The sequence below is a fragment of the Phragmites australis genome, chromosome 8 (assembly GCF_958298935.1).
Source record: "Phragmites australis chromosome 8, lpPhrAust1.1, whole genome shotgun sequence".
Taxonomy (NCBI): domain Eukaryota; kingdom Viridiplantae; phylum Streptophyta; class Magnoliopsida; order Poales; family Poaceae; genus Phragmites; species Phragmites australis.
Window position 1 is genome coordinate 23,579,268 of NC_084928.1, and position 60,948 is coordinate 23,640,215.

Consider the following 60,948-nt stretch of genomic DNA (forward strand, 5'->3'; position numbering starts at 1 on the left):
GTCCACAAATATATCTTGGATGAGATCCGGCAGGGGGCCACCATCTCCCTGGACGCCATTGACGGATTGACCCACCACCATGACACTGACACCCACCCACCGAGCCCCGGATGATTTGCCGATCAACTCAACTCTACTCTACTCTACTCTTCTCTTTTTGTTTTTTGAACCATGCAGTTCTATCGTTCCTTCCACGGCGGCACGCAGCTGCCTGGTGGTGCCCTCTGACTAGCCAGCCCAGCCAGCGTGCCACGGCCAGACACGAGGGCATGTGGAGTTGTATTTATCTGGCATGAGAGCGGTGGTGTCACTCGCATTACCTGCATTCCCGCCGCGCCGCGCCGCTCATCCCTCCGGCCACCGCATTGCCGCCGTGTCACGGGAGAGGAATGGAACAGCGCCAGCGCGTGGGACGAATGGATCCCCACTGGCCACCGCCGCGGCTTTTTGTTTAGCTTCTGAAACCTGATGGCCTTTTGGACTGTGCTCCGCTTTACCTCGCCGCATGCATGCATGTCACGGGTGCGCGCTACTTGCCAGTACAGCGGCGTCCTCTTCCCGGGCGCGATCCGGGATTCCATGTAGCCATGGATTCATCCAGAGGTGCAGAGATATTTTCTTCTTCTTCTTCAATTCGCTGCTGGATCTATCGGCTACAAACGAACTCGATCGACAGCCAGATGTCGTTGTACAACGCCATATGGTACCTAGCTGTGTACTAGCTAGCTTAATTGAGTTCAGTTCTCGTGTACGGCATAGCTACGTACACGGTACACACTTTCTTTCATTTTTCTTTCTTTGCGGCACCTGCATACAGTGGCGAACCCACTCGAAAATATTGGTAGGACGAAGATGCATAACAAACTTTACCAATAACAAAAGCGAACCGCATACACATATTTATATTAAAGACATATTAAGTATTTAAGCTAGACTATAAAAGGTAAATTAACAGTATAGAAGACAAGATATGTAAACCAGTAACTTTGATGATATCTCATTGGAATGATGATCCATCTAACTGATAATAGCATCCAGAGTAGCAAAGAAAGTATCAACACGATAATGATGCTCTTGAGTTATTAAGTCCCCATCAAGTCTTGATCAACCCTATCTTGGTATCGGCTTATCCATATTTGACAGTGGAACCCTTTTTGCAACACAAAATGATTTGACATATTCAAGTAATAGCTCCCAACTTTTATTTCTCAATGTGACCAGATGTGTTTTCACATCAGTAAGCAATGACATGACCTGAACAATATTTTGATCCTTTCTTTGCAGCAAGAGAGATAACTCATTTGTAATGCGAAACACTTTCAAGATCAACTTCATATTCGGAACAAAAGAAAAGCTCTCCATTTTGCGCACTAAACCAGCTGCTCGACTAGGACTACACTCATCCCCACGAATCATGGACAACACCCTCACCACAGAATCCCACATTAACTCAATACGAACTAATGTTGTGAAATGAAAACCCCATCATGTATCGTCGGGTCTAACCAAATTTGTACTTTGATTCTTCCCCTTTACAGAAAAAATCTCACCACTCAACAACTTATCCAAAATGTTATCACGATGATGCGCAATTAACTTATCATTCCTCCAGCAAGATGAATTAGCACTGGTCACAATCAAACTCGTATAGTTGAAGAAATCAGCGAAAGATGACCAACATGTTAAAATAGAAACAATGACCAACTACAACTGATAAGCAAAGCAATGAACATAAAAAGCATAAGGGTTCTGATCACGAATTTGCTTTTGCAGACCATTGAATTCACCTCTCATATTTGAAGCTCCAACATATCCTTGCCGTTGTAGTCTAGCAATAGATAAATTGTATGTAGCAAGCATCTCAAGCAAAGCTTTCTTTAATACATTTGATGTTGTATCTGGCACATGTTTAAGACCTAAAAACCTTTCCACAACTATTCTTTTATTGTTCACAAACTTGCAGTACACATGATACAATTAGATGAGTAACACAACATGTATTAATAATTAATATAATGCATAAATATGTAATATCTTGAAAGGTTCTGCAGAATGCTGAGTACTTTTAGCGAAAATAGTCATATTAGATCATGATTGTGATTTTGGTGATTAATGACAACATAGTCAATAAGACTAACTTGTTTATCAAGAATATATGTTAGTAGGTCTCATAGATGCAACACATTAAGAAGCCACCGCAGTCGGATAAAGTTTAGTCAAATTGAAGAAGTCATAGTAAGATTTACCTCACCGGATGGTCTGGTGCTATGTATGTTGAGATCATCGAAGTATATTTGACAAAGGGGGGAGTCTTGAAGACCTCACCAGAAGGTCCGATGATTAGCAAATATATACACTGGAGTATTTCTACCATAGAAGGTTGTAGCCATTGAAGTTGAAGATCAAAGCACCGGATGGTTCAGTGATCAATGTGTTGCACACATCAGATAATGTATAGGGCAAAGGGACATAAGGAGTTCAACACACCAGAAGGTCCGATGTGTATGTTGTACACATCAGAGGCTTAACACCATACTAATTTAAACAAAGAGGGTGCCAAGTGTTGAAGAACGAAGTTCAAGGCACCAGATAGTCTGGTGATGAAGTGATGTGCATCGGATGCTTTCATCGGAGCAATTTACACAGAGAAGAAGGAAATACTCATATGGCTCAGGATAACTCACCGAATAGTCTGATGATGGAGATGAAGTATACATCAGAGTGTCTGGTGTTCATAGAGGTATGAGTGGGGTTCCAACGGCTAGATTGTGAGAATGTACTCACCGGATGATTTGGTGTTAGTACTATTGTTTCCACCGGATCATCCGGTGTTAACAACTTTTCTAAGCCGTTGGGTTAATATCTAGTGCGCGGGTTTGAAGCTATAAATACCCATCAACTTAGTCATTTGAAGGTGTGGCATGCTACTGAAGTCTAGAGGAAGCTCATACACACTTGAGAAGACATCCAAGCTACCAAAGTGCTTAAAGTGATTACCTAAGGCAATTAAGTACAAGATTAGAGAGTGTTTAGTGCTTATAGGCCTAGAGTGAGTTGTACCTAGGTGCTGCAGCTTGGAGAAGGGATCAAGGAGTGATCCTAGCTTGTACTGAGTGGTACATCGGCACATTGGAGTCTTGGTGACTCACCGGCATCTTGGACCTTGGTGGCTCAAGCTTGTTGACCATCCGACTTAGTGTGGAGCAGCGGCAAAACACGTGTATAGGGACACGAAGACCCTTACCTTGGTGGCTTAAGCTCCGAAGTGATCACAGTGGTAAGGAACCGGAAGAGAGACTAGTGGTGAGACCTTGTCTTGGTGGCTTGGTGGCTTATCAGGGTGGATGCCTTGTCTTTGTGACTGGATGGCTCAAGAGCTGTGACCGAATGCCGACCGGGAGCATATCTTTTGTGGAGCTCTAACGTGGACTAGAGGTGGTATTCATGCCATAGATACTATGGGATAAACATACTTGTGCTGAGTTTGCTCTCTCTACCTTATTTATGTTTCTGCATTTACATTCTTGTAATTTACTTTCTTAGATAGCTTGTAAGCGCTTTGATCAATAGAATAGACACACTAGATAAACCTAGAGCATATCTAGATAAAAATTAATATAGATTTATCATGTACAATTTTTGGAGCCGAATAGATTCTAAGTGTCTTAATTCGCCCCCCCCCCCCCCCGCCTCTTAGGACGTCATTGATCCCTTTAGTACTAAATGAAACAAAGTTGATAGTTGCACACATACAAAAGAGCATTGAGGTGGCATTACAAAGGCCACACAATAACTTTTTCTCCCCAAAAAAGTATACAGAGGCCGCAACCATACAGAACAACTGTAAATTTCCTACCAACTAACCTACACGTAAGTTTTATTTCTACCTATTGGAACCGCACAAATGCTACATAGCCTCAGTCCCAGCAAAAAAAAGTACATCCGTGCAAAAAAAAATGCCCTCAAGTTTAAAGTACAGAAACTTTGATTGCTGTTAAATTTCACCAGCTGTAAAGAGTAAGACACCCCATGTATAAAACACTAAACGACCTTGTGGAGTTGTTGTCACCTGTCTTGAAGCCTCAACCAGATACACAACACTTCTTAATAATTAATATAATACATAAATATGTAATAACTAACCTCACAATCATAGCCATTTGCTCTGCTACTGAGAGATCACGAGATTCATCAATTAGAATGGAGAAAAGATAATCACCAATTTTTTCCTTTATCACTTTGCTAATCTCTACAATATGAGCTTCAGTAAGGTCCTTTTGAATCTTGGATGAAGTCATTTGGGCATTTATTGAAAACAACTCTTCTTTTTGTGCCACTCAAGCATCTCTAAGAAATTCCCTCTATTTAAGGAAGAAGGAGATTCATTGTGTCCACATAATGTAAGAGCTTGTGCAATGAGAAAATTTGAAATAGCTAAAGAAGTTGTCACACACATTTCATATTCACTTTTTCATCTTTGCTATTAGACTCTAGATTATATCCGATACTTGCCCTTTGATTCCTAAAATCCTCGCAGGCTGTCCTTGCTCTATTGTGGCACCTAATTGGCCCACCAATACATAGAGGTAATTCGTGGTATGCATTCTTCCAATCTTATACCCTACTTTAGTGAAAGCATCATGACCAAATTTTCATCTAAGGGTTCCTGCCTAAAAAGAAAGCAGTAGAAACAATATGTTGCATCCTTTGCCACACTGTATTCTAACCAATCATTTTTCTTAAACCATATTTCTAAAAATACTCTATTATCATGCATGTGAGGAAAATTATGACCAAAAGGTTGGGTTGGGCCCTTCACCAAATAAGCTCTTTGAACATTTGCTCTAATGTTAGGATGAAATCCCTCGATTGGTACATGAAGCCCTGGATTAGAAACAAGATGAACATTTGTGACAAAATTCCTAATACCTTCAACATATTGTCCTACCAGTTGTGCATTTTCAACAATGACTTGCGCTTCTACATCTCCTAATTCAGCTGCAACCCCTTGCACTTCTCCTTCTTCAAACACAACATCATTCACACTTTCATGTGTGCTTGGGCCTAAGCCATTGCCAGCCAATGAATTGCTACTAAAGAAGCTTTTCAAATCTACAAAATCATTCGATTGACTAATCAATAATCCATGTCTGCACAATTTTTAAAAGAATAAGACCACAATTAATTTACCTAAGCTTTTGTAGTGCTTCTTTCTCCCTGGTAGTCCCGGTGTAGGCATGGTTGTGCAGCTCATACCCGTGCTTGTTGTTGCCGATGCCGCAATCCCCACGGACAGAGCTCCTAGCGCCAATCCATTTCCTCGTCATTACCTGACACCGGATCTCCCATCAAGGCCAATGACTGGTTGTCCTCGACCGTGCCCTACTCCAGCGAGCCCATGTTCGCGTCCTGCTCCAGCACTCCCACCACCGACATCCACTAAAATGAGCTCGTGCCCAGTTCCGAAAACTGGCACACCACCACCCACCATGCTGGATTGCCGGCATGCCAGCTACCTAGCTCATCGGTCGGTCAAGGCAACAAATTAGGGTGTCTGATTTTGGGGAATCAAACGAATCAGGGAATTGAACAAATTGCCGACGTCCGCTAAATCAAACGAATTAGGGTAACGAAAAGAGACACAACCAAAACAATACTGGGCTTGGGCTACTAGCCCAACTACTTGGTTGTTGGCACTTTGGCAGGCCCAATGTGAATGGTCCATACCTCTTGGTGCATGTGCCTCCTTCTTCAACCTCATGAACAAAGAGCAGATGCACAGACGCACGACTGAAAGCTCCACAAGGCACAGGCACACGGCGCAGTGGATGACAAACCTAGGCATCGGAGCTAGAGGAGAAGAGGGGGGTGGGCCTCCTCACTGGAGGTAGGTAGGGCGGCCGCCCAACCTTGCCCTACTAGAAGGTTCGCCACTACGTACACTTAGTATTTACAAGGCTTCAAAATGTTGGCTATCTAGCTACGCGCTCGCTAGCTTGTGCATCTTGAAGCAGCCTTGACCCCACACTACACCAAAATACCTCATCAGTGCCGGTTTAAAGTCATCATCAGTGACGGGTTTTGAACTGACACTGATTACTCGCCACTGATAGTCACTAACTATCAGTGCCGGGTATGGAACCGGTACTGAAAATCACTATGTGCTGGTTGGTGGCTCCAACTGGCACTGATAGTCGGTCTCGATTCAACGTTTTTCGGCCCGAAAAAAGTTTCAATTTTGTTTTCGCGACCAGAGGCAGCCCACCCGACCACGCCTAATATTCGTAAAGTCACATGATATTCGCTCGCATACGGCAATAAAGACTCAAACTCAAGACCTCACAACCTATGCGTATGCAGGACACCTCTAACCATCTTAGCTATCGTCTGTTCGTGAGTATAGTAGCAAAACAAATCCTTTTGACATCTTCTGACTGAACATTTGAATAGCTATTTGTATATCTAAATGATCTCAAATAAAAAAGTGATCAACTACAAAGTTGTAGATCTCATTGAGAGCTATAATTTTCATATAAATTCTTTCCGCATCCGACTTTGTGTGAAAAAGTTATGAATTTTTTTTAATGTGAGTTGTTATCAACAACTGATGCAACTTTATTATAATTATTTGGACATTTAAATGACCTCAAATTAAAAAAGTTTTCAACTACAAAGTTGTATATCTCACCGAGAGCTATAATTTTTATATAAAATTTTTTCCATCCGACTTTATGTGAAAAAGTTATGAATTTTTTAAGATGAGCTGTGACAATAATAATTATTAGTACCGATTCGTAACTAGAACCAGTACTGATACTGATTATCAGTGCCGGTTAGTAGTTAGAATCGGCACTTATACTAATTATCAGTGCCGGTTCGTGTCTAGAATCGGTATTGATACAGTCACTATCAGTATTAATTCGGTGTCAGTTTTAGCCAAGATCCGACATGACTATCACTGATAGTGACTATCAGTGCCAGTTCTTATCTCATCAGCTATTTTTTGCGCGCAAAAGTTTAAGAACCGGCACTGATACATCTTCAGTATTAATTATTGTCGAACTGGTACTTATAGGACATTATATATGTGATGTTTTATAGTAGTGCCAATCGGGAAAGCATTAAGCGGGATAAATTCAGGTCATGTAGAAACTTTGGCTATCTAGCCGTTCAAGTTGACTCGTTTCCGTGTGTGTGTGTGTGTGAAGTGACCACGCCTTTACGCAACAAAAACTACACCGGAGATTTCATTCAGAGAACTGAGTTGTTTGTAAAGATAGGTATACCTTTTTGCTACCAAGTCTAATCGAAAACTCCAATGGATACATTTAGAATAGAAAAACAGTAGTACGTTTTCTGCATCAGCTCGATCTGAGATATTATTTAGCCTTGAACAAGGAAAATAATTAGGCTCAAATGTACTTAAAAACGCATCTACTCATGATGGAATAGTATGTCCAAAATGGTAATACCTAATCTGGTTAATTTGGAGTCTGCATGAGTCACAAGTCGAAATCAAACGCATGCGGACATGTGGCAAAATAGCAAATCCAGATCCCCTGATCGTATACAAAAACTAATACGCATGAACTAGTATGCCTCGATCAGTTCATACGATGGACTAGTATCTACAAATTGGTAATGCCGTTAATCTGGTTAGATTGAATTTTGCATGAATCACAGACCGAAATCAAATACAGGCAGACATGTGCTGGTGAATGAACATGCGAGAACTAGTATGCCTCGATCAGAGAAAAGCTTACAGCTGGTGTCCTAGCCACCATGCGCCTTGCCGTAGGAGAGGCCTCTGATCTGCTCTCGCGTGGCACAGGAAAAACAATGCGGCGGCGGCGGCGGCTCCATGTTCGCTTGGCAACCTGGGATACACGGCGGTGGCGGCAGCTCTGATCTGCTCTCGCGCGGCCGGACAGATCTCGGGCAGCAGCCTCGACGAATCACGGCGGCGGCGCAATGCGACCGTATCACGTGGCCCAACAAAAGCGAGCCAAGAAAAGCGATGCGGGTCAATAACTTTTCATTTTTCATCCATTCGGCCGGTGGTCCTTATCTAATATTCTTCTAGGAAAATCAAAACGGGTTCAACGCTTGCAAACCCGATAGCACTAGGGAGGAGGGACGGGATCAACTGCGATGGTCCAGAGTATGTATTCTTCGAAGTATGGACTAATTTTTCTATATATATAATACAAAGTCTATAGATCGTCACCATTCAAGTACTGATTGTGTACTGGTACGGACCACATCTCTTTCCTTTTATGTTGACTAGTAAGGTGCTTATATATTGCAACGGCTCTTAACTCTTGCGCATATATATATATCTATTTAAAGTCGGGAATACATATAGCTATAATCTAATCTACTATTCCATTATGGCAGCATTTTACAACGCCTTCTCTTTCTTACTTTCTGACGATAGTAACATTTTATCACCATATACTAAAAACATAAAACATAATCACACCCGATTGAGGACTTAATTATTCCACTTTTACATTTTTCTACACTGGTATAACTTAGTCCCAGAAATTCAACCAATCAAAATCTAGTTCAAAATAACCAAAACAGATAGATCACAATGATCGCATATATCTACATGGTTGTCATTTAGACTCAATTCGCCTCGAAGGGTGACCTGGCGGCCTCCCCAATGGAGAAGAGGGGCCAGCGACGGAGGGCAGAGGGGAGATCCTCGCAAGCAGGTCGATGACCTCATGGCGGGGAGGAGCGTCGTGAGGTTGAGGACACGAGTCTTGTCCTCCTCGGACCATGGCACGGCATTGAGAAAGCGGACGCAGCCATCAAAGAGAAGCTGGAGTGTGACAACCGACAGGGAGGAGGTATAGGGCGTCTGCAGGGGAACGGATGGCACCGGTGAAGTCGAGAGTGGATAAGGCAGAGCAACTCGACATGGATGTGAAATCGTCGCGTACAGGAGGTCGTGGGCGTGGAGAGGGAGAGGTGCCCCCCAATGGCAAGGGAGGAGGACCAGCGGTCGGAGAGGAGGGCGGCGAAGTAGCAGGAGAGGAGGAGGAAGGTGGACAAGATGTGGATGGGGATCTGAGGAAGGGGAGGGGACGGGGCGAAGCCATCGTCGACACTTCTCTAGAAGAGTCTGAGCTCTAGAAGGGGCTGAGCGCTGACCGTGGCATCAGACAGTTGTCAACCAACGTAGCTCAGATCCAACGGTGTCTAGTGCTATTGCCGACGTGGATGCCCTGCTAGGCTGAAATGTGATGGCATTTAGATTAGTAAGATGACACCAGGAACAGGTCCTCGACCGCTCGTTTGGTCGCGACGGTGGCCACAGCCACATGTGCCACAATTGCAGCGATAAATTAGGTATGTTTGGTTGCCCATATAGCTTTAGTCTGACTATATTAGTGAGTCAAACTCATTTAAGTCAGGTTATATATATAATGCTATTTGTTTATTTGGCTATATGTAATTAGTATGGATAAGATATTGTGCTTAGTTGTCCATATGAATATATGTTATATGAGATTAAAATAAAAAAATAAGTATTAATATGATATTTATTTTACATAAATACACTATATAATACTTAATTTATCATATTAAGCCTTAATTCAATTTGAAATGTAATAATATAAATTAATATTTACTAATTATATATTAATACCATTATTAACTGATCGTGAATCCGGGTCTTGAGAAACTCAATCAAATATATTTCCTAACAGCCAGACTCATACAGTAATTTTACATCAATTAAGCCAGACATGATATACAATTTATACAACTAAACACCAAGATTTTACATCCTGTGAGCCTGTGGGGCATATGCACCCAACCTGGCCCAAAATGACGACCCAGGGCTATCGGTTTCGTTGGGCCGGAGGCACGTGTCCCGGGAGCCACGGAGGGATCTTTCCAGAACATCCTGGGGTCGCCGTGTCCCGCTCCGCGGTCGCCACATCGTCACAGCCGCACAGCGCAACGACGGGGCCTGGCGTTTTGGGGCGCTGCATCTCCGTCTACCGCCACGTCTGTGCTGACGGTATTCCGACGTCCGTCACCGTCAGCAGAGAGTGGACCTGCTATATGTGCACTGCCGTTATCCGGAGTAAAAGGTTTTCCTACATCTTTGTTCGGTAACTACTAAATAGCAGTGGTAGCTGGTGTTATGATCCCTATGTTGAAGATAAAAATTATATAAGTGCTACTTCTACGTTAACGGTTCATGACAGTATTTTAGAATATTTTTAATACATCTCAACAGATATAATTGTAGCATCTATTAATATACACACGCATAACACACCTGACACACCTCACTCACTTCCTACGCATCAAAGATCGCATCCTTCAGAGATAGGCTCCCCATGCGCGAGGCTAGGGCACAGCCCCGGTGCGACACCAGGTTCAATAACGGATCGAACCCAGGGCGGTACCGCTCGCAACCAAATATTGGAGGGCCACAAGGTCAATAGTGTGTGCTTTTTACTGAGACAATGGCCCATATAACTATAGTAATGTTGCATGATGTATATCCAATATGCTATGAATATCACGTTTTTATCGTATATGGAAACATAGCATCGACTATAACATCCATGCCGTATATTTACCAACACTAAAACTAATCGATTGTACATACGCTATCCGCCATTGTGAAACGGCACATCATAGTGTACACAACATCCCAATTTATGTTTGAATTAGTAAGTGTTCGCGGAGAAGACAAGTGAAGTCCCTAGCACACACCTAGCCAAAAGAAAATTAATACTATACTTTATTTGCAAAAAAAATAATGTTTATCCTAACTCAACTTGAGTTTATGATTTACTACTACATAAATAGTCATTATTGCTAGTTTAAAAACGCTATAGATAGCGTTTTTAAACTAGCACTGATAGTCCATAACTTTTAGTACCAGTTTGTCAGAGACTATCAACTTCACTTTTTATCATGAGCCGGCACTGATGCCCCTCCCCCCTAATCTAGCTATTATCTGCTATTATTTGGAAACAAAGGGCAAAAACCTTTGTTCCTAAAAAATATTCATACATTCAACATTAATGCTCATTCCAATATTAAAAGAAGGTACACACAAATAAAAGATATCGCAATTGATAATATGAAACAATTTCAACTACGAAAGATATACCAACCAACTGCAATACACACTCCTATATTAATAGTCCGAATGTACAAATACACACATACTCATAATTACACTATAAGTCTTATTGTCAATCTATGTCACTAATGAATAAAAAAGAACAAAAAAAAATAGTACAATAGGTGTCTCTGCCTCCAAAAGGTGTTGCTGAACCTCTACCTCCTGAAGGTATTGCCACTTGAGAAATATGAGCTTTAATAATCAGATTTCCAATATTATCAAGGTGCATCAATCTACACAGGCTATGGAAAAACCAAGCATTCTTCAAAATATGAGCTCGAAATCCCTCTATGGCATACAACCCTTCGTCTTCCATCAATTGTAAGCATAATGAAAAGAATATTACTTTGATCTCACCTGGTGGAAAAAAATTAAAAAGCCAAAATATCATGATTCCTTTCTTAAATACAGAGTTATTTTACCAACTAGAAAGATCAAAGACTGAAAAGATCATAAGGTTCATGGGCGGTGATCATCAAGCTCATAAGTAAGATTCAATAAGGAGAATAGAGATTGAAGGATAGCACTATGATGCCATCAAATAGCAAGTTCAAATTTGGTAGACAGAAGTCTTAAGCCTCATTCCAAGTGCAATTCAAAATGTAGATAACTTTTATCTGCTTAGTATGTACAAGCTATATGGAAGCTGATGGAGGTGCTTAGTTGCTCCTATTACATCTACAAGTTGATCTTGTTATAAAAGCTGCAGAAGAGGGGTTAAGATTACAAAGAAAAACCTATATCCGCGAAACCTTGTTTGGGACATCCTAAGAATATGGTAGCTATTTCAGCTTAGGTCTCAAGTATTACAAGACTTAAATTGATATTGTAGAGTGTAGACAAATAGCTATTGATTATTAATTGAAAATTGAAAACTATGTGGTTATACCATAGTCGAAAAACATAATGATTAGACATTTCTTTTTTTTTCTTGATATTTAAAATCATACAATTCGTAGAACAAAAGGTCTCTTCAGCTTAAGCTCTAATGTGTGGAACTGGTCAAGCTCTCAACACTTTCCTAGAAACTAGTAGAGGAACAATAATTGCTTTTTAAGGAAACTCACAATCTCCATAATATACATGAAGGTTGTAAAAATGTTTTAAACACGTGCACACACAAGAGAGAGCAGTGGACGGAGACTTTAACTACTATTCCCAATGAGGCGTTATGATCAAACATCAACTACTTAAAACTATTTGGCATAGTAGATGCTTTTCGCAGCAATGGTTTATAACCCTATGCCCATGTTACATAATTATGATTGTGTAATAATCAGTGGGGAGCTGGAGCAAGGCATCCTTTGAATGAAAGGTGAATTGGTGAATACATGTCAGCCACATCCCAATACCCAATGCCCAAATCTTAGTCAAGGAGCTGAGAATTTTCCATCTATCTCCATTTGGTTCGCATGTAACAAATATGCAAACCATGCCTTCCAACTATAGCTATCTCCCTTAATTTTACTTCCAGTTGGTTTTTACATCAGCCGGAACACTTACTAAGAGGAGAGCCTTACATACAAACGCCATACGAATTCAAAACATGCTAGAAGCCCGAAACAAAAGGGACTCACCGAACAGTGACAACTTGGAGATTGTCACCAGCAACAATGAGGTTGTAGGCGTGCCACATGTCATCCTCCTCCTCCGGCAGCAACTGCGCACCATAACTAGTTAACCACAAGCCAATCGACAACCAACCCACCGAATCCCAACAGTGAGGGTTAGCCCTAGCCTAAAAACAAGACGAACCCAACAAGCAACTGGACAGATCGAATATATAGCACAGGTAGAGAGGAGGGGAGGAAGAGCGGAAGGTAAAGGGATCTTGACGGAGCTAGGGCCGTTGCGGATGATGTCGTGGTGGATGAGCTTCATTGTTGCGGCTGCAGGAACGAGGTCTCCCGCACGATTTTGCGTTGACAACCGCATGCGAGTGGGGAGATGGAGACAGGGAGGGAGAGGGGATGTGGGTCCATGATGGACACAGGCGCCGAGCTCAGACCCCTCCTTCCCAAGCCGACCGCCGATCTCGATGAGCGATGAGACCACCATGCCGGAAGGTCGACGCCCCCACTGCTGCTACGCACCCCACCGTAGATCCCTCCGCCCGCCACGGGATCGACCTTGAGGCTAAGCCTCTGCACCATTGGTTGTGGAGCGGGATCAAGATCGAAAGAGAGATGAGAGAAGGCCGAGAGCTCCATTGTCTAAGCTCGCGCTCGTATGCGGACTCAAGACTTATTCATTTTACCTTCGTAAAATTTTGGATCCGACTCAAAGGTTATCAGCGCCGGTCTATGTTTATGAACTGACGCTGAAGTATTAGTGCCGGTTGGTAATTAGAACCAACATTGATACTAAGTTACAAACCAACACTGATCACTGATCGAGCATGGGATGTTATGAACCGACACTTATGATACTTTATCAATGCAAGTTCTATCATAGCCAATACTGATGATCCGGCTCGAATGATCTTGTTTTTAGTGATTGTAGTTTCTAAAGATACTACACACTCCGTAGACTAGTAGTATTTTTTTCTTTTTACAAATTTATTAGTAGTATAATAAGATCTAGCATTTACAACTAATTTACAATAGTGCCTAGAGTTTAGGAGAGAGCGATTTCCAAAATTCATGGCTTTATGTTGAAACTAGTCTAAGTTAAAAAAAAATACTAGTTAGAAGTTTATGATCTAAACTTAAAAAAAATACTTTGGACTACTTAGATGGTTATTAGATAATAGTAAATTTTTAATGCAGATACAAATATGACCATTTCAACATATTATTAGTCTATTGACAGCATCACAGTCCTAGATGGAGGGAGAAAAGAGTTTAATCGCTCATGCAATACCATACTTTATAATCCCCTACTCATCACATTCCCTCTTGTATGACATGGAAGGTAAATTAAGGGCTAGAGCCAACTTGAAGATAACTAAAGACAATACTCATATTATTGGAATGCTCTTGAAATGATGACATAGTCTAAATTTTCAAGAGAACCATCCTCGATTATGTTCCCATTTGAAACCCCACAATTTCAAAAAATAATGGAAAAACAAGTACAAAATCTGGCATAGCTCCTTCCAAATTTCGGGACCCCAAACTGGGTCAAGAAATCTATTGGGTAAATGTAAGATGTGATTAGTTGCCCATATATACTGTTGCTCGTATGCTGAGAGAAAACATGTTGAATGAAGTCATGTTGGTTAAAAAGAAGAATGTTTGTTTGGTTGTATCTGTTTGAACAGGTCAAACTGAGTTTCTGTTTGATTGATTGAATCTGAGATCACATGAGCAGATACAAGAGCTACGATTCTGATTGATTACTCGTATAAAGGTGATTTTATAACACTGAAGGAAGCTCCGAAGCAAACTACGAACATGTATTTACATTCGTCAAATTAAATTAAAATAATATATAAATAACCACACATATTAATCTGAGATTATACGTATTCATCAAACACAGTAGCTCGACAATGAGCAGCGGCAACGCGCCGTGACGGCCGTTTCTTTCTCGCCGTATTCTAGAGTTCTCCATCCAGCTCATGAAGGGCGGCGACAGCAGAAGCAAAACCCACACAGTGCGCACTTTACGCGAGCGAGTGAGAGAGAAGGGAAAGGTTCGCTTCTTCTCGTAGCTTGGTTTGCTTTGGCTGCCATGGCCGATCCGGCGGAGGAGACTGTCGCCGCGCCGCCGCCAACCCCGGTGGCGCCTGCCGATGGTGCCTCGGACCCGCCGCTGCAGCCACCTGCCGACGCCGCCTCGCCGGAGAAGGCGTCTCCCCCGGCCCCGGCCCCGGAGCCGGCGCCAGCGGCAAGGTCCCGCGGGTTTAGGCTTTTAGGCGAGGACACCTCCGTTCATAAGGCTCTTGGGGGCGGTAAAAGTATGGGCTTCTTTGTTCTTCTTTCCCCTCGATTCTTTTTCGTTTTACGCTCCAATTTAATCGCTTATGTTTTTTTGGCCTGTTCCTTGTGCTAGTTCTTTTTCTTTTGAGAATTGGTGCTAGTTCTTTTTCTTTTGAAAATTGGTGCTAGTTCTATTGTGTGTTTAGATAACCACGCAAGAGAAGCAACTTGGTTGTTCAATTTGTGCAGTCCATTCTGGCTGGGGTTGCTTAATAATATTGGCACTTAACTAGAGCTTCTAGTATTTGCAAATTTGTTTTAGTTGTGTAGTTCTTTGTTATCTTGAGGTTGGGTTGTGCAAGCTGAACTTGTATTACTCGATGTGCTTTTCTTGAGGAGAATAAACTTTACTCTGTCAAAGTGTAGAAATTGATAGCCATGCTTCAATAACGGGTTCAGAATACATCTTTACACCCCCCCCCCCCCAAACAAAAAAAGTGCCGCCCTATAGTTTCTTTGATCTGTGAAAGCGTCAGAGCCCCTCAGCTTATCGATAGGTTAGCATCGTCAAGATCTCACATCTATCTAATAAAAAGGAACATGCTGTTAAGGTTATTTCGTGGGTTCTAGGTTGCAAGTTGTTGAGAATCTGTTGGTCAAGACCCTTTTTTCCTTGTAGGTTTCAAAAAAACCTTCCATACCAGGAATACTGTTAAAGAAAAGTTTAGTCCTTTATAAGGAGTTAGAGTATGTGCTACTATGAAGCTTATATTGACAAAATTTGTCAATTTAAATATGGGATAGTGATAGGAGTTTCTGCCTAGGAAAAAGTAGTTGCAAAATCAAAACATGAAGTAATATTCAATTAGAAGTGTTAACTCATTGTTTGCTGGACCCAATAGGTGTAATGATGATGATAAGTACAAAAAAGAAAGAGTAAAATGCATTGACGGTCCTCAAACTTGTTTTGGTGTGTCATTTAGATCCACGAACTCTGAAAATGCATTTTTAGGTCGTTATTGTTGTCAAACCGTGTCAATCAGGTTCATACCAGTTCAGAGAGGGTCTTGACGCTGACATGACATGCCATATGGTGCCTGCATGGCAAAGGCGATATAGACGTGGCCTCTCCTCCCTCTCTCTCATCTGTCAACCCATCTGTCGGCCTCCTTCCTCTCTCCCTCTTCCTTTAGACCGCGTGCAGAGCTCGGCTGCCGTGTGGACGTCGACGACCTGCCGGCCGGAGCTCCTTCACGTGAAAAGTTGAGGATGCCCTCGTCCTCCTGTTGCTTGCTGTCCCATAAGGCACTCCCGGTCGGAACCCTATCTTCTTCTCCTCCCGACCGTCATTCCCCACCATGAGCTCTACTTCCGCCATCGCAATCCCGCTACCGTGTACCCTCCTCCACCGCAGCCGCACTAAGGGAAGCTTGGAGGAGCTCCCTCTCCGTCCCCTCCCTCGAGTTCCCGGCTAGATTCGCTTCCTCCCTGGCGGAATCGAGCTCGGCGACCGTCTTCCCCGCCTTGGACCGTCGTCCTCCACGCCTCACCATCAACCTGTCACTCTAGACCTCCTCCAAGCCGAAGATGAAGGGTTGCGGGTAGGCTACGCTAGCACAAAATAAATTTTCTCTACCGCGTTCAATCAGGAAGCCATGCGAGTAGGGGATCATGAATCGTTACCACTTGACGAGCAGTGCAGCGGAAGAAGAGTTGGAGCAGACCAATCCAACGTCGTGCGCGTCAAGTAGTCGATCGTCAACCTCGTCCCGAGCACGTCCCGAGCACCTTCCGAGTACTCGCGAGTACGTCCCGAGTAGATCAGCACTGCAATAGTAGCAGCGCCTCTACGGTATCCACACGTACAAGGATGGAATCGCCGTGCGCCGGTGTGCTAGCACCGCGCGCCCGGCTAGGGTTTCGAAGGGAGTTCGGGAATAGGAGGCGGCCAGGGTTTTTGGTGGCAAGATCTGTTTCTTTTCGGGAAAAAAAACTCAATGCGCCTTGGCCCCTGCCTATCCTTATATAGAACACGCTAATGGGCCTTTAATCAACATTAAAGCCTATTATGACTCTAAACCCTAATGGTCCTTTAATCAATATTAAAGCCCATTAGCAGATCCAATCCGCAAACTCGATCGCCTCTAGGGCATATCACCAACAATCTCCCACTTGCACTAGAGTCAGTACAAGTTTTATATTCCATCCCCTTAAGTGTGTGACCCGTTAGGTTCATGTGTAAACGGTCGCTATCCGGAAACCCTTTTCTGAATTGCAAGTCAATAGCGGTACCTAGCAGGACATATTGACTCCCGAATGCACACAAAGATCATATCGGCTGAACCTTGATATACTCATGTACCAATCCATTTACCACACGATACCAGTCAAGCTCAAGGCGAGATTCGTGCCACCCTTGTGATAGCTCGACCATTCACTCGATCAAGTAGTGGATTCACCATGATTAACTTTTTAATCACATTGGTATGGCCATGCACTTTCCAATCCAACTACCTCGAGGGGCCTAGAGATATCTCTCCCGTTATTTAGGAGGGGTAAATTTCATCTTGATCACTCACATCCCACGACATGTTTCATAACATACCCGAAAGCAACCTTTATAACTACCCAGTTACGGAATAGCGTTTGGAAGCTCCTAAGTGTGTTACTACACATTCTGGAATCAATGATGATCTCAGGTCAAAGGATTCTGTAGGTACACCATTTGAGATAACAACTGATGGCACATTAAAAATAACAATCCCAGCAGTATCTCAGGGTGGGTCTATCCAACATCATGTTCTCTAACATGTGTCCACATTACTGATTTGATATCTCCATATCTATGATCCGTGAAACATGATCATCATTCAGTCAAATGTGCTAATCTATAAATCATTATTGTCCCACATAATGATATGAGATTAGGGACTATTTAGAATAACATCATAAAAACAAAGAGTTTCACAAACAAGTCACATACTTGCTGATCAATGTAAATGATAATTATTCATGGAACCAGATAACAATTATCCAAAAGTACATTAGTATAGACAGAACACATTCTCTCACATGCACTAGAGTCTATCCCGCAAGTATCTAATACCCATAGAGCTCAAGTGTGCCTCATGCTTGGGCTGTGAGAGAGGCTTCGTCAACGGATCAGCAATATTCGAATCCGTGTGCACCTTGCATATTTTTACATCACCTCTATCAATAATCTCTCGAATGAGGTGATAGCGCCGAAGTATGTGCTTGGACTTCTGGTGCGACCTAGGCTCCTTGGCTTGTGCAATGGCACCACTATTGTCACAATAGAGGTCCATTGGACTGGACGCACTAGGGACCACACCCAACTCAGAAACAAATTTTCTGATCCAAACAGCCTCTTTTGCAGCTTCCGAAGCTGCGATATACTCGGCCTCCGTCGTGGAATCAGCAACCGTTTCTTGCTTGGAACTCTTCCAACTCACCGCACCTCCATTAAGGCAAAACACAAAACCAGACTGCGATTTCGAGTCGTCCTTGTCGGTTTGGAAGCTAGCATCGGTGTAACCATTTACAACGAGCTCCTCCTCACCTCCATAGACTAGGAACATATCCTTAGTTCTTCTCATGTACTTGAGGATACTCTTTACTATAGCCCAGTGACATTCACCTGGGTTCGATTGATATCTGCTCGTAACACTTAGAGCATAGGAGACATCTGGGCGTGTACAAAACATAGCATACATGATGGACCCGATAGCAGAAGCATACGGGATCGCACTCATCCTCTCGAGCTCATCAGATGTCTTAGGACATTGATTCTTGCTGAGAGTGATGCTATGTGACATTGGCAAGAAACCTTTCTTGGAATCCTGCATATTGAACCGATTCAATACCTTGTCAATGTACGTGCTCTGGCTTAATCCGATTAGTCTTTTCGACCTATCTCTATAGATCTTTATGCCCAATATGTATGCTGCCTCTCCTAAATCTTTCATTGAAAAACTCTTTTGCAATGAAGATTTGACAGCATCGAGCATTGGAATATTATTTCCGATCAATAATATGTCATCCACATATAAGACCAGAAACACAAGTGCGCTCCCACTAGTCCTTTTGTAAACACAAGGCTCTTCTTCATTCTTGATGAAACCAAACCCTTTGATCACTTCATCAAAACGAAGATTCCAACTCCGAGAAGCTTGCTTTAGTCCATAGATGGACTTTTGCAGCTTGCAAATCTTCCCAGCATTTTTCGGATTGACAAAACCTTCAGGCTGTGTCATGTACACATCCTCACTTAGGTTTCCATTAAGGAAAGCCGTTTTGACATCCATTTGCCATATCTCGTAGTCGAAATATGCAGCAATTGCTAGGAGAATCCGAATAGACTTTAGCATTACGACGGGCGAAAACGTTTCATCATAATCAACACCTTGAATTTGCCTGAAACCTTTTGCCACCAATCGTGCCTTATAGATGTGAACATTTCCATCAACGTCAATCTTTTTCTTAAAAACCCATTTACACTCGATAGTTTTCACACCATCAGGTGGATCGACCAAGTTCCAAATTTGGTTTTCTCGCATGGATTCTAACTCGGATCTCATGGCTCCAAGCCATTTTTCGGAGTCTGGTCCCACCATTGCTTCCGAGTAAGTCTTAGGTTCATCATTGTCCAACAATAATATGTCGCGCTGCCCCGTGGTTAGGAACATAAACCGCTCGGGTGCACGACTGAACCTTTCCGACCGACGTGGGGCTGGTGTCTCGACAACAGGTTCTGCAACATCTTGCATACCGAGTTGTGGTTCAATAGGAGCTGAAACACTTTCAAGTGGTTCCCGAATTTCTTCGAGTTGCACCGTGCTCCCACTAACTCTCTTCGCGAGAAACTCTTTCTCAAGAAAGACACCATTCCGGGCGACAAACACTTTGCCTTCTTCCCGGTTATAGAAATAATATCCTTTGGTTTCCCTAGGATACCCCACAAAGAAGCATTTATCAGATTTAGGAGTGAGCTTATCAGACGATAAACGTTTTACATAAGCCTCACAACCCCATATCTTAAGGAAAGACAATCCGGGACGCTTCCCGGTCCATATCTCATATGGTGTCCTCTCTACAGCCTTAGATTGAACCCTGTTTAACGTGAAAGCAGCAATTTCTAGAGCGTATCCCCAGAAGGACAATGGAAGATCAGATTGGCTCATCATCGACCGGACCATGTCTAACAAAGTTCGGTTCCTCCGCTCGGACACCCCATTCCATTGTGGCGTACCTGGTGGAGTTAATTGTGGAACGATTCCACATTGCCTTAGATGATCACCAAATTCATAGCTCAAATATTCACCTCCACGATCTGATCGCAGAAATTTAATTATCTTGCCTATATGATTTTGTACTTCATTCTGAAACTCCTTGAACTTTTCTAAGGATTCAGACTTGTGCCTCATTAGGTAGATGTAACCATATCTACTAAAGTCATCGGTGAAAGTAATGAAATACTGAAAACCACCTCTAGCTGTAGAACTCATCGGTCCACATACATCTGTATGTACTAGGGCTAATAATTCATTTGTCCTCACTTCGACCAGTGAAAGGCGTCTTAGTCATCTTGCCAAGTAAACAAGACTCGCATGTATCAAATGATTCGAAATCAAATGAATGTAGAAGAACATCTTTATGGAGCTTCTGCATACGCTTCTCATTTATATGACCTAATCAACAATGCCAAACAAAAGTGGGATTCAAATCATTAAGCCGAGGCTTCTTTGTATCAATGTTATAGATAGTTATATACTCAAGATCCAATATATATAATCCATTTACTAATGAACAATTACCATAGAGCATACCATTCAAAAATATCGAACAACACTTATTCTTTATTATGAATTCATAACCATTTTCTTCCAAACATGAAGAAGAGATAATGTTTTTGCCCAAGGCAGGAATATAATAACAATTATTTAATTCCAAAACTAATCCTGAGGGTAGCGATAAGGAGTAAACGCCAACGGCCAACGCAGCAACTTTTGCACCATTACCGATGCGAGCATCCAATTCGCCTCTTGCACACTTCCTAGTCCTTTTCAGTCCCTGCAACGATTTGCAAGTATGAATCATTGATCCGGTATCAAATACCCATGAATCATTAGGACGAGTAGCAAGATTAATTTCAATAACATTTATACCTGAAGAGGAAGTCTTACTTCCCTTCTTCTTTTTGAGTTCTTCCAAGTACAATTTGCAGTTCCTCCGCCAATGACCAGTCTTATGGCAGTGGTGGCAAGTGTCAGAAGCGGCAGGGCTAGCCTTGGGCTTTCCAACAGGTTTAGGCTTAGAGCTCGAGATCTCATCCGAAGTTTTAGCCTTACCCTTGCGCTTTCTCTTCTTGCTATCCTTTTGAACCATCATCACATGACTAGAGCTCTTCTTAATGCTTTCCTCAGCAGTTTTTAGCATCCCATGCAATTCAGCCATGCTTTTCTCCATGCTGTTCATATGAAAGTTCAAAATGAACGGCTCGAAGCTCGCAGGGAGCGACTGGAGAATTACATCCGTAGCCAACTCAGGGCTAAGGGGAAAACCAAGTTTTTCCAGGGTCTCAATGTAACCAATCATTTTGATCACATGAGGACTGACTGGACTGCCTTCTATTAACCTACACGCAAACAAGGACTTTGAGGTGTTGTACCTCTCGGCCCGAGCTTGGTTCTCAAACATGCCTCGGAGTCCCACAATCATATCATGGGCATCCCTGTTCTCATATTGCTTCTGAAGCTCAGAGGACATACAGGCAAGCATGAGGCAGCTAACATCCAGTGAATCGTTGGTGTGCTTCTCATAAGCCCTCCGATCCGTGGCAGGAGCATTATCAGCTGGTTCATCAGGATAGGGGACCTCTAGAACATATTCCTTTTTCTCTTGTTTGAGAACAATTCTCAGATTTCTATACCAATCAATAAAGTTTGTTCCAGAAAGCTTCTCTTTTTTCAAGAATCGATCGCAAATTAAAACTGGAAGTGTTACTAGCGGCCGGTGCCATAATCTACAACAGAAAATGCAAGTTCAGCACTATGCCTATGTGAATCTTCTATTAAACAATTTAATAAAAGATACTCCACTATATGTGTTGTCCCTCTAACAACATATAGAGGATCAAGATCCATATTCAACTAAGTTCTAGTGAGCTTTGGCATCACTGCTAGAAATTTAGTGACATAGGTAAGCAACGCCTTGCTAATCACATCCATATGTGACTCTTGTTTGCTGGGTGGCATCGAATGCCCCGGCGCCTAACACCATGCCCCAAAGCCCAAAACCATTTTGATAGCTTTATCAAGTAAACCAATACTATGCGTGTGGATGTCCGATATCCACTCTAACTGGTTAAGATAAATGATGGCACCCTGCTTTGGCAGACCTACCACACAATGATCAAAACCTTTGTAGGTGCAGCTATTGGAAGGGCATCAGTTACTCTTGATTTTTCTGAGGGAAACTACTCTATCATGAAAATCATATCCACCACATATAAAACATGAAAGAATAGTATGACAGGAACATAAAAACATCACAGGCAATCATATTAACTGTGACATAGTATGGCCCCTTCACATGGTGATCTTCATCGCCACGGTTCTTGTCCTCCGGGTCATCATGCTTCAAATCTCCGTGATCTTGTTCTAGTCTATTACACCTAATAGCACTAGATAAATTACATGAGAAGAAGCATCACAAGTTGACACGCAGGCCGTTATACAATAACATGACAGCCTTGGGCTGCAATTAACCATGACACGCAGGCCATGAAAAATTACACACATGCATCACATATCACAAGGCCATACCAGTCACAACATTCTCTGCAAAAACGAGTTAAGCGTAGAGGGGGGAGCCGCCCCCCGCGGGTTTCAGGGCAGCGCCCTGAAAACCTCTCGGAAATACATAGATCGCATCTATGAAATCGCTATGAAAATCTCATCGGATCGATCGTATCGAGCCAATTCCGAGTCATTCATAATGTCTCAATTTCCATTAGATCAATCCCATTGATCATCGCGTGAGGTTTTTCCAGAAACGATGACAGCACACATGACCTCGATCTGCTGTTCTCCCGACCATGTCGCGATGCATGCAGTTAGCCCCAATGGTGATTCCAGCCGGTAGGGGCAAGTCGCACGCAAAAACAGGTGGGAGATCGAGCTAATCTTTTTGGCTATGTGGTTTCATCGACTGGCATCTCATCCAATCTCTAATTCACCTAACCAACCGTGCATTGATTAATCCATCATATGAACTGATAAAAAACAATAGATCTAATCTATTTCTATCACATATCTTCTATATGTGACTGATCCAGATCGAAAACTACGCAGGATGGCTCTGATACCACTGAAGGGTTGCGGGTAGGCTACGCTAGCACAAAATAAATTTTCCCTACCGCGTTCAACCAGGAAGCCATGCGAGTAGGGGATCATGAATCGTTACCACTTGACGAGCAGTGCAGCGGAAGAAGAGTTGGAGCAGACCAATCCAACGTCGTGCGCGTCAAGTAGTCGATCGTCAACCTCGTCCCGAGCACGTCCCGAGCACCTTCCGAGTACTCGCGAGTACGTCCCGAGTAGATCAGCACTGCAATAGTAGCAGCGCCTCTACGGTATCCACACGTACAAGGATGGAATCGCCGTGCGCCGGTGTGCTAGCACCGCGCGCCCGGCTAGGGTTTCGAAGGGAGTTCGGGAATAGGAGGCGGCCAGGGTTTTTGTGGCAAGATCTGTTTCTTTTCGGGAAAAAAAACTCAATGCGCCTTGGCCCCTGCCTATCCTTATATAGAGCACGCTAATGGGCCTTTAATCAACATTAAAGCTTATTATGACTCTAAACCCTAATAGTCCTTTAATCAATATTAAAGCCTATTAGCAGATCCAATCCGCAAACTCGATCGCCTCTAGGGCATATCACCAACAGAAGAGCCCCACTGTGAGCTTTCCCTCTACCTAAGGATCTTCGTGCGTGTCCCCGTTCGGCTCGGGTCCATCGTTGACCCAGCCTTCGCTGTGTTGCCGCTGACAATGCTCGCATGAGCCGTCAATGGCCGCTGATGCTTGCCCTCGTCGCCAGTCGTGCTTCCCTCTTCATGTCGCTGCCGAGCCCACAAATCAGTTCTCCATTGTGTGCTGGTGCTTTTAGTACCCTTCCTTGGCTGAGCCCCGCCGCCAATCGCCGTCGGCGAGCTGGTCAACCGCCAGTCAATGCCACCCCTCCCTCTCCTGTTTTGATTTTGATTGGAGTCAAAATGTTGAATTGATCCAGTGGGTCCCAGCCTCACAGATCCAGAGAAGAGGCTACACAGATCTAGGTGTAAAAATGATTTGTAGGCACCACGTGGCATGTCATGTCGTCATCAAGACCGGTATAGATCTTATTGACACGGTTTGATAACAGTAATAGCTTAGAAATGCATTTTCAGAGTTCGTGGACCTAAATGACACAGCAGGACAAGTTCGAGGACCAGGACAAGTTCGAGGACCGCTCCTGCATTTTACTCAAAAAGAAAGGTGGGCGTCTGTTGGAATCAATGCTTTTTTATCGGTTTCCCTACGGATGCTATGTTAACCCCGAAAAGATAGTAACGAGTCCTATAGGCGGCTTCTGAGAATCGGGCAATCAACAACATCAACAGAATTATAATTGTGAATCCACACTGCAGTTGAATCGTCGGGGCCTTCGTTGATATCATAACCATAAAAATCTACTTATCCAATTTGCTGATGTACCAATTTTAATATTCTGTACCTTGACCTAAGAAATTTCCTAAACTTTTGATATACACTGGAATACTTACTACTTGACCTGTAGATTTGAGTTTGGTCTTCAACAGAAGGATATCTGAAGTCTTTCCACATTATCCTTGTCACTCTTACTAATGCATCGTGATCCTGAAGAGAGACAGGATTGTAGTTCTGAAATTTATGGGGTGTCAGGATTAGGGCTGGAGGTCAGCCTTATGATAGTAAATGAGATGCACATAGCAGAAGTGCGGCTCAAGTCCTATGGAATATGTTGGCCTCCTATCTTTTGTTGTAATACTATGCCTTTTCGTTGTTGAAAAGGGGGAAAAAATATGTTGCTAAAGTTTAAGAATATGGGGTATGCAGAGTGTGTCAATGTTTGGCAGTCGATGTACCAGAAAAATGAATCTTAAAATGCATACTAAAATTTAAGTGAAATCCCCATGTTTTATATGCAGGCCTTGCTGCTTGAGTGTCAGGTCAGAAAGTTAGAATCCTTGTTTGATAGTGTGTTTAAATAATCTTCAACTTGCAATGGAATTTTACCTTCTCTTATCTTTTTTGAGCGGGAGGGTTGGAATTTTACAAGAGTTAAACCTATGGGAAAGTCCTGAATTTGCTGCTTTTCCGGTGGGTCATGGTCATTAGTTCATGATGGACTAAGGGAACAAAAGAGAGGAAAAAGTATACTTTGTATCCAGATGTTTCATATGTGGGCCTCCTTATGGCTTACATATTCCTCCTCTGGTTATGCATGAAGGCATTTTAAATCCATAATTTACCTTGATTAAAAAGATTCCTAATTGGTAGTATCCGCTCTATGCTGCTGTTTATTTGTTCTAACTCTGTGCTCCTTCTGGAACACTTCTTGCAGCTGCTGACGTACTGTTATGGAAAGACAAGAAGACCTCTGCTGTAGTGATTGGTGGCGCAACTCTCATATGGGTTTTGTTCAAAGTGCTTGATTACCATCTCCTGACTCTGATATCCCATGTGCTGATTGGTGTCCTGGCCATCTTGTTCCTGTGGTCCAAAGCTACCACCTTCATCAAGAAGTGAGTTGAAAGCATGATGTTTCCCACATATTCTGTTTGACATCGCATCCATCTTATTTCCATCAAGTGTTTCTTTTGCAGGAGTCCGCCAGATATTCCTCTAGTACAGATACCTGAAGATCTTGTTGTGAATGTTGCACGAGCATTACACAATGACGTCAACAGAGTGCTTCACTTGTTTCGGGAGATTGCAATGGGGCATGATCTGAAGAAGTTTCTGGGTGTATGTAACCTTGTTGTTAACACTGATTTTATCATCATGTTGGTTATTGCTTTAAGATTTCTCAACTGTTTCCATGTACTTTCTCAGGTGATTGTGGGGCTCTGGATTCTCTCAGGAGTTGGAAGCTGCTGTGACTTCCTCACCTTGATATACATTGGTAAGGCATCTCGGAACATACACAATGTTGTTTGAATCTGCAATATGTTAAGCTACTGGACTGATCAGTTGGAAATTCTAAACAGCTGTCCTGATGCTCCACACGGTACCGATCTTGTACGACAAGTACCAGGACAAGGTGGACCACTTCGCTGGAAGGGCACACACGGGGGCCCGCAAGCAGTATGAGGTGCTGGATGCCAAGGTTCTGAGCAAGATACCCAGGGGTCCGGTGAAACCCAAGAAGCAGAACTAGAACAAACCGCCTGGCTTGATTCCGAATGCTGGCATCGTTTGCGTGAATGTCGGGCATGTGGTTTCTATGTGCGTAATCTTGTCTGCCGGCAGCCGGGTGCGCCTCTGGGTTATCTTGTGAGTTGTGATGCCAGCTATTAGTAGGTCGTACCCTGTGTGTCTAAACGTGACTGAAATGCTGGAATGCTACGTTTCTACTGGAGTGCTTGTATATATTGGTGGTAAATAAACCTTCGTTGCTCATCTGTGTGTTGGCCGGCCTGATATACGTGTGTGTTGGCCGGCCTGATATACGTGCGAGTAGTGCGCAATAGATCAATAGATCGCCTAATGCTGGGCAATTTTATGGTGAGTGCATGGGCTGGAATTGGATTATTAGCTTGTACAAGGAAATGCGCGGACTGGATTAGCTAAATATACTTGCGAAAGCAAAGGGTATGAATTATTGATCTTTTCTGCAAATACCATACTGACAATGTTGCATTAGATCTTTCTTCAAAATGTTCAGCATATGTTATTTAGACTGTTGCAATAGATCTTCCTTAAAAATGTTAGATAAGCAATGGTGTGGTAGGTGAATTTTAGTAGATTAACAGTGCAAGTCTATTCTTACAAAATGCACTAGCTATGTTAGATCCGATGGAGTATTATTGTTCATCTAAGTTAATTAAAAGGTTATGGTATAAAGATGGATACTGTTTTATTAAAAATATTTTTTATTTTTAATTATTTAATTTTTATATTTAGACATCTAATATTTAGCTTACATAACTAGAATTTTAATGTTTCATATGACATATGCATGTCAAGTAAAAATAAAAATCTTATCTTCCCATTTGTGAAATAGTAGCCGATAGACATATGTTGTTAAGTTTACCTCACAATAATACAATATATGTCAAGCGAAGGAAAAAAAGATCTTCCATGTGACCTATGCATGACAAGTAAGAAATATTCTTATTTCCGCATTTGTGAAACGGCAGCCGGTTCTATTCTTCTGATTTTTTTAGTGAGATCAAAAAAGTGTTTTTTTGTTTCAGTTTGTTATTCCCTCATTCTTTTTAAATAGCATTTATCATGGTTCTTTGCATTCTATTCATTGCAAACATGTGTCATTTACAGTGCTACCCCTACCTAATTAAATTGTGAATGCATGGGTACCTTTTACCTCATTAAAATTAATTTTTGCCTCTTTCATTCCTTAATCCTGTATTTACACTATGCAACAAACACTATTTCTCCGCTGTGCATCAATTCAATACATTCACTCGGACTAGCAGTGTGTCAGTCGCCACAATTAAGTCATTATGCACGAAAATTTACATACAGGCTACTGTTTACACAATCAGCTTGTAATGAGCTGTATTTGTGCTGCGCTATTAAAATGAACTGGTAGATCAGTGAGCATTGGGTGGAGTACCAATATTTATCAATACAAGAAATTATGATTTATCCTTTTATTCAATTTATTGGAACAATTGATTCAATAAAACCTTGATCGCGCTTTTTGTCGAGGAGGAGTCCAAATCCTGGCACTCTTTCATATCACAATATATTTGGTTTCATATGTGGGGTAATACGTGCGTGGTTGCTAGTGTATGCAAAGGATACCTCAAGGACATGGGTGACTTCTATTTCGGTGAATGCAGAGGGGATCGGCATTCGATGAAGCCATATTAACATGGTCGTTAGAGTTCAAATAGTACCACGTGTGGATCCATGACGTCCCTTGGTGTTGCTAGCAGATTGGCAGCCATAGTAACACGGCGGTGGACGCCTCTGGGCTAGGCCGGCTAGTGGGTTAGGTTGAAATAGTTTTTTTTTGGGTTGGGTTGATTGATGAGTTTACTTTGGATGGGTAGAATCTGAAGGTGATATGCTCTAGAGGCAATTTTAAAGATGATTATATCATACGTCTATGTTCATGTACTATCGAATAATGTGTTATTCCAAGAATAACAATAGTTTACATTGATTGGCAAGTATGTGACTTGTTCATGAAACTCTTTATTTATATCATGATGCTATTCTTAGTCTTCTCTGGTCCTATATCATTATAATGATATATAAGACTAGCACATGTATTACTTGATGATCACATTTTATGGATCATAGGTATAGAGATACCAGGTTAATAATGTAGATATTTATGTTAGAGAACATGATGTTGGATAGACACACCTTGAGATACTACTGGGATTATTATTTATGATATGTCATCAGTTGTTATCTCAAATGGTGTACCTGGATGATCCTTAGACCTAAGATCATCATTGATTCCCAGAATATGTAGTGGCATACTTTGAGTCTGCCAAACACTATTCCGTAACTGGATAGTTATAAAGGTAGTTTTTGGGTTTGTCATGAAACATGTCATGGGGTATGAGCGATCAAAGATAGAATTTGCCCCTCTTTAATAACGGAAGAGATATCTCTGGGCCTCTCGAGGTAGTTGGATTGAGAAAGTGCATGACCATGCCAATATGATTAAGGAGTTAATCATGATGAATCCATTACTTGATTGAGTAAATGGTCAAGCTATCACAAAGGTGGCACATATCCCGCCTTGAACTTGACTGGTATCGTGAGGCGAAGGGATCGGTGCATGTGTATATCAAGGTTTATCCAATATGATATTTTGTGTATACTCAGGAGTCAACATGTCCTCCTAGGGACCGCTATTGATTTCAGTTTGGAAAGGATTTTCGAGTCGTAGCCGTTTGTACATGAATCTAATGGGGCACTGTTAGTGACATGGGAATCAGGGGTCCCCGAGTCCTGAGACCAGGATAGCAGAATGCCACGTGGAGCTTTCCCTTGGGATTATCACCCCGAGGTTCGAGAAGACCCAGTTCCGGGAGAAGGGCGCTCGAGGCCATGAACAGTGGTCCCCGAGTTCCCCGAGGACGCGAGAAGGCAGTTCCGGGAGAGGGCGCTCGGGGCCATGAACAGTGGTCCCCGAGTACCCGAGTTCCCCGAGGACCCGAGAAGACACAGTTCCGGGAGAGGGCGCTCGGGGCCATGAACAGTGGTCCCCGAGTACCCGAGTTCCCCGAGGACCAAGAAGGGACATACCCGAGAGGAGGCGCTCGGGGCTAAGAACAGTAGTCCCCGAGCACCCAGAGTTCCCCGAGGACCTGAAAAGCCCCTTGCCGGTGGACCCCACAAGGGCTCAGCGGTGAGGTGTCAATTGGTGAGAGGCCCGATGCTACATTTAAGAGGGAGCATGGCCTGTCACTTCCAACCACTCCTCGACGCCTACTGTCAGTTCCTGCCACTGCTTGGTAGGGAGGTGTGGGGACATTTAATGCGGTGGGTCCCATCGAGCGTCATTCGGTGCGCCTTGGGATATCGTCGCTGGGCTCGAGGCATATCGCCTGACGCCCTGCTGTGTCAGGCCTGCTCTGACGGGGCGGGCATGCGAGGTTGCTCGGTGGCTGCCCGGTGGGCCCCCCTGCTGCACCCGCTGAAAAGTGGCATGATGACGACAGGACCGATCGGACGCATTTTTTAATCCCCCGTAACATCAAGCTGCAGCCCATGATGGTTGCTTTCCATTTATGGCTCATGGGGACTCGCGCCCTCCTTTCTGGGCACGCCAAGCCTCCCCGACGGTATAAAAGGAGGGGATGCACCCCGACGACGAGGAAAAGTCTGAGAAGTTTTGGGAAGACCGAGACAAGTTCAAGAAGTTCAACAGACGCAGACAAGCTAACGATACTTGAAGCCGAGCAGAGGTTCTCCAGGACTGAAGCTCTAGACTTAGACAGAAATCCTTGTAACACAAGAGATCCACAGAGAGGCATTCCCAGAGCATTTATAGCATACACACAGGAGTAGGGTATTACGCTCCGTGCGGCCTGAACCTGTCTAAAATCCCTCGAGTATTAACTCCACTAGCATTCGATCATCCGTCCCGCCTGCATCCCACATACTCTCGTTTAATTCACGTACGAGGTAGATTCAGAATCATCCCCCCGGCCGAATCTCAAAGGGGGTCCCTCCAGATCTCCGCTTGAGGAGTTCATCCTCCGACAGGCACACACGTAATGGGTTGGAATAAAACATACGAATTGGATTCATATATGGGTTTTGATTGGATTGTGATCCATGAGAAGTTAGAGTCCCAAAGGGCTTCCAACGTGGGAGCCCATTGGCAAGATCTATTGGAGAGGCGTGGGTAGGGCTTGCTGAGGTTTTGAGCCACTCCGAAACCCTAGTCGCAGCCTTCCACACGATCTCCCAAAACCCTAGCTGCGCGTGCGATGCTAACACATCGACACTTTGCCTAGTACGTGTGGATACCATAGAGGCACTGCTGCTATTGTGACACTGATATTCTCGGCGAGTTGAACGCGGCGTGTTCGGGACTGGTTGCCAACCATGATAAATTGGTCGAGGAGCACGACAACTTTCTCGGAGTTGGTTGAGGAGCGTGACTATCTGCGCGGGGCTGGCCGTGGATCTAATCGAGAAGCTGCTTGAGGAGTTTGACACTCACGATATTGGATCGGTCTACTCCAACTCTTCTTTCGCTGTACTGCGCGTCGAGTGGTAATAATCTATAATCTCCTACTAGCATGATTTCTTGAGTGAATGCGGTAGATATTTTTTGTTTCAGGCTAGTGTAGCCTGCCCGTTCCCCAACAGTGGTATCAGGCCATCTTGCGCAATTTTTGATCTGGATCGGTCACATATATGTGATATGTGGTAGTAATAGATTGGATCTATTAATTTATTGATCAGTTCATGTGATGGATTGGTCACTGCACGGTTTGGTGTAATTGGGATCAGATGAGGTGCAAGTCGATGGAACCATACGACCAAAAAGATTAGCTCGATCTCCCACCTGGCCGCGTGTGCGACTTGCCTCTACCGGCTGGAATCACCATCGGGGCTGACAGCGCGCGCCGCTTAGTGGTCGGGAGAACAACAGATCGAGGTTGTACGTGTTGTCGTCATTTCTTGAAAACCTCATGTGATGATCAATATGATTGATCCAATGAAAATTAAGACATTGTGAACGACTCGGAATTGGCTTGATATGATCAATCCGATGAGATTTTCATAGCGATTTCATAGATACGATCTATGAATTTATGAGAGGTTTTCAGGGCGCTGCCCTAAAACCCGCGAGGGAAGGTTCCCCCTCGACCCCCTACCTGCTAGCCGGCTAGCGGGACCGCCGTGCTATCCAAGCCTAGGGCTTATAAAGATAACATGTTGACGTTGCGACATTAAAATTCGATTCCACGCTTAACTCATTTTTGCAGAGAATGTTGTGACTAGTATGGCCTTATTATGTACGTGATGCATGTTTGTAATTTTCATGACCTGCGTTTCATGGTTAACTGCAACCCAAGGCTGTCATGTTATTGTATAATGGCCTGCGTGCCAACATGTGATGCTTCATATTCTCGTGTAATTTATCTAGTGCTATTAGATATAATAGACTTATACATAACAATGAAGACTCGAAGCATGATGAATCAAAGGATAGGGACCATGACGATAGAGATCACCATGTGAAGGGGTCATACTATGTCACAGTTAATATGATTGCCTATGATGCTTATTTATGTTCCTTTCATGCTGTTTATTCATATTTTTAATGAGATGGATATGTTTACATGATAGAATAGCTTCCCTCAGAAAAATTAAGAATAATTGATGCCCTTCCAATAGTTGCATCTACTTAGGTTTTGATCATTGTTTGGTAGGTCTACCAAAGCAGGGTGCCATCTTTTATCTTAACCAGTTAGGATGGATGTCGGACATCCACACGCATAGTGTTGGTTTACTTAACAAAGCTATCAAAACGGTTTTTGGGCTTTGGGGCACAGTGTTAGGGCCGAGGTATTCGATGCCACCCAAAAAACAAGAGTCACATAGGGTTGTGTGATAAGCCCATGGCTCCTTTGAATACTATCAATACCACCAATAATCCTCAAATCATACAATGTCCAATTACAAGAGCACGTGCACGACAATTAGACCACTAGGTGAACTTGTTTCTCGCTGTTCATGCTTCATTGGATGGATTCTTACTAACTTCTTGTGATGTTTTATTGCTTAGGAACATGTGAGAAGCACCACAACTTTACCTGGATGTCACTCCTCGAAGGCTAAGTCTACTTGGACTCGAGACTGAGCTCTAGTTGTAGTCGTGGTCGAAGTCATGGTCGTGGTCGAGTCTCAGGACAACACGTCAGTAAAACGGGCATAACTCTCTCATACGAAGTTCGTTTTAGGCAATCTTGGATATTCTGGAAAGCTTACGATGAGACTTTTCCAATTGATATGAGCTGGACCAAATATTCTTTATATTTTAGTCAAAGTCAAAGAAATAAGGTGTTGCACCACCGTTTTGGACCTAGTTGGATCTCGTAATCGTGTCGGGGTCGGAGTCTAGGTAGTGTACACCTCTTTCCATGGGTGCACAACCCTTGGTCGACCTCCTTACGTCCCCTTATATATACACAGTAGTCGTCGTAGTTTAGGCTTAGGTTTTTCTTAGATTATTCTGTTTTATACAATTTCGCCGTTGTTCGGTTTGTGGAACCCCAACTCGAGCACTTCATTGGTAATTAGTAATATTTAGATTGCATCTACCTGTTTTTGCTTGTGTTCTCAATTCACTTGCAAGAAAAGTCTTACGAGGTCAACCGCATCTTGGCACGGTTGATAACCATGGAGTAGTGGTGTAGTGGTTGCGAGGGTTCGCGATCTGTTCTGTTTAGAGCCTTTGGATCATCAACGTCTAAACTCCACCAATCGACTTATCATAATACCTTTTGGAAGATCAGGCAAACACGCATCAACTGGTATCAGAGCCTCGGTTACCCGTTACGTAATCTCAGTTATCCCCTTTGTTTTGTCATTTTACATTACCTAGAGTCCAGAAAATTGCTCCACAAAAATATTTAGATATTAGTTTTTCCACTGTCCAAACCGCTTTGTGCCTTCACAATTTTGTTTTCAGTATTTGCATTGTTGAGTTTGAGTTCATTGTAGGTGTCTTTGTTGCTGGTTGAGTCATCGTGATCTAGTTTCTAGTGTCGAGTCTTGCTATTTAGTCATCGTGTATCTCGACCTTCCCTTGTTTGCTATAGCCGAGATTGTGTCTCTAGTCGAGCTGACCATCAACTTGTGTTTGACTACTAGTCACTTAACCATCTACTCGAGCTCGACCACTAGTCGAGTCAATCATCAAGTCATGTTCGACCACTAGTAGCTTTAACCATCTATTCGAGTTCGACTACTAGTCGCTTAACAATCTACTCAAGCTCGACCACTAGTCGAGTCGACCATCAAGTCGTGTTCGACCACTAGTCGCTTTAACCATCTATTCGAGTTTGACCACTAGTTGAGTCGACCATCAAGTCGTGTTCGGCCACTAGTCGCTTCAACCATCTACTCGAGTTCGATCACTAGTCGCTTAACTATCTACTAAAGCTCGACCACAAGTCGAGTCGACCATCAAGTCGTGTTCGACCACTAGTTGCTTCAACCATCTACTCGAGTTCGAGCACTAGTCGAGTCGACCATCTACTCAGGTTCGACCACTAGTCGCTTCAACCATCTACTCGGGTTCGATCACCAGTTGTTCTGACCAGGCACTCCGACCACCCACTCGGGGTCCTGACCAGTCACTCCGACCACGTACGCAGGGTCCGACTAGTCACTCTGACCACCCACTCGAGGTCCCGACCAATCATTCTGACCATCCACATGGGGTCCGAGCAGATACTCCGACCACCCACTCGGGGTCCCGACTAGTCACTATGACTACCTAGTTAGAATCGCCCACCTTCTTGGATCCGACCACCATAGCCGAAACAGAGGTAGCCAAAGTTCAGAGAGAGAGAGATAGTATCTTTTTATTACCTTTATACCCCTGCTCTCCGAAAAAGTTTATAACCCACATACCTCATTGGTCTTAGAAAAGGCAATAGAAGAGTTTTTGAGTTTGTGTCACATTCGCAAGAAAAAAAGCAAGTAAGAAGCAAAGAGTGCAAAAAAAGAAGAAGCAAAGAGTGCAAAAAAGAGAAAGAATTAAAAAAAAGAGAATTAGTTTGCATTGCTAATTTTGATCCATTGTGCTTGTGTTTGTTATAGTTTTCGTCTTGCTTGAGCTAGTTCTAGGAACGTGTTCGGGTCAGCAACTGTGATGAGTACAATTGACTTTTATTTAGCTTTACTAATCTAATTTCAGTTATTGCTATTCCTTGCTACTAAATACTGCCTGTCCAAGCTACACCTTCTCTCGATCAGAACAGTTTCTTCCCTTGTAGCTACCTCACTCCACCCGATAAGGTATCACGAACCAGCCACCAGTTGTGCCAACTGCGATGATTGGTAAGAACTCTTGCAAGAGCATGGTAAGATGCTTGAGAGTGTGTGACTCCATCTCCACCACCTAGTAGTCGATAGGGATAATTTATCTTTTGTTATTTTCTATCTTCGACTAACCATGGAAGGAGAAGCATCGGATGCATAGGAGTGTGTTTTGAGGGAAGAACTCACAATGATATTGAATGATCATAGACAAGCTATTATTGATGACTTCGATAAGAAGCTTACGGAGACAAACACTACATTGCAACGACTTAATGATATTATTGCCACGCTCAATACACGCTTTGATTGAGTGGTTAATCAGCCACCAAACCATGGGTGTGTAGATCCTCATGGCGCAGTCCATGAGCAAGAGGACTCTGTCGCAGATGATGAACTTTTGAGGCAAGAACAAGACACCTGATGCACGACAATGGGACCGATTAAATTTCAACCGTCAATGTATGAGAGGTAATAATTTTTAGCAACATAACCTACGTGTTAATGATGATCCATTTTCTAAGGTTAAGTTTACCATACCATCTTTTACGGGTACTTATGATGCTGAAAAATATTTAGATTGGGAGATGACGGTTGAACAGAAGTTTAATGCTCATTTAGTTCCCGAAGTGCATGAGTTAGGCAAGCCACTAGTGAATTTAAAGAATTTGCAATTATCTGGTGGAATAGAGCATGCATTGTTGGATTAGCGCCTATCACATGGAATGCTTTAAAGGTTGCTATGCGTAACAGATTTGTTCACCCCTCTTTAAAACGAGATTTGCGTAAGAAATTACAGCGCTTAAACCAAGTTGATATATCCATAGAAGAATATTATCAGGAGCTACAAATTAGTATATTACGTTGTAATATTATTGAGGATGAAGAGGCTTTAATGGCACGCTTTTATGGAGGGTTAAGGCATGAAATTAAGGATATAGTTTATTACAAAGAATACAATAGTGTTCCTAGATTGTTCCAACTTGCATGTCTGGTAGAAAAAGAATTGTAGGGACGCCAACAGAGGCCAATGAGCAATTTTGGAAGCACGACCACTTCAAAATCAACACCGGTGCAAGTCAAAATAGCCCTACATTCAGCTACATGGTCTGCTGCCCCTTCTCGAGTAGGGCGCGTTCAACAGTACCTTCGACACCATCGCACGCTTCTGAGGTAAGCAAATCTGTAAGTGTGTAGGGTTCAGCCAAGAGCTCTTCTTCGGTTGCTTCTACAAGCCGATCGATCGGGATTGTATGCCACCGATGTAAGGGAATTAGCCACATCATGAAGGATTGCCCAAGTCAGTGAGCGTACATTGTAACAAAAGACGGTGGATATGTAAGTGCTAGTGATGTTGAGGATGAATATGCTCCCTCAGCTAACCATGCAGGTGATGAGGATGGTCGTGAGATGGATATCGACCATGAGGAAGTGTTCGATGCTAGTGCCACGGAGGATTTTCAGACCCTCATTGTGCAATGAGTGTTAAGCACTCAAATGGAGCAAGCAGAACAACTACAACACCATAATTTGTTTCAGATGTTCCTCATAGTCAAGGATTATCGTGTTCGAGTCATTATTGATGGAGGAAGATGCAACAACTTGGTAAGTTTAAATATGATCAAGAAGCTTGTCTTGCCGATAAGAAACCATCCTGACCTTTATCATATTCAATGGTTCAACAACAGTGGTAATGTGATGCAAACAGCTAGGCTGCATTTTTTTATTGGTTCATACCATGATTGTGCTAGTTTTGATGTAGTACCCATGCAAGCATGTTCACTTTTGTTAGGATGACCATGGAAGTTTGATACTGATGCAACACATCATGGTAGAAGTAATAAGTACACCCTTATGCATAAAAGAAAGAAAATAACTTTTCTACCTTTAACCCCTGCTGAAATTGTGAAACGTGAACAAGAGATATCTAAAAATAAGAGAAAAGAGTTTGAGAATGAATCTGAAAATCAGCAAGTAGCAGAAAAAGTTTTTTCACCCAAAAATGAGAAAGCAACAACCACTTATGAGTCCGATGGAATTAGACTAAAAGGGTGTGTTATGCTTGCTACTAAATCTGACCTTACTGAAATTTGTGATAATGAGCTGCCATACTATGCTTTGATATGTAAAGATGCTTTTGTTTCACTCGAGAATATATCTAGCTCTTTGTCTCCTGCTGTTCCCAACCTTTTGCGGGAGTTTGTGGATGTATTTCCAGCTGAGGTACCCTCGAGATTACCACCTATTCGAGGGATTGAACATCAAATTGATTTGATTCCGGGAGCAACTTTGCCAAACCGTGCTGTATATATGACCAACTTGGAAGAGGCTAAGGAAATTCAACGACAAGTCCAAGATCTTTTGGACCACGGGTATGTACGAGAAAGTCTTAGCCCCTGTACTGTTCCGTTTCTTTAGTCTCTAAGAAAGACGGTAGTTGGCATATGTGTGTTGATTGTAGAGCCATCAATAATATTACTATAAGATATCATCACCCTATCCCTAGGTTAGAAAATATGCTTGATGAGTTGAGTAGTTCTATAATTTTCACTAAAATGACTTGCGAAGTGGATACCACCAGATTAGAATGAAACTTGGAGATGAATATAACTACATTTAAAACTAAATTTGGTTTGTATGAGAGGTTAGTAATGCCTTTTGGGTTAACTAATGCACCTAGTACTTTCATGCGATTGATGAATGAAGTTTTACGTGCTTTCATTGGGACATTTGTGATGGTTTAGTTTGATGACATCTTGTTTTATAGCAAGTCATATGAACTACACTTTGATCACTTACATGCTATTGCACGTTTATTTGGTAACATTGAAAAGTGCACCTTTTGTACGGATCGAGTCTCTTTTCTTAGCTATGTTATTACTCCACCAGGAATAGAGGTGGATGAAACAAAATCGAAGCCATAAAAAGCTGGCCAACTCCAGAGGCTGTTACACAAGTGGGAAGCTTTCATGGTCTTGCGGGTTTCTATCGGTGATTTGTGCGGGATTTCAGCACCATTGCTGCTACATTAAATGAGTTGACAAAGAAAGGAGTAGTTTTCAAATGGGGACTTGCACAAGAACAAGCATTCAAGTTGTTGATAGACCCACCTTGAGATACTGATGTGATTGTTATTTATGATGTGCCATCAGTTGTTATCTCAAATGGTGTACCTGTAGGATCCTTAGACCTGAGATCGTCATTGATTCTCAGAATGTGTAGTGGCATATTTTGAGGCTACCAAACGCTATTTCGTAGCTGGGAAGTCATAAAGGTAGTTTTCGGGTTTGTCATGAAACATGTCATGGGGTATGAGTGATCAAGATGGAATTTGCCCCTCTTTGATAACGGGAGAGATATCTCTAGGCCCCTCGAGGTAGTTGGATTGAGAAAGTGCATGACCATGCCAATATGATTAAAGAGTTAATCATGATGAATCCACTACTTGATCGAGTGAATGGTCGAGCTATCACAAGTGTGGCATGTATCTTGCCTTGAGCTTGACTGGTATCTTGAGGCGAAGAGATCGGTGCATGTGTATATCAAGGTTCAGCCGATATGATCTTTTGTGTATACTCGGGAGTCAACATGTCCTACTAGGGACCGCTATTGATTTCGGTTTGGAAAGGGCTTCCGAGTCATAGCCGTTTGTACATGAACCTAATGAGTCATACACTTAATGAGTTAGAATAAAACATGTGAATTGGATTTGTATATGGGTTTTGATTGGATTGTGATCCATGAGAAGTTAGAGTTATAAAGGGCTTCCAACGTGAGAGCCTATTAGTGAGCTCTATATAAGGAGAGGCGGTTATAAAGGGCTTCCAACGTGAGAGCCTATTAGTGAGCTCTATATAAGGAGAGGCGTGGGTAGGGCGTTCTGAGGTTTTGAGCCACTCCAAAACCCTAGCCATAACCTTCCACACGATCTCCCAAAACCCTAGCCGCGCGTGCGGTGCTAGCACATCGACGCTCGGTGTTTCTGCCCAGTACCACTTGCTCGGAGTTGGTCGAGAAGAATGACCACCTACTCGGAGTTGGCCGAGGAGCGTGACCACCTGCATGGGGCTGGTCATGGATCTGATCGAGAAGTTGCTCGAGTTTGATGCACATGACGTTGGATCGGTCTACTCTGACTCTTTTTCAGCTGCACGGCGCGTCGAGCAGTAACGATCTATGATCTCCTATTAGCATGATTTCCTAGGTGAATGCGGTAGAAATTTTTTGTTTTAGGCTAGCATAGCCTGCTCGTTCCCCAACAGAAGCTGGTTGGCAAAGCTATCAGATTGGGTTAGATTGGGTTTGCTAGTAAAGCGGGTTGGTGGGGTTAAAATGTTTTTTCCCTTAGGTCCCATGGGTTCCTTTTGTCCTCGCCCATTCTCTCAACCCAATGGCTGTCTAAGAGCATCTCTAAAAGAACTGCTATCACTCACGCTATCCCGATTTTTAACTAGAAGGGTCAAAAACCGATCTCCATTAGAAATGCTATCGCCCCCGCTACTTTGGCGCACACTCCATCGTCGTCCTCCCGCATGCCACATCTAGGTAAGTGTCTCTCCCCACGCCATCCCCCAACTGCTGCTGTGCTTCGTGCACTCTGCCACCACCTCGACCAGCCAGGGACCAGGAAGGAGCCGCACCTGCCCCCCCCCGACTGAAGGTAGATCCATTTTCCCCTCAATGACCTTTTCTTCCCTCCTCGTCCTCCCAGATCCACCCAGAGAGTAGGAGCAGGACGGAGAAGGGGATTGGAGCCACCCACACCCACTCCATTCTATTTCCTCCCCTAAATCCCACTCCGCCGCTGCCTCCGAGGAAGATGAGGGAGAGGAATCGATGAAAGCCTCCCTGTCTCCACCTCTCTCTCTGTTGCTCCCTACACTGTTCCTGTTGGCTCCTCTCCTACCACCATTCGGCCTCTATGCTCCACCCCAAGACTCTGTCCTACTCCCTAAGGCCCTGATGCCACCATTTGCTACGTCTAGTGGCACCGACGGCTCCATCCGCCTCTAAGACTTCCCCATCGCTACCGACCTTGGCCCGCTTCTGGATCCCTTCGCGCTCACCTTCTACTCCCATGGGCCCGTGCCCTGGAACCTCCTCTCTACCTGTGTGATGGCATGCTTCACATCTACGACATCGATGGCTTCACGCTCCTTGCCACGGTCTGCATGCTCCTGCACCATGAGGCCATCGAGGGGCTCGCCATGCACCTGTCAGACCGTGTCACGCTCGCCGTCGAGCACGCGGGGTGCTCGCCATGCTCAGCCTCATTAGGTGATGATGCAAGTCCACGTGCCACCTTGAGTGCCCCGCGTCAGTGGTCATGTATGCTAAGGACAGAGATGGAAACAATCGATTCGTCATGGCTGCCGAGGAGAAGGTGACACTACACGACTCCGAGGTTGCCAGGATCATTCATGAGATGGACTACGACAAGAGGGTGCTCTCCTTCGCACCGGCCAAGGTATACTAGCATTGGTTGAGAATCCGGATTAACATACATATATATGTTCACGAGAATGGTTAGGATTAGACAATTAGGAATAGATTAGTGGGCAAGGGCTGAGGAATTGTTGAAATTTATCATATTGTTGAATGCAAATTGGACTTCCATTAGTCATGTGGTGGCCCATAACATGCTGAACTGACTTCTAGGCACAACTTCATATTACTTCCTCTGGTATGTATGAGGTATATATGCTCAGAAGTCAGGTCTATTGATTTGCAGGAGCTATGGAAAAACAAGTGAAGAACGAACTATGATGCAAGTTAATTGATGGTTCTCAATTCAAGTTAATTGATGAGCATCTGCACATAAAGCTAGATGCATTTGAATATGATAGCCGTCAATTATACATCAATATAGTTTAGTTCGAATGCATGTGAACTTTTTAACGCTTATGCGATTTGATTGTACGACAAGTTTTGAATTGAGAACCATTTCCAATAAATATTAACTGGGCTGTTTGCTTCATTGCACAAATCAGAAGCATTCATAAACTTGATCGGAGTCAGCAACAATTCATAGACAGATATGTTTGACAGTCAGAACAATTCGAAGCTCCTCTTGCTATTTATTCTGAATTAAGTGGTTGGCACCATCAAAACACGCTTATATTACCTAAGGGTTAAGCAAAACACCCTTATATGAAACATACTACACCGTTCCATAATTAAAACACTACACAGTTACATAATTAAAATAGTACATCCCTCCGTAATTAAAATAGTACACCCCTCCATAATTAAAACACTAGTTCCCGCCATAATATTGCCATAGGTGCTCAACTAGATCGTCTTGAAACTGAGAGTGTGTTTGCTTGTTTCCAATATTATGATGATTTTGAATAAACTCAATTAGTTTAGGCGTGGACTTATTAGAAACTATCACCCTTTCTCTCACTCTTTCATAATTGAAGTCATCCGGTCCTTCGTCCCCCTCATATTCAATTATCATGTTATGCATGATGACACCAGCCGTCATGATTTGTCCGAGTGTCTCCTGATCATAAAATCTTGATGGTCCACGAACAATGGCAAAACAAGTTTGTAAAACACCAAAAGCTCATTTGACATCTTTGCTAACTAATTCTTGAGCTTGGAAGAAATGCCTTTTCTTATTCCCTAGTGGAGATGATATTGTCTTCACAAATGTGGTCCATGGTGGATATATGCTACCTGCGAGGTAATATCTCATTATATAGTTATGGCCATTGGTGATATAATTCACTTTTGGAGCTTACCCTTCAGCTAGCTTTGCAAAGAGAGGAGAACGGTGAAGAACATTAATATCATTGTGAGACCCTAGTAAACCAAAGAATGCATGCCAAATCTAAAGATCTTGTGAAGCTACTGCTTTAAGAATGATTGTAGGCTCATGCACATGGCCAGTATACGTGCCTTGCCATGCTACAGGGCAAATTTCCACTTCCAATGCTTGCAATCTATGCTCCCTAGCATTCCGAGAAAACCTCTCTGCTCTCCAGTTCCAAGTAATCCAACAGTATCATAATCATTTAGAGATCTCAGGTACTCATCTCTGAAGGCTTCAATAATAGCTTTCACAAACCTTTTAGGACTCTATAGCTGTACTTTCTCCAATCCGAATATAATCATTTGTAGCATCTATCGCTACTCCATAAGTTAGCATTCAAAATGCTGATGTAATCTTTTGCAAAGAAGATAACCCAAGAATTCCAGTACTATTTCTTTTCTACACAAATAGCTATCATGGTCTTCTACACCATGCACTATGAGCAAAAACAGAGAATGAGCCATTCTAAACCTATGTGGAGAAAAGAATGAGATAGGAGGATCAATAAGAATGGTGAACCAAAAAAATATGAACTAATTGCAAACCTTTGCTGAAAGATAGTTAGGTTGTAGGTAGGAGCCTCTAAAAAGTAGTCTTGATATAGTCTAGCATGTTCAGCTTCTCTATCGCGATGAATTACCCGACATTCTGGCATGGAACCACCATGACATGGAGCATTCAATTGCTGATATTCATTGTTTGATACAAATACTATAGCAACGATGAGTTCATCATCGTCGGATGAGGATAATGACGAATCCAAGAGCATTTGCAAGACGGGGTTGCGACGACTCATTGCAATGTGGTACATGAGACATATATATGTGGATGAGGAGATACAACTAGGAACAGACAACTCATTGGAATTATAGCGATTATAAATATGTGGTTAGTTCCAGAAAATTACTAAAATATAGAAAAGTGGAATATGGATAGTCTGTTAAAGTGACAAAAGATATGAAGGGAAAATTTTTTGGATAGTCTTGACTAATCTGCTAGAGATGCTCTAATAGGCTAACCGGCATTGCACCTCACTGGTCTGACGGCCCCCTCCCTGAATCCACAAGTTCAGCAGCTCCTCCGGAGAGCTCCCTCTCTGATCCGGCGGCTAGTCTAGAGGCTCTTTCTATCGCTGCGCTGCACAGAAGCAAAAGGGAACCAAAAATTCAGGTTGGTTTCAATTCCTCCTAGCTCCTAAGCAGCGTGCTCTCCTCTCCAATATGCATTCCTTGCAGAAAAGCGGCTTCGAGTCCTTACCATTGTTGCGCTCCAACGCTGGCAGGTGTGTTGCTATGTCACGTCCCGAAACTGTAATCACGTAATTAAGTCTAATTTTGCGTCATTAGGGTCATGATTAATTTTGGGCCAATTTACTTTGGAACACTAGTGCAATTCGTTTAAAGTGAATCGGATGAGAGAAGGTAATTCGGGAGAGAAAAGAATAGAAATCACATTGGAAATGTCTTGGTTCTCTAACACGTGGGCCCCACCGAAGTGGGCCAACCACCCCTCTCTCTCCCTCATGGGCAGCAACTGCCCCACCCATGCTCTCTCTCTCACTCCCGTGCTCCCAACTGACCCAAGGAGCTGAGAGCTCCCTCTCTCCCTCCCTCTCTCAAGCACTCTCTCCCTCTCCCCATAATCCGACCTCAAGAGAAGGATTTGAGGTATGCATGTTGCACTCATGTGATCACAAGCTCAAAAGCTACCCATCCATCCAATTCATTTTCGTTTTCCCGGAATATTCGAGCCGGTTTTGAGTCGTTTTGGTGTTCTTGGTTGAAGAATGAGGAGCACCAGCGTTCTTCCTCTTTCTGAGCATTTCCTCCATCCCCCGACGGTCACCAACGTCCACAAGCACTGTGGGTAAGTCCCTTAGGCTTCCCATGGTAAGAATGCATGATTTGGTTGGTCAATTTTGAGTTTGGAGCTAATGTTGCGAGTTATTGAATTCCTGAGCTTTGTAGCTAAAATAAGGATTTGGGTTAGATTTGAGTTAGGAATCATGTTGCTAGGTTGGTGAGTGAGTTCTAGACTATATGAACTATCCTAAACATGTTTCCCTTTGACTTGGAGAGGCTCGTAAATAAAATCGGCTGAGTTTTCCCCCTCGAAGGAACCTCTCTGAACAACCTGGATACTCCGGATCAACCCACATAGTCCGGGTAGCCTAGTGAAAACCCCATCGAATTGTATTCAAAATTCATGCGAAGTTAGTGTGTAATTTAAGTCTAGAACCCTTTGTATAGTGCATATACATGCGTAAAGCTTTATGTTCTTGTGTCATTGTCTCTTTTTTAGCCTCTATGCGATTGTGAGCTCCACTTTCTACTTTCCGGAGCCCTTTGACGTTTCTAGCTTTTGCAAATACTTTGTGGTATACTTGTAAAAGCTCATTATGTTTGCATATTCATGTATTTCATAATATTTTGTTCTTGATATTTACATTGCCAAAGGGGGAGGAGGGCATATGTAAAAAAAGAGAATATACTACAAAGGAGGAGAAATGAGAAAATTTGCAACAAATCTCAAAGAAAAATGTAAAATGTGTATTCATCAAGGGGGAGCATTTTTTTTAAGTTTTTGAGCTTTTCATAATCTTTTGTGGTTTTGGCTTGTCTTTGCCTACCTTTGGCCTTTTGCAATCTGTCTTATGCCAAGTGATTTGTGTTTTCTCTTTCTCGAGTTTTTGGTCACTTGAATATGCTTCACTTCTTCTATCATAAATCTATGTGCTTTGAGGGTTGCCAATGCACTCATCAAGGGGGAGATTGAGAAACCAAGTGGAGAAGTGTCTTGGTTTGCATGTGATGAGGCATTGATAATAGTTGATATGTCTTGAACTTGATTAGAATGTGTTTTTGCATGTTTATTCTTGTTCATGTCTAACTTGAGTTGGCGGTGTTTAGAATTGGTGAATTCTTCTCCGTATGCAGAAAAATTACACATAGCGGTTCTGGGGTGGGCAGTGTATACTCGCCGGACTATTTCATGCAGAGAGCAATTTTTCGGATAAAATTGAAGATCAATGCACCGGAAGGTCCGGTGAATGTGGTGGCTACACCGGAGGGTATCACCAGAGTATTTTTGGTGCTGAAGCAGAAATAAAAGCAAACACTGGATTATCTGGTGATCGACATGAGATTATTGAAAGCTTTCACCATGAGATCATCGGAAGCTTTCATTGGACTTTTTCTTGAGAGCAAAGTTTTTCTAAAACAGATAGTGTTACACTCACCGGATGGTCCGGTGTTCAGAGCAGAACGCACCGGAACATCCTGTGTTCACGTTTTTGGAAAAATGTGCTTTGAGTTGAAGTTTTTTATTTTGTGCTAACCTAGAGATGTTTTGGAGTGTGGAAAAATGTGTTTTCTTATTTCAAGGTGTGTAGGTGATAGATGCAACTTGGCGGTCGGCGACGGGTGATCGAGGCTAAGTGGGTGCTTGGTGTCAGACGATCAAAGAGGACCGGGCGGAGTCAAGGGTGATCCTACCTGTACACATGAAGGTCAAGAAAAGTATGAAACAGAGGATAAAGTTGGCGTGTTGACAAAGTCAAGCAAAGGGGATGCCGGTGCAAGTGATAAGGTGGCTCGAGGGATCGGGAGTGGGAGAGACTTGCCGGTGGTCAAGATCGCAAGATGGAGGACACGTGTCATCATCGGAGCGCTTGCTTTAAGTGTAAGCAAGTGGCGGCTAGTCATGCTTTAAGAAGCGTGCTAGGGTTTCACGGTTTGGTCTCAAAACCATGGGAGTACTAGAGGAGCACGTAGCACCATCACGAAGCTTGCGTCGAGACGAAGCTAAGTTGTAATGGCACCACGGCCGTCCGATGAATGAAGAAGAAAATGGACTAAAATGCCCTCGATGGTAGGTAAAAGTGTACTACAAGAGAGGGGTATTTTGGTAAAAAGCTAGTGAAAGGATCTAATGGCCCTAGAGGATTGTGAATATGGCACTAATTTAAAACTAAACTAACTATCGATTTCTAGAACAAGAAGCAACCTTTAACCTAGAAAGCAACTATATGACATAGCAAGTTAGAAAGGTAAGAACACACATGCAAGTATATAAAACATAAGTAAAGTGCGGAATTGAAACTTGCATGAAAGAAATGCTAGAAGCAAAATACAGAATGTAGCAAGAGTAAGAAAAGAGGATATTGAGTTTTTCCCAAGGTATCGAAGAGTTGGCACTCTCCACTAATTCTCGTTGGAGCATCCACACAAGGATGTCGCTCCCCCTTGAGTCACCAAGACTCAAGTGCTCACTAGTGATTGCCACTTCTCTATCTCCGGATTGGCAGATGTCAAACCAAGTACACGAGCTTCCCGAGGCTTCCACAAGACCTCCAAGATGCACACTCACTACTCTTGGAGCACTAATGGAGTCCTTAATCTTCAATTAAGAATTTGCAAATCACTTCAAGTGCTCTCCCTTGCCTCTAGATGACACACAATGTGTATGAATGCTTCTGGGTTGCAAGAGAGACGAATGAAACCAAGTGAGGAGGTAACTTTTTCAGTCTGTTGATTTGACAGTTGTCAGTAGCCGTTGCAAAATGCTCTGGTGTTCTTCCATATAGCATCACCGGATAGTCCGGTGAGTTATACTCTATTTCCTCGAAAATACAAAGCTACTGTTAAATAGTCTGGTGATGACTCCTTTAAGTAACCGGACAATTCGATCAGTTCAATTTTGATTTTCTCCAAAAATATCAAGCTTCTGTTAAATGGTCCGGTGTATGATTCCTTCAGATCACTAGACAATCAGGCGCATATAACTTCATATTTCTCTAAAAAAATAATTCTTCTGTTAAATGCTTTGGTGTATAGTACCTTCCATCATTGGATAATCCGGTGAGTTCAGTTGATGTCTTCTCAGAAAAGACAAATAGTTCGGTGAGTAAAAATCCTTCTTACACCCAACAATCCGGTGAGAACAAACTTCCTGAAACTCATCCAATTCAATCGACTTTGAGTTCTAATTTCTCAACTTCTCACCCATAGATTTATTTGAGCTACCTAGTGCTAGATTTTTAGCAAATGTGCATCCAACTATGTCTAAACTCAACTAGGTCAAGCTACAACACTTAGCCTCCTTTATAGTACGGTCAAAAGATAAAATATGATCTATAACTACTCCAAATATCCTTCATCACCTTGTGACACTTAGAACTAGAAAGTCCTTAATCTTAATGTAAAAGTCATTTGATCGGTCAATAGAACTCCATGAGGGACCAAGAAAACCATTCAATCATTATGAATTAAAGAATTTGAATTCCTTCAAAACATACGCATTAGTCACAATGATATAGTTATCATTAATCATCAAAACATTTATCACTTACCTAGGTACCTGGATTCTACAGTTAGGAAACTTAGAGTCAAGTTTCCTAGTGCTATAAATAGAGGAGTAGGGCTATGAGAGAATATGAACTAGCTATTTAAGCCTCTTGTGCCACTCATATGAGAGCATTGTGCTAGAGTTTTAGTGGAGAGGAGGATGAATGTTTAGCCTATATAATAGTTGAGAGTTTTGAGAGGTAAATCTTTGTAATTCACTTAAAATAGGGCTAACCTCTTTGAATAATGAAGTTTATTTTATTTCACATGCTTGAATTTCTCTCATTCCAGTTTCTCTCTCTTAGTTCCCTTACCTTACGTGCAAGTTTTTTCTTTCCGATTTTAATTTTTGTTTTTATTTTCGGATTGAAATTTCAGCACATTGTGAGATTATTTTTCTTGTTGCTAGAAACATAAAATTCGTATACACACGCTTATATGATGAGGTCTTGAGTTCCTTTGCATCTAGACAATTAATTTGGAGAGTTTCATTGCTCGGTGTTCATCTTTTCTTGTTTCTTTGCTAATTGTGATCTTTAAAGTACTAAGATACATGAATTGATTTTAAATGGAACATATGGTTCATATATCACCCGTTGAGTCGTGTTGTCTTAATTTTCTTTTGTTAAAACTTTTCTCGAATTTTACTTCTGCTTGAGTTTTGAGGTACGTTGGGTGATTAAAATAGGAGAATAATATTAATTTCATAAGAAATTTATTGAGGCGTCTTACCCCTCTAGTTGCCAATCTTATTGGTACATGTTCCCTCCCTTCCCTTCGCCTATTTTTTTTTAATGATTTTTCGATTGCTTAATGGTGTATCCGTGTAGGGTTTTGTGAAAAAGGGCCGGCGGTTGATGGACAAGGTGGGCTTCCGTCGCGTCGATTTGGAGGTAACTGATTTTCTCATGGTTCGTTTGCCTTCTCCATTAGTTGGGAAGATTCGCCAAACCGAGCCCACGCGTGGATTCGAGTGGAGCAGTAGACGTTTCCCCGCGATGCTGGTTGCCCTGTGTGCTCCTGCATTTGTTCGTCACTTGCCCAAGTTCGCAACTTTATTTCTCACTTCAGTTCGTCAGAGTATGGTAGGTCAGAATATGTACACATATTACACCGCAGTTGTTCTTCAAGGACCAATTAACCTTTCCAAAGGCCAAATCCAAAGTGTTTGACTAATCTCGCTCCTACGTTTTTCTCTTCTGTCTTTGGCCTTTAAGTATCATTGACGTGTGTCATTGCCATATCCAATTTGTATACTTCTGTGTTAATATAATTTTGAGTGTTGAAATCCCATAAACAAAAGAACAACAAATAACGAAGGAGGATGTCAACTGAATGGACTGAACTGCAGCAAAAAATGCAAAAGCTCTTAGGCACTGAATCCCTGAGCATATGCATTGGCTCTTAATCTTTTTTAGTAGCAGAAGATTTGCATGTATGTATAGTGTTTATTCATGCGGATATTTCTGTCAAAAAATTTTGTTTCTTTTATTTTGGGTATTTTCATAGTCTTCTATTATTTCAAGTTTGATTTTCCCCTGATTTTGCATCATTTAATTCATTAGTTCAAAGTGCGTCAAATTTTCTTATTTTCCCAGAATTATATAGTTTTCCATTATTTGTGATTTTTGTTTGATTGTTTTTCATTTTTCATTATTCCAATGTGTCCATTTCCTAATTTTCTTATCCACATCAACACAAAGGTACTAAGCTGGCAAATTGGCAGAATTTTGGTGGAGGGTGGGTTGAAAAATAGGTTGAACCTGTCTCAGGGATTTGGATTGGGTTGAACGGAAAATTTTGATGGGCTGGTTTGGGTGGATTCTCATGACCATTCTTTGGGTTGGGAGAGATTGAGTTCCCTAGGTGTTATTATGATTTCTTTTATATTTCGAAAATAAAAAACTGCAAAAATGTGTCTGTTTGAAAAAATTGTAAAACTAGGCACCTGTCGTCCGCTCTTTTAACGGACGATATGTTAAAATAAATAAAAATATAGCATTTAATACTCTCAAAATCTAAAATATTATCGAAATAGTCATAAAAAATTCTAAGAAAAATGGTGTAGAGGATGCTATAATTTAACTTACAAAAAGGTTTAGATAAAACTATGATCTGAGAAATTTTATCTAAACTTTTTCTTTTTTTTATTTCTCATTGTTAAGGTAATTGTTTGAGTTAAAAATTTTTGGAGAGCTAAGTCATAGATTCCTATATACAACCAATTTTTTAGAATTTTTTATGACTATTTCAATAATGTTTTGAATTTTCAGAGTAATCGAATGTAATCTTTTTTATTTTTAAACGGGTGGTGGTAGTCTGATTATGCTAGTTTTTTCAAACGGATGTCTATTTTTATAATTTTTAAATATAAAAATTAAAAGGACTGTTATTGCATGGCTGGGTTTGGGTTGGTTTTCATCCCATTCGCAGCCTACTCCGTCTGGGCGCCGCTGAGGTCGGTGCTAGTCAGAAAATGCCTGCCTGCGTGCGGGACAGTCAAATAATGGTTGGTAGGTGAGGATTAAAAGAGGGAAGGTTTGGTGAATGCAGAGCTGCTCTGTGCCTGTGCATTCTCGTCATCGGTTACCTCCCCAGGTCCACGTCTCTCTCTCTCTGTTTGTTTCTTCCTTCTGTCCGACGTTGATCAAACTCCCTTCCCTCGTTTGCCATCGCTCAACTGGCGTTCTTGTTCGCGAGAGACGGCTAATTGTTTCTGACGTAGTGTTCATCTTCTTTGGGTAGCAGTGTTGAGTTCTTGCCCGCAGTTTTATCGCCGTGTAGGGGATACATGAGCTTACTGGTTCAATCCAGATTTTGTTCTAAACTTGGATTCGAAATCCTCGAAAGACCATTAAATTTTTGAAAAGGATCCCTCAGGCTTGTCACCTCGTTGCCCTGAAATTTCTTCTCCGATTGTCGATCACCAGGGTGCAGTGCACGCCACCTGTTCGATATAATGCCTCCTTCATAGTTTTCATTTGCTGTATGCCTGTCTGACTGTTTGATTATGTCGTAACAGCGATGGCGACCCCAGTCTCCGCTTCACAGTCGCTGCGGATCGTTATGCCGACGTGCAGTGGTGAGCTTAATTGTTGTTCTGCTTAGTTTTCTTCAGTACATATTTTTGATCTATTTACATGAGTCGTGCTGGTAGTGGAATCTAAAGTATGTATTGGATACCTTTTTGCACGTTCCAGTTTTCGGAGTTTAGCGGTCTATTTGTTCTTCAGCAGTTGTTTGTTGAGGAATACAAGAAACCTTTTAAAAGGTCATAACAAATGTATATGTTTCCTCACCAGGAACCCAAAGCGTAACAATTGTAAGCTGGGTGCTTTTGCTATTATTAAGATTCTTTTTGGAATTTTGGGGGATACTTAAGATGGATTCAAGCTTCTGAATTTTTTTTTTGATAAACAATAGCCAAATAGGTTTTGATATTTCTTAGAACAAACTTGATGTTGCTTTCAAGGTTGGTATTTTTTCGGTTAATCCTCCCTGAGATATATTGGCTAGTGAGGGTGGTTGTCACTCCCAACCTGGGTTCGATTCTTGCCTCCTACATTTTTATGCTAGAGTGGATGTCTCTCCCATAGTCGAGTTTTTTTAGTTCATAAAATCAGAAATGTCAACATTTGTATTCTCAGTTCTTACACTCAGTACCTTTTACAGGGAGTCCAATATTGCCTGCAGTTAAAATGACATGTTTGGCTAGTAAACAAACTATTGCTGCCATGCCCTTGTCATCTACTTTGGAGAACGCCAAAAGAAATGAGCCTCTAGTCAAAATGTGTGGCATTACATCTGCAAGGGATGCTGAATTGGCTGCAAAAGCTGGAGCTAAACTTATCGGGATGATTCTTTGGCCCAACTCCAAACGTTCTGTCCCGTTGCCAGAAGCCAAAGAGATATCGAGAGTAGCGAAATCTTATGGGGCTGAACCAGTTGGTGTGTTTGTGGATGATGATGAAGAGACCATCTTAAGATCATCCGATTCATGCAACCTTGAACTTATCCAGGTACACTTTTGCTACTATTTTCTACACTCTGTAACTGCAGTAGGAGAAACCTATTATCTACTGATCCAATTGCGTGTACATAGCTTCACGGAGATAGCTCCCGAGAACTACTTCCTGTGCTTTGGAAGAACAACCGAATTATATATGTCCTGAATGCTGATGAGGATGGCAAACTTATTAACACTCCTCCAAGTGAAGAGTATGTCCTTGATTGGTTTTTGGTGGACAGTTCAAAGGGTGGCAGGTACATAATCGTAATTTCTAGTATCTTGATGTTTGTTGTTTGTCTGTCCCACCAACATCAGCAATGTTTTATTTCTGATTTTTGAGCTATATATGCTCAGCTATTTGTAAACCTTACATGAGCCTTTTTTCTTGATAGCATTTGTTTTTGGTAGTTAATAAATTAGTTGTTTATGGAAATTGTAGCTGGAGTGAATAAATACAACTGACAAAATCTTTCGAATCCTTTTGCAGTGGTAAAGGGTTCAACTGGGAGAAATTTCAAATGCCATCCGTCAACAGCAAGAATGGCTGGTTATTAGCAGGAGGCCTTCATGCGGATAATGTTTCACAAGCCGCTTCTGCTCTAAAACCAAATGGCCTTGATGTTAGCAGTGGAATATGTTATCCCGACGGCCTACGGAAAGACCCAATGAGAATATATTCCTTCATGAGCAGTGTAAAAAGCTTGAGTTTCTGACAAGGTAATAAAGGCAGTATGTGTTATTCTATGGTTATAGACTCTTGATACGGTATGTGAAAATTAAATGATGGAAGCGAAGATCTTTGTCATCAACCTGTTGAATAATGGATAATTTTTAATTTTTTTTTTATGTTTGACCAGTTGTCTCTTTTGCTGCTTGTCATTAAGGCTATTTTCTTCACCTCTATTTCTCAATTTGTCGGTGCTCTCCCCAAAAGTGAAACGCATGTTGAGGTTTTTATTTTGCTTCACTACTCCCTTCACCCAGGAGCCGCTCATAGAGTAGGTCAAGTGGCGGGGTATGTAGTGTTACCTAGATATTAGTGTTTAATTTATTTATTTTTTGCTGAAACGGACACTTCAAATCCGAGTTGCGGCACCCGTGTCGGATTCTGAATTGTATTTCACGTGTCCAAATTTTCTTCGCCGACTCAGACACCCGAATCCAAGTCTGACTTCAACACCCGTGTCCGTGTTTAGGTAACACTGGTGATATGGCCACAGTGGAAACCACACCTCACTGATGCTATCGAATATATAGGAGTAGTCAATGGTCCCTAGCTAATGTTTATATTTGAGATTTGAATGTTGGATTCCTTGGTCGAATATTTGATTTCCATGTTAAAACTTCCAATCTTTCAGTTACAATCCAGAAAAGTCCCTACTTGAAAGTAATTTTTCTACTACTAAAAGATGACACATTTTTCTTGTATGGAAGTCTGGACCCAAGATAAAAGTTGCTCAATTCCTAGTGGACAGATTTTATTGAGTTTGAAGTTGATTTTGTTATGTCCAGATCCAAGTTAAAAGTTACTATCCTTAGTTGAAAGAGAGAATTTCTTTAAGTTGCAGGTGAACTTTAAGTCAAAAGCAGGACAATGCAAATCAAAAGTTGTTGTCTGCAAGTTGAAAGGGCGGTTAGTCATGGAGAAGTTTGATGCGAGGGATATAATTGCTAATTGACCGCATTAGTTGGTAGACAACCACCGAATATATGCGCCATTAGTTGGATCGATATGGTTTGGTGTACTGAACTGCTATAAAAAGGCCTCCCAAGTGATGCCATCACGAGTAAGGATCCATGTTTTAAGAATTCCATCCCACCAGATATTCGTTCGACCTATCAACTGGTGTGGTGCAAATTCAACCTTATCCTCTAGTGTTATTCGACACCCATTCATGATCTTCTCTATCTTGCATAGTCAATATACAACATTCGTGGGTGCCCCTGACCCACCAAATATGCTTTGGGTTTATTTGTTCCTGAATAGTAGGAACCACCCAGACAACAACAACAACCCCGACTACTGTTTTGGATCCATTGCCTGGCTATTATAACCTCCAGTGCGGCCTCGCCATGACCTTCATTGTGGTTGCTAGTGCAACCTACACAGGCAGCCACACGAGCACTCCTTTTTGGGGCATAGCTCTAACCAACCAAACATTAACAAGGATGCGATCAATAGATGTTATCTTATCCAAATAAACACGCAAAAGAAAATATTGATGGAAACATAAATGCAATGCTTGCTTATGTAACCCATCCTACTATATAAAGTGTATCAAAATTTGAACTTAGTTAATCTTATGTTAGATTTTAATTATAATTTGTCTAAGTTAACAATTAACTACCCTAAGAAACTACGATCTAACTCTGATACCAACTATAACACCTCAGCTTAGATACATACCTAGCTACCACACACCACCTAAAACTTACTAAGTCTAGAAATTATAATAAATTTTGGCAGAGTCACCTTGTAAATATGTGCATCTTAGATAAGGAACTCATATAATAACCATAAGCGTATCGTATAAGCAATAATTATCCATCACGTCCCAACCCAAAGACCCAATAAACACGACCACTCCAACCATAAGGCGATCCCAACCATATACGTGTTTGATTGAATAAAATTGTCAAACTAGAGCTCCAATGGATTAATATGAAAGACTAAATATAGGTAAATATATGTGTGTGCTCAAATTTAGGGTGCTACACCCATCCCATGCGTGACAATCTATTGGTACTAGATAAAATATAAGAATGAGTAAAAACACTCATGAAGTACCGTTTGAAACCAGAAGAACTTCATCAAAATCAATTAAAAATGAGAATAAACATAATTTTCCTTTTCTTTAAAACATCAATGAAATAGTAGTTTCTGTCTGAAATAGATAAAACCTGAATACATCCTTAGTATTTATTAGTAAACCCAAGCAAGTGGGACCAACACTTACTCACATGACATGAATATAAGAACCAAACCACGTATTCATGGATTGGAATAATCCATGGAACGTGAATGATATAAAAAGATCAACACAGGGAAACATGAATTATTAACATCAACAACATCATGAAATATTGAATTAGGATATCACACGAACACATTTATCATGAAGGAATAAAAAACGGAATAAGAAGAGGAAACAAAACCATACGCCACACATCAGTACAAGTTCATCATGCACTTGCCTTAACAGTGGCGAGAAATTGGTGTCACACCCTTTATACCGGAACTTCCTAAAGTTGTGGATTAATACTACACTCAATATCTATTCCATGATATCCACTTATCTATAATCATGATACACATCGATGCTAGCAGTAACATGCTTAAACATGATTTTCTCGGTGTGCAAAATACTGACTTAATTATCTAATCACTTGATATTTTGCGCACAACTTTTTAATCTCCTTGACCAAATGCAACAAATAAACACATCTTAGATATCTTCTAAAAATTTCCTACAACTTCTAAAAGTTTCCTACAATTTTGTATTATGGCTTTTGAAGAAATCTTTCTCTAACTAGGTCAAAAACAAATAAACAAAATACTACATAGATTAAAACTCGCCAGATAGCAGCACTATTTAGATAATTTCTCCTAAACCGCTTATCCAAATTGAACAAGACTAGCTCCATTGGAAAGATATTAATGATAACTATATATTTGGTTTTGAGCTTGTTGGGATCTCGATCGCAACATAGTAAATAATACTAACACAATGTGCAATCACATAGTGGTGGACAGGTATTTCTTGGTATATTGACTGTTCATGCCATCACATCAAGTGGGTGGGGGCATTTATAACCATACCTCAACCACTCCACTCATCATTCACTAGTGCCCCTTGTTCTTTAGAATGTTCTCAGGATATTCAAAGGTATTGCAGCCACTATACTCTTACAACATTGCATTGTTCCAAGATGTGACACATGTCCACGGGTACGTGTATCGGACCGTCCTTTTTCATCGTGGTTGGCTACCTTCGGGCTTCCCTTTGGCTTAGTTCCCTTCGGGTCCTTTTGCTTCCAGTCTATCTCTTCGGCATAGATGCTATGTACTTCGTGTCTTCCCCCTCACCAAGGAGCTCTTTGAGCCCCCTTGCTGCCTTCAATGAATCCTCGGGACCTTTGCTGCCCATCCTTGACATTGATCTTCCTTTCAGCTCTGTCTTTGAAAGACAACTTCCGAAACCACTTTATTATTGTGCTATCACTGCCCACTCTTGTTAGGGATTTGGCTGGCCGAAGTCGAGCAGGGAACTGGCTTGGTACCAATTCCCCCAATAGAGCTTATGGCCAAATTTGGCACCGATTATTACCTATTTTCGATTTAATCCTCTTGCACATAAACGGTCTACCGATCACGAACTTTGGTGGTAATTTCTTCCATCCAATTTAATTTTTCAAACATCTACGACCGACAGATGGGACAGACACCGCAATGCTCCAGGACAGGCACAACACATGCATGCCCTGTAATGATAGCCTAGGTTGACCATCTAGGCAGACATGGGTCTTTTTGTTGGGCCCACATGTAAGGCTCCTATTCCTTTGGAATATAAAGGGAGGAGAGTCCGTCTTGGGAGAAGGAGATCTTTGTAACACAGAAGCAGACTCCATGGGAGGAAGACATAAGATGTAGGGCTATTATCCCATGAGGGATCTGAACCTGGATAATCTCTCGTGTTCTTAAGTAGCATACACATATATTCCCACGCACACACCCAGAATGCAGATCATGCACCCGTCGTTCGGTACATCCCGAAATTATTAACAGGGGTTAACTCTCGACACGATTTTTTATGAATTTACGAAATCCCTATTCTTCCCTTTTTCTTTTCCTCTTCTTGCTTCCTCTACCTCGGTATGGCTTTCTTTTCATGGCTGCACAGCAACCGCCCACCAGCAGAGTGCACGGTGCACAACAGCAGTCTTGTAGTGCAGTGACAGCCAAGGCTAGCGTCAGGCCGCACAAGGGCAGCAGATCGGTGGCAGCCGGTGAGGGAATTTGACCATCGATGTGGTGGCACACCGAAGGCGGAGGAGTAGGTGGCTAGTGGAGCTAGGGTAGAGGCGGTGTAGAGACTACAACAGAGATGGCAACAGGCAGGTTCGGGCTTCGGCAAAACTAGGTGCGGTGGCCTTCCTTTATATGGCTCTACTCTGATGGGGCGTGACAGTGCCGACTATTTTTTCTTTTTTCCAATCAATTATCTGGTGCATCCAAATTCAAGTGTCCATAATTTCGTGATCCGAAGTCCACAAGCAACATATGAGCGGTTAAACTGAATTATTTTGACGAGCTCTACGCATCTATGGTTTCCGATCGTCCATCCAAGATACAATAAAAATAGTCAACTTTTTTTTCTCTTTATTATTCCCTGTCAACACTTTATTGTTAAAATTTTGGGGTATTACACTTTCTCTACACAGTGTGTATTTTTGAACTCTCTATATACAAAGCGTAATGTTGAACGCTGTAGAAAATTTTATTCGAGCTAGTGTAGTTTATCCGTTCTCCAGCACCATTCTAAGTTGGTCGCTTGTTGGTGGTATAAGGCACCGCACACCCATTGAATATTGTTGTTATTTCACTATGTTTCCACTGCACTCTTAATGTTTGCTGAACTATCTAGCTGAGTTAATCAGTCACACCCATTGAATATTGTTGAACGGATGTGATATCACAATTGTGCGTACTCTCATCGATCATGAGACAAATATGGATATAATATCACAGGAGATATTAGAAGTATGTGTTTAGATTTGTGTTAGAAATACTCTCACAACATTATAATTTGCCTCTAATATCACTGCAAGATTTAAATACATATTTCTTTTATAACATCAGGTTAAAAATTGCTACACAGCTAAGTAAATTATTGCAGTTACCAGTAGTTTTTTTTAGGGTTGCTAGTAGTTAATTTAAGCATGTGCCACTCAAGGAAGAATATCCTTTGAGTTTCGGGCAACGTATATAGTTGGCGACGTGTCCGAAGAGAGCGTGGTCTTATTGTTGGTCGCCAAACGCCACTGGCCTACTGGAGTCGTCGACGATGCACAAAGCCCCCTACGCACGTCCAACGACCGCAATATTCGACTCTGTCCTGTTCAACTCCGGCGGGAGCGCAGGCAGCGTCGCGTCGTCGGACTGCAGGACGGTCATTGCCTGCGCGATGGAGGGCCGCGCGCCGCGGTCAGGGTGCGCGCACCACAGCCCCACTACCAGCACGCGCTCCATCTTATTGCCGTCGAGCTCATCGCCCCTCAGCCTCTCGTCCACCACATCAAGAATCCTGTTCTCGCCGTAGAGACTCCAAACCCATTTCACCAGCACGAAGGATCGGTCAGGCGTGACGTCCACAACCGGTCGCCGGCCGGAGACAACCTCCAGCAGGACGACGCCGAAGCTGTACACGTCGGACTCCGTGCTCGGACGGCACGTTTTCACGAACTCCGGATCGATGTACCCCGCGGTTCCAAGCACGGCCTGCGTCGTCTGCAACCCGGCGCCGTGGTCGACGAGCCGAGCCAGCCCGAAGTCCCCCAGCTTGGTGCCGTGCGACGAGTCGAGCATGATGTTGCTAGGCTTGATGTCGCCGTGCACCACGCACTGCTCCCCCTCCCCGTGGAGGTAGCGCAACGCGGCTCCCAAGCCAAGAATAATATGGTACCTGCACGTACGGTAAAACCCGGCACGTCAGGAAATGGTACAAAGGTGTAAAAGTTAATTTATGGGTACATTAATTACTTGGCTAATTTTGGCGTTAATTAATTACCTCTCTGGCCATGTCAACAGTTTGTCGTTGCTGTAGAGATGCCTGTCGAGGCTGCCTTCTGCCACGAGCTCGTACACAAGCAAGAGCCCCTTGCGGCTGTCGCACCAACCAATGAGCCGCACAAGGTTTCTATGCTTCAGCCGGCTTACGATCGTCACTTCGGCCTCGAACTCCTTTCTCCCCTGCACCGACGACCCCGGCGAGAGCACTTTGATGGCGACGTGGCGGTCCTGGTCGGCGAGGTACCCGCGGTAGACGGGGCCGAAGCCGCCACGCCCGAGCTTGTTCTCCTCGGCGAAGTTGCCCGTCGCCGTGGTCAGCTCGCGGTAGTAGTACCGCCTCGGTCCCAGCCCCTCTTCGAACTCTGCTTGCACGAACTGCTCCTCATCGTCGGAGAGATCAATCTCGTGGGCGTTCTGGTGCCACCGCTGCCTCTTCCGGCGCCGCAACAGGAGCATTACTACGGCGCCGCAGGTGAGCAAGGCCAACAGCGGCGCAATAGTGGCGACAACGGGGATCGCCCACCTCCGTGAGTTTTTCTTGGAAACTTTGGACGACGGCTGCGTGTTCGTTTGCACGTCTGATCTGGAAGATCAAGAGCATGTCGATTTCATGAAAACTTGCTGAGATTGAGATTTGGATAAACAACATTATATTGCACAATCGAGCACTACCTATTCTCCCATACTGCGTAGTCATTTCCACTCGTGGACAACTGAAACCCCTGAAGAATGGTCACGCTGACTTCGTACCTAGGTCCAACCTTTTGAATCACCCTCCCGTCGATCTCCGCGACATACACGTCGTTTTCAGCGAGGAGAATCCGCAACGTGCTCGCCGGCCCGATCTTGTTCCGCTTCCTGATCGCGATCATGGTAGTGATCGCCTCCTTCATGCTCGGATCAAAGAAATGATCGTAGAACTGTAATTATGCGAAGAACTCAGCATGTAAAGATAGAACACTAACTATGTAGCAAGGAATGGCTGAACGTACGATGCAAGGGGTGCCGGGATGCGTGAGGATGTAGGCGTAACCCTGCAAGACTTTCTCCGGCGGAAAAGGCCAGCTGTGATGCGTCTTTGACCCGGTGTCGTGGTTGTCGACGAACGTGACGGCTTGAGCCGGCCGCAGGCCGAGCAGTCCGGGCGCCCTCCCCTTGGCGTCCTGCATCCTCCGTAGCTCGCTGAAGTTGAGCGCGGCCTGGAGGACCCCCTTGGTGGTGTAATCGAACGCGGCCGCAGGGCCGCCCACGGCGTCCACCCAGTCCGCCAGCACCTGCCGGTGCGCGTCCTGGTCGGCGCGTGGCTTGCCGTCGTCCTTGTACGCCAAGTTCGTCCATATCTCGGCGACCGCGAGATCGGGCGCGGTGCTGTTGATGTACATCTTGGCGACGCCTGCGGAGTAGCCGTTGGCGAAGTCAAGACGCCACCCGTCAAAGCCGACGTCGTTCTTGAGCCAGTTGAGCCACTCCGAGAGCTCGCTCCAGACGCGGTCGTTGAGGTGATCGAGGTCGGGGGCAGGGAGGTAGTCCAGGCCGGTGTCGGCGTTGCCGGTGCCGTCAGAATAGCTGTCGTTGCGGCAGATCATGTGGGGGCCCCAGTCGAGGCGGCTGTCTGGTGTGCCGCCCTCGAAGATGCTGTAGACGCCGCGGCCATCCTTGTGCTCGGCCGTGCGGTGGTTGATGACGATGTCAGCGACGCACTTGATCCCCTTGCCGTGGAACGCAGCGATGAGGGCCCTGAGCTGCGTCTCGTTACCGTATTTCGACACGTTCAGGTCGTAGAGCCGCCCCGGAAGATAACCTGACATTTGCATATGGCTCGAAAGTTTTAGTGCTTTTACGATCACCTGCGCCGCGCGGGACAACTTGGAGTACCACATCAATTCTTGCGAACGCTAGCTGTCTGACCTTGCGCGTCGACAGAGTGCGACGGCGGTGGCAGCCATACATGGGTTATCCCGACGCTGGCGATGTCGTCGATCTGGCTTCTCAGCATGTCGTACCATCCAGATCCGTCCTTGCTCCATGATTCCCAATTGAAGGCCTACTGCCACGAGGAGTTAGGGATCAAATCCCATCTCTTGGGTGTTCTCGACCCAAAAAGGGAAAAAGAAAAGGAAGGACAGAAGTCTATAGAAAACACATACTAGCAGAAGTACTGAACTTTGTGAGATCGCATCTGAATATGATATTTTTACCTGGAACATGATTTGGCCGAGCGCCGAGTGGGACGAGAAGCCATGGATCACAAGAAACAAGGACAAGCACAAATGTGATTTGCTAATTCCCATATGCATAGTTATTTTTAAGTGTGCAATAATCTTTCAAAAGTAAAGTTGTAAACCCCAACCCACAAGTTATTAATATGCTACCATTGCAAGACGTGTGAGCATCGGCGTCCACATACTACTCGGACAACTTAATTGTGACATTGACAAACACTATTTGCTCTTTTCTGCTATTTTTCTCCAACTAGTCAAGTCAAATCGTGTCCATAGTCGTTGCATGAATAATGATTGTTGGCCAAACGCATTAACTCAGAATTTCGCAAGTGAAGTAGTTTTCTGCATAAATTGTACATCACAAACGTGCCATACATGAACTATCATTGTGCGTAGTGATCCGTCAACTTGTGGAACAGAGAACATGTCTTTATTTGAAGAGAAGTTTTGAACTGGTCCTCTTCGGTTTTTGTTGGGGAAAATGGTACCACACTGATTCTCTCATAATAAAAAATCCTAGATAAAGATGGACAAGACTAATATAATAAAAAAGAGGTTCTGGAAACTATCTTGTAGAAATAGAGCCGAAGAAGAAGGCCAACGATAAGTACGGAAGCCGTAGATCTCATAGGGCACACTAAAGGCTTCCAGGGGCCCAAAGGGATACTGAGTGAAAGACGAAGACCTAGAGGCCAAAAGCACTCCTGTGGGAGTCACGGACGAAGAGCGAAGCGAAAGGCCAGCTACGACAAAGCGAAGGACTTGAAGGAGAACCCGAAGGTGATCAACCATCGGCCGAAGGGAGGCCCGAAGAGGATCCACCATTGGGCCGAATAGTTGGCCGATGGGTGCGGTTGTAGACACGTGCCATGTTCTGGATGATATAATATTGTAATAGTATAGTAAGTTTAATACCGCTGTAAT

The 60,948-nt window shown here is 42.9% G+C and overlaps 3 protein-coding genes across 4 annotated transcripts; 2 read left to right on the top strand and 1 right to left on the bottom strand.

Annotated features, from left to right (window-relative positions):
* The first annotated feature begins 14,719 nt into the window (after positions 1 to 14,719).
* Positions 14,720 to 26,747, top strand: LOC133926814 (reticulon-like protein B2). The gene is made up of 5 exons (XM_062372925.1): positions 14,720 to 15,065; positions 25,690 to 25,870; positions 25,952 to 26,093; positions 26,181 to 26,250; positions 26,336 to 26,747. Exons 1-5 carry the CDS (start codon positions 14,840 to 14,842, stop codon positions 26,503 to 26,505), a joined length of 789 nt encoding a protein of 262 aa, XP_062228909.1. The 5' UTR covers positions 14,720 to 14,839; the 3' UTR covers positions 26,506 to 26,747.
* A 22,699-nt stretch (positions 26,748 to 49,446) lies between these two features.
* On the top strand, positions 49,447 to 51,856 carry LOC133926815 (N-(5'-phosphoribosyl)anthranilate isomerase 1, chloroplastic-like). 2 transcript variants are annotated; one of them, XM_062372926.1, is made up of 5 exons: positions 49,447 to 49,601; positions 50,026 to 50,085; positions 50,676 to 51,022; positions 51,106 to 51,266; positions 51,500 to 51,856. In XM_062372926.1, exons 2-5 carry the CDS (start codon positions 50,028 to 50,030, stop codon positions 51,723 to 51,725), a joined length of 792 nt encoding a protein of 263 aa, XP_062228910.1. In that variant the 5' UTR covers positions 49,447 to 49,601; positions 50,026 to 50,027; the 3' UTR covers positions 51,726 to 51,856. The 2 variants fall into 2 exon arrangements, with proteins under 2 accessions (XP_062228910.1, XP_062228911.1); XM_062372927.1 differs by lacking the exon at positions 49,447 to 49,601 and adding an exon at positions 49,618 to 49,934.
* Positions 51,857 to 56,468: 4,612 nt separating this feature from the next.
* LOC133926817 (alpha-amylase type B isozyme-like) lies at positions 56,469 to 60,164 on the bottom strand. Its single transcript, XM_062372928.1, has 6 exons — positions 60,001 to 60,164; positions 59,711 to 59,846; positions 58,795 to 59,603; positions 58,475 to 58,722; positions 57,801 to 58,385; positions 56,469 to 57,695 (listed from the first exon to the last, which is right to left on the bottom strand). The coding sequence occupies exons 1-6, from the start codon at positions 60,097 to 60,099 to the stop codon at positions 57,092 to 57,094; spliced, it is 2,481 nt and encodes an 826-aa protein (XP_062228912.1). The 5' UTR covers positions 60,100 to 60,164; the 3' UTR covers positions 56,469 to 57,091.
* Between the last annotated feature and the right edge of the window lie 784 nt (positions 60,165 to 60,948).

Bases quoted from the DNA above. Each gene is read 5' to 3' on its own strand.
- LOC133926814 (XM_062372925.1), top strand. From the start codon at position 14,840: ATGGCCGATCCGGCGGAGGAGACTGTCGCCGCGCCGCCGCCAACCCCG. The intron at 25,871-25,951 runs GTGAGTTGAAAG...TTTCTTTTGCAG, and splicing joins GCTACCACCTTCATCAAGAA to GAGTCCGCCAGATATTCCTC. The intron at 26,251-26,335 runs GTAAGGCATCTC...AATTCTAAACAG, and splicing joins CCTCACCTTGATATACATTG to CTGTCCTGATGCTCCACACG.
- LOC133926815 (XM_062372926.1), top strand. From the start codon at position 50,028: ATGGCGACCCCAGTCTCCGCTTCACAGTCGCTGCGGATCGTTATGCCG. The intron at 50,086-50,675 runs GTGAGCTTAATT...TACCTTTTACAG, and splicing joins CGTTATGCCGACGTGCAGTG to GGAGTCCAATATTGCCTGCA. The intron at 51,023-51,105 runs GTACACTTTTGC...GCGTGTACATAG, and splicing joins GCAACCTTGAACTTATCCAG to CTTCACGGAGATAGCTCCCG.
- LOC133926817 (XM_062372928.1), bottom strand. From the start codon at position 60,099: ATGCATATGGGAATTAGCAAATCACATTTGTGCTTGTCCTTGTTTCTT. The intron at 59,604-59,710 runs GTCAGACAGCTA...TGCAAATGTCAG, and splicing joins GCACTCTGTCGACGCGCAAG to GTTATCTTCCGGGGCGGCTC. The intron at 58,723-58,794 runs GTACGTTCAGCC...GCATAATTACAG, and splicing joins ATCCCGGCACCCCTTGCATC to TTCTACGATCATTTCTTTGA.